The sequence below is a fragment of the Podarcis liolepis genome, assembly GCF_965112155.1.
Source record: "Podarcis liolepis genome assembly, chromosome: 4".
Lineage (NCBI taxonomy): Eukaryota > Metazoa > Chordata > Lepidosauria > Squamata > Lacertidae > Podarcis > Podarcis liolepis.
The window spans coordinates 63,435,941-63,508,029 of NC_139558.1; the positions used below are offsets into that span (position 1 = coordinate 63,435,941).

The 72,089-nt window shown below is 41.3% G+C and overlaps 1 long non-coding RNA gene across 1 annotated transcript; it reads right to left on the minus strand.

Moving 5' to 3' along the window:
• Positions 1-7,286: 7,286 nt before the first annotated feature.
• On the minus strand, positions 7,287-57,187 carry LOC310704796. Its single transcript, XR_014525011.1, has 5 exons — positions 57,056-57,187; positions 39,339-39,442; positions 10,663-10,771; positions 8,829-8,892; positions 7,287-7,662 (listed from the first exon to the last, which is right to left on the minus strand). It is a non-coding gene; the product is annotated as an uncharacterized lncRNA (long non-coding RNA).
• Positions 57,188-72,089: the final 14,902 nt, after the last annotated feature.

Genomic DNA, 72,089 nt, shown 5'->3' on the forward strand with positions numbered 1-72,089 from the left:
CACCTCGTGGCGCGCACAGTTTGATCCATCTTTTAGATTTAGGGGATCTAGTCTCAAATGTTTGTTGGGGGAGACCTAGGTTTTTTTGGGGGGGTTATTTGTCCTGTCTTCATGCTTTTTAAGATGGAGGACCACTGTAGCCACCCCCAACGACACGTTTACAAGATGGAGGGTGAGGGAACAGCTGCAGTCTCCTGCGGTTCCTGCGCAATGTTTGCCATCTTGCAAAAGATTGCAGGCAGCTTTACCTACATGCAGCAATTGTATGTTGATTGCCCTCTTAGAAGACAAAGTCCAGCAACTGGAGGAACGTGTAGCTACGCTCCAAAGAATTAGAGAGCTGGAGCTCTTCTTGGAAGCAACAGAGAACACCGTCTCCACCAAGGAGGAGACAGGGGACACCCCTGAGAAGGAGGCTAGTTCACCAACACAGGTGCCAGATATATGGAGAAACGTGACTCAAAGAAGTAGGAGGCCCAGGGTTCGCTCTGATTGTTTAGAAATACACAATCGCTTTGAAGTCCTCTCCCCTAGCATGGAAGACAAAGAACAGATGCCATTTGAGGATCTCTCCCTCATTACAGTCGATCAGGTATATGAAGACGAGCAGCAAAGTCAGTCCTCAGGGAATGTGCAGGCGATCTTGGAACGGACAGCTCACGGAAGAACCCTGACCAAACCTAAGAGGAGGCGTGTAGTGGTGATAGGGGATTCCCTACTGAGGGGAACAGAAGCAGTGATCTGTGGGCCTGACAAGATGTCTCGGGAGGTGTGCTGTCTCCCCGGGGCTAAGATCCAAGATGTAACTGCACGACTGCAAGGAATCATAAAACCCAATGACAAATACCCCTTCTTCTTGGTTCATGTGGGAACCAATGACATTGCAAGCAATAGCCTCCAGAAGATCAAAAGAGACTACGAGGCTCTGGGCAGGAAATTGAAGCAATTAAATGCACAAATTGTCATCTCATCTGTCCTCCCAGTTGAACGACGTGGCCCAGGGAGAGAGGGAAAAATAGTGGAAGAGAATAGCTGGCTTTGCAAATGGTGTAAACAGGAACGGTTTGGATTCTTAGATTACGGACTGCAGTTTCTTGAAGATGGACTTCTGGCAAGCGATGGGCTGCACCTCACAACAGTTGGGAGGAATGTTTTTGCCAAAAATCTCAGAAACCTCATCAGGAGGGCTTTAAATTGACTAATGTGGGGGAGGGAGACAGTGCTCCTGAAGGTAGGAGTCTATCAATTGATGAAGATGATCATCCAAATGTCATAGACCAAATGGAGCAAACAGCACGCAGACCTAGTGGCGGGAGGAAAAAATCCTTAAATAAGAGACACGGGGGAATGCTTAATGGACTTCAATGTCTGTACACTAATGCGCAAAGCATGGGAAATAAACAAGATGAGCTTGAGCTCTTGGTACAGCAAACTAAATATGACACAATAGGCATCACTGAAACCTGGTGGGATAAGTCCCACGATTGGAATGTAATAATGGAGGGATACAATCTATTTCAGAGAAACAGACCAGACAAGAAAGGAGGAGGAGTGGCGTTATATGTCAGGGATGTGTATACCTGTGAAGAGATCCAAGATTTAGAACCTCAAAGCCAAAGTGAGAGCATTTGGGTCAAAATTAAGGGAGAGAAGAATAACAGAGACCTCATTGTGGGAGTTTACTATAGATCCCCAAGCCAAACGGAGGACATAGTTGATGCCTTCCTGGAACAGATGGCCAAGTATGCAAAAGGAAGGGAGATAGTAGTAATGGGGGACTTCAATTACCCGGATATTTGTTGGATGTCAAACTCAGCCAAGAGCATAAGGTCAAACAGATTCCTCACTGGCCTTGCAGACAACTTCATTGTCCAGAAATTGGGAGAAGCAACAAGAGGAACAGCCATTTTAGATCTGGTCCTAACCAATGTTGATGACCTGGTTAGTGGGGTAGAAGTGGAAGGATCATTAGGCGCGAGTGATCATGCTCTTCTGAAGTTTACTATACAGCGGAAAGGAGCAGCCAAGCATACTAGGACTCAATTTCTTGACTTTAAGAAAGCCGACTTCATAAAACTTAGGGAAGGGCTGGGTGAGATCCCATGGACAGTAATACTAAAAGGAAAGGGAGTTCATGATGGCTGGGAGTTTGTTAAGAGGGAGGTAGTAAAAGCACAACTTCAGGCAATACTAATGAGACAGAAACATGGAAGGTGCTTAAAGAAGCCAGGGTGGCTATCTAAAGAACTTTTAACTGAGTTAAGATTAAAAAAGGATGTGTACAAAAAATGGAAAAGGGGGGAAACCACCAAAGAGGAATTCAAACAAAGAAACAGTGGGGTCACTCAGAGGAGAAGATGGTGAAATGCAAACAGGGGACACAGAAAGGGCTGAACTCCTCAATGCCTTCTTTGCCTCAGTCTTCTCCGATAAAGAAAACAATGCCCGACCTGAAGAATTCGGAGCAAATGATTCAGCAGAGGAAACACAGCCCAGAATAACTAAGGAGATAGTACAAGAATACTTGGCTAGTTTAGATGTATTCAAGTCTCCAGGGCCAGATGAACTGCATCCAAGAGTATTAAAAGAACTGGCAGATGTGATCTCAGAACCACTGGCAGTCATCTTTGAGAATTCCTGGAGAACAGGCGAAGTCCCGGCAGACTGGAGAAGGGCAAATGTTGTCCCTATTTTCAAAAAGGGGGAAAGAGAGGACCCAAATAATTATCGCCCAGTCAGTCTGACATCAATACCAGGGAAGATTCTGGAGCAGATCATTAAGCAAACAGTCTGTGAGCACCTAGAAAGGAATGCTGTGATCCCCAATAGTCAGCATGGATTTCTGAAAAATAAGTCATGTCAGACTAACCTGATCTCGTTTTTTGACAGAATTACAAGCCTGGTAGATGAAGGGAATGCTGTGGATGTAGCCTACCTTGATTTCAGCAAGGCATTTGACAAGGTGCCGCATGATATTCTTGTAAAGAAGCTGGTAAAATGCGGTCTTGACTATGCTACCACTCAGTAGATTTGTAACTGGCTGGCTGACCGAACCCAAAGGGTGCTCATCAATGGTTCCTCTTCATCCTGGAGAAGCGTGACTAGTGGGGTGCCACAGGGTTCTTTCTTGGGCCCGGTCTTATTCAACATCTTTATCAACGACTTGGATGATGGACTCAAGGGCATCCTAATCAATTTTGCAGATGACACCAAACTGGGAGGGGTGGCTAACACCCCAGAGGACAGGATCACACTTCAAAACAACCTTGACAGATTAGAGAACTGGGCCAAAACAAACAAGATGAACTTTAACAGGGAGAAATGTAAAGTATTGCACTTGGGCAAAAAAAATATGAGAGGCACAAATACAAGATGGGGGACACCTAGCTTGAGAGCAGTACATGTGAAAAGGAACTAGGAGTCTTGGTTGACCACAAACTTGACATGAGCCAACAGTGTGACGCGGCAGCTAAAAAAGCCAATGCAATTCTGGGCTGCATCAATAGGAGTATAGCATCTAGATCAAGGGAAGTAATAGTGCCACTGTATTCTGCTCTGGTCAGACCTCCCCTGGAGTACTGTATCCAGTTCTGGGCACCACAGTTCAAGAAGGACACTGACAAACTGGAACGTGTGCAGAGGAGGGCAACCAAAATGGTCAGAGGCCTGGAAACGATGCCTTATGAGGAACGGCTAAGGGAGCTGGGCATGTTTAGCCTGGAGAAGAGGAGGTTAAGGGGTGATATGATAGCCATGTTCAAATATATAAAAGGATGTCACATAGAGGAGGGAGAAAGGTTGTTTTCTGCTGCTCCAGAGAAGCGGACACAGAGCAATGGATCCAAACTACAAGAAAGAAGATTCCACCTAAACATTAGGAAGAACTTCCTGACAGTAAGAGCTGTTCGACAGTGGAATTTGCTGCCAAGGAGTGTGGTGGAGTCTCCTACTTTGGAGGTCTTTAAGCAGAGGCTTGACAACCATATGTCAGGAGTGTTCTGATGGTGTTTCCTGCTTGGCAGGGGGTTGGACTCGATGGCCCTTGTGGTCTATTCCAACTCTATGATTCTATTCAATGATTCTATGAGGATCCGGCAGGGTCCTAGAGTCCTCCTTCCTTTGTCCCATAGCTGTGAAAGCACTAATTAGGCTTTGGGATGGAGGAGACAGGACTCTAGGACCCTGTCAGAGCCCTCACACCTCCTTCTCAAAGCCCAGTGCCGCACTTACCCAGGTGAGGGGAGGCTGAAGGGGGGAGAAGTAAAGTGTTGCCGAAGATCACCAAGAAAAGCCTTGAGAGCTGTGCGTTGGACCACCCTGTTGGACTAGACTGTCCTACTTAAATGCTATTCCATTGAGAATGGTGTTTCTTACATGCTTAAACCCTTGACAAATACTCTCATTGGCTCTAAAAACAAATCAAGTCTAATCAATGAGATTTCTCATAATCCAAACAATGCCTCATATGCCTGGAGCTTTTGAGAGAGAAAAACAGTTTGCTTTTTTTATTATTAAAAACAAAACAAAAAACACCCACCCATCTCTTGATTGCTTTTTAGGACACTTAATTAAAGCAATTTTTAGTCTTGTTTAATCGTGACTCGATAATGAACAACAGCATTTCTGTCTATGCAGAATATATAAGATAACTCTCAGTGGAAAATAAATTCTTCTTTCCTTCCAGCAGAGATCATTTTCTCCCTGACTAAATTTGGGGGAAGTAAAAAAAAAAAGTAAATCAAACCAAGTTCCACCTCAATACTATCCTCATCAGACTCTCTAAAAATACATAGTGACTACATTTTCAAATGATCTTTTGTATTTTTTGCTGTGGGATATATATTACAAGGGTAATTTTCTGGAATACTTGTTCTTTTTCTGTTATACTATCACATTTGGGACCTCCAGCTGCAAAGTAGCAATCAGGCTGGGTTCCCAGTTTGGGTAGAAATACCTGACCTCTTGTAACCTATAGCACTTTACAATCTTCAATTTAAATTACAGAAAAACTGACATGAACTTACCCGACACTTCATAACAGTTCTTGTTAACAGCTCCATCCTTTCGCCTCATTGTATCCTGCTCAATGGCTCTGGTTGCTACTATTCTACTCGGACAGCTCTATCTTTTCCTCTGCTGAGATTACATTCTTCAGAGCAACTTAGTTCTGACCATTTGAAAGGGTCTGATTTCTTCAGGTGAGGCATGCTTTATTCTGTATCCTGTTTTTTAAGGTGGTAAACATGATCATGACCAGTGCCCCCCCCCAAAAAAAATAGGTGCCAGAACTCACCATGAAGTTGTTGCAGTAAGTGCCACACTTTTTAACAACAACAAAAGAGAGATCCTGGTACTGTGTATCCTTGAGTACCCCCTGGGGGGGGGGAGCACTGATCATGACCATCCAAATGCAGTGCTACCTCGGGTTAAGAACTTAATTCGTTCCGGAGGTCTGTTTTTAACCTGAAACTGTTCTTAACCTGAAGCACCACTTTAGCTAATGGGGCTTCCTGCTGCTGCCGCGCCGCCGGAGCACGATTCCTGTTCTCATCCTCAAGCAAAGTTCTTAACCCGAGGTACTATTTCTGGGTTAGCGGAGTCTGTAACCTGAAGCGTATGTAACCTGAAGCGTCTGTAACCCGAGGTACCACTGTATTAAGAACAGGGCCTTTGATCTCTCCCCACATGGTGAGGAGCCATCTTCTCTCCTTTCCATTCCTCGTCCACCCACATTATGTATAGAATGGATTTATTTGGGGACCACCTGCTACTAGGTGTGGAATAAAGGAACTTAGGGAGTTAGTGAGTCACCTTCTGGTGAACCACTTTCTTCTTCTTTGGTTGATCTCACAATTGGCTTTCTGGGACTACCTTTTTTCACCTACTCCACACTGCTTGATTTGGCTGAGATTTATGTGTAATTGGCCAGGATGTGGAGTAATTGTTTTTTGCTTTTTTAAAAAGAAAGGTTTGGGCACACTTGGACAGATGGTGTGGTCAGGAAAGGAGAGTTGTATATGCTCTGGTGAGCATCCCATGGGTAAAGCGATACTTCCCATTTTACCTTTTTCTCCCAGTTGGCTTGAGAGGGAAAGGGAGGGGAGCATGACTTGGGTCTGGTAGCCTTCTTCCCTGTGAATGCTGGACAGTGGGAATAAGATGGAGCAGCCAGTAGGCACTCAATGTGCAATTAAATTGGGCCATCAATGAAAGGCATCCATCAGTTAACCTTACCTGATGGTTAACTGGAACCAGTTTGTGGTTAACGTGGAACCAGTGTGGTGTCACCCAAGGGAGAAAACATGGGGCTTCCTCAGTGTTTTCCCCTGTTAATTATCACCACAGAAAAATAATTATTGTCCAGCCCACTGCAGATCCTTGACTCAATAGTAATAAATGTGACCCTCTGATCTCAACTGTTGCCTGGTGTCTTCATTAGTGATAATTGCAATCCAGCATGGCTTTCCTCCCTAGCCATCCAATCATCAAATGTTTCTACACCCAAAAGGATGTCTGTAGATAACTATTATATTTACTTTTTTAAAAAGATATGACCACTGTCCTACATGCACATCCAGTGTGGTATACAAAGTGGTGGCTGGTTTACTAAAATATTCTTGATTTCTAAAAATAAATGAATAACTGTAATACACACCAGCAGAAAAAGCTAAAGTAGAAAGTTATTTAGACACAGCAAAATATTGTTTTACTGGCTGGTGTAAGGGAGTAGGATAGTGATATCTCTTGACTTAATAGGAAAACTGTATTTTTGTGTTTCTGAATATCTTCAGTGAAACACATTAGCCATTTCACTATTTTATAAGCATATTTTTATGATTTTATTAACTTCATTTCCCCCCAGCACCATTTTGGAATTTGCCTCTTTTTCCCTTCTACTTCTACACTTCTTTTCCCTTCTTTTATTTCTACTACTCTTTGCTTGGTCCAAGGTGAACAGCCATGTTTCTTTCAACTCTTCTCTTACCATCTTGTTACTGTCAGGATGAATATTGATGCACAGGCTTCTATCCCTGACTGAGAAGCTGCCTTGATGGGAGGCTTTGGGAAGATGCGGTTAGCACTTTTGGATATGTAGTCACCATAGCAAGTAAGGATGATAGCATTGATGTGGAAATTGGTGTCATTTACTTTTTTAAAAAAGGGGGGAAAGTGTAGTCAAGAAGAAAATTATCTCTACTGGAAGGAGGTGTAAGTTATCTTCTCTTCTCCACAGGGATATGTATTTGGGCAATTTCCTTTCCCACCTGAAAACTGCAGTAAGGGGATTGGGTAAACTAAAACTCTCCATTTATTTTAGCCAATAGAATGCCACAGGAGAGTGGAGGCTAACAACTGGTCATCTCTGAACTGGATTCATTCAGATTATACTTTACAAATCTTGGTCCTCCATGACTCCCAGTCATTGTAGACTTCTGTAAAGATCTCAGATTCTGTCCAGTTGTGTAGCAATGGCAACCAGTTTCCATTGTATATTGTTGCTCACTCTCAGTTGAGCAAGAAGAGGTAACATTCTTTTTTTTCTTTCCTGTTGTGGAACATGCAGTTGGGATGAGCTGCTTTTTAGAACCTTCTTGTACATCGTGGGTATAACAATGGATAATACGTCTTCCAACATAATTTTCTCTTATTTTGTGCAGGATGCTAGTGAAGAAAAAAGAGGTGGAAGAGAAGACAAAAGAGGCAGAGAAGAAGGGGTAATTACTGAATTCTATTTCTACTATGGACTTAGCCAGGGGTCAGCAAACTTTTTCAGCAGGGGGCCGGTCCACTGTCCCTCAGACCTTGTGGGGGGGCGGACTATATTTTGAAGGGGAAAAAATGAACGAATTCCTATGCCCCACAAATAACCCAGAGATGCATTTTAAATAAAAGGACACATTCTACTCATGTAAAAACACGCTGATTCCCGGACCGTCTGCGGGCTGGATTTAGAAGGCGATTGGACTGGATCCAGCCCCTGGGCCTTAGTTTGCCTACTAATGGACTTAGCAGTATAAGGTTTTTTTCCTTGCCGGCCAGCACAATACATGACAGGTCTCCAATACATTTCTTTCTTTGGGGGGGGGGGGGGTTGCAAGAAGACATAACAGTTTTTCCTATTTGTACTGAATGTTGCTTCCAATCTTTCTGCATCTAGTTAATCATGGCCTTTATTTACATGAAACCTAGAAGTGTACAGTAATCAGCTGAGCAGCTTTTGCATTTTTGCAGATCAAAACATATCTCTGTTTCACTTTCTTTTAATAAAATTTTATGACTTTTAAATGCATAAAAAGTAGCATATTGTGCAAACTGTAATCAAAACGCTGAAGTAGCCCCAGCAGTATTACCATCTGTGACACTTAGCCATTTCCACAATACATCTTAATTGAAATGTACAAAATCTGTTAGTTTTAAAGTTTTAAAGATGCACATGCAAGTATTTAAAATGCAGCCTTTAGCCTACCCCTTGCTCATATAATTTTAAATAATGCAGTCATGATTATGCAATATGAGAGAGAATGAGAGAAACAAAGAGAAAGAGATAATGTTTCCCTTGCAGCTGAAAATCACATCCTGGGGTCAAGTTCCATGTAGGATAGATAATATAGCTGTGCACCAGCTATGTGTCTTGCCTAAACTGCAGTGTGTGCAAATTATGTACAGTCATATTATGGTTATGAAAAAGTTGAGGACCCCTCCCCAACAGAATCAACACACTGATGCTCTTCAGAGGAATCTTTTTTTAGATGTCCAGGGCGTATGCTTATTAATGTGGAGTGGTGGCACCTGAAAAGCCTTTTCCTGTGGTTAGAAACTCTTCCTACCTTGAATCTCAAAAGTCCTCCTTTGGTTGTGGTTCCTTAACCCTGTCAAAGCAGCAGATGTTGCCTGGACCAAAAAGCAAAACCAAACCCCATACAACTGCAATCCCAATATTAGCAATGAGGAAAGGAAAATAGTTCAATCATCATATCCTAAGCTCTGCTGGCATCATATTTGAAGCACATTACTGAGGTTAGAGGACCATTCTTGCAGTTTTCCATCCATTTTTGATAAAATACTTTTCCTCCCAATTAAGAGCAATGCAAGGGTAACCAGAGACAGCTTGGGTATAAACCTTTGGTTGGTTTGAAGTTGTCAGCTGACAGAGGTGGCTTTGGAGTCTTTGGATCAAAGTTGTTTCCTGATCTTTCACTGACACCCCCTCTCCTGACACCCCCTCTCCTTTTGCCCGTACCATCAGAGCTCCAATATCAACTGGGCAACAGCATTGGAAGTTCCCATTGTGGCAAGGAGGGGGAATCCAACACTGTATCTCCTTGTTTCACACTGGATCTTCCTCTCTGATAACAATGTTCTCACTTTCTTGCTCTCTATGTATGTATATCATTGGAAAAGAAGAACCAATATATATTATAGTCCCTGGGATGCCCTCTGAAGGGCCATAGGATTGCCACCACAGATTATAAAAGCAGTGTAGGCCTCTGTGTATGAGGATGCTCGTTTTGTATTCTGAGTCATATTAGAGCTTCTGAGGAAAATAACGTTTGATTTGTATTGCATATCCAGGAATCATCAGCTAGGAAAATATGCATTCCAAACCAGGTAAATGAAAATTTTGGCAACATCACTAGAAATGAGAGCAAAAGTGCCGAGAAAGTGAGAGAAAACCATCTGCATCTTTTTGCATGTCTCCATTTGTAAGATATATTCTCAGATTACTGATGGGAAGAAACGTGCATAGATATTTGTGTATTTAGGGTCTTAGCTTACTAAATGGAAAAGGACAAAATCAATACTCAAGAAATTGCATTTTCCAGCTTCAAAGTACTGCAAACAATGAAGAGAAAATAAATGTGTAACAACGGTCAAAATAAAAAGCAATTGATGATGCCTTCTTGAGATGCATGTTGCAGAACATTGATGATTTATAAAACAATGATGTGACTGATGCAGGAGGGTGAATAGTAGTTAGAGGTTAATTCTTAAGAACAGAGGGAAGATAGAAGCTCTTTTCACATATAATTTTAATCCTATGCAAGAATATATTGAGATGAGCAAAATAGTTCCTGCACACCTGCAGCTTATGCTTATATATTGTGCCCACATCCCAGTTATCAATACATGAGACTGTGAAAAGGTTGAAAAATAGGTCACAGCTTTTGCAATGTGTCTATTTGATATGCAACATTATGGGGAACCTTATGTTGTTGGACTCCAACTCCCATCAGCATGGTCCATGGTCAAGGAGGATGGGAGCTATAGATCAACAACATATTGGGGCCTCAAGTTCCCCATCCCAGGACTGGTTATAGTCATCCCTCTCAAACTTAGTAGGTATGTGCTTGGTACCACACTGAGGACCAGTCTTCTTGAATGGGCAACATAACCCTGACTCCCAAGGTTCAGATTAGTGATGTTGCTGTTTGCTTTTCACTGCCCACATGCCTGAATGATGTACAGAGGAGGCCCTGTCATTATTGTCATAGTGAGGCTTATCAGCTTAAGCCTGACAATGCTGACATGTTGCATTGCCAAAGCCCTGCCAGATCCTCACCCCCTCACCAAACCACCTCACCCACCTTTTACACCTCACCAAATCCACCCCCTTCCCTTAACATTGTCACCCAAACTACACACTTCCCCCTTACAGCTCACCTAAATTGCATCCAGGTTAGCTGCAGAGGAACAACTGGGGCAGGGAAGGACAACTCTCCAGCAACAGTCCTGCTCTGCTGGTTCTTCCCTTCTCCTGACACTGCTGAGGCTGAAATGGAAGCATCAGTGTGCTGTGGCAACTGCAGCAGAGCAGGGATGATGAGAGTTGGGCTTCAACAACATCAGGAGAGTCACCATCTCTCCATCTCTGATGTATTCATTGTATGTGTGCGGAAGAATGAAAAACAGGAAAATTCCCCCCACTCTCTCCTCTGAAACATTAATGAGTTAATAGTTATGAAGACTGTGATGGGTGAAATATTTTTATGTTTAAGAACAGTTATGATTTTCAGAAATAAGCATAGGAGTTGATGAGAACTGTTTCCACAATCTAGCCAAAACTATGCAATAAAGTCCCTTCACTTTCAGCGGAAGATTTAAGCATATGCCTGCATATGCCTCATTAAGGTTAATTAGAGTTAAAATGTTATCTTTTACTGGATCTTGCCCTGTATTCCCTCCCCACACCTGCCCTATTCAATCTAGTTTGCCTTTTGCAATTTTCAATATGTACTATTGTTCCATGTATTTGAAACAAATAAGTCACATTTATGGTGCTATTGAACATCTATAAGTTCTGACTTACAGTATTGTAAGCATAAAAGTAATTTGATGTGTTTGTTTTACAAATGGCATGCATTTTCATAATGACAAAAGGTTGCATTTGTTTTACAAATCCATCTAGTCTGCCATCCGCGGTTGCTACATGTTCAGGCTGTAATAACTGATATCACCTGATATTTAACAGAAATATTTAGACACTGATCAGCAAGCAAATATATATGAGAACAGAAGGGAAAGATCATTGAAGACACAAATATCTTGCTGAAATTTGGGAAACAGCTTTTGTTTGAACTCCTAGGTCTTTGATTTCTTTTCTTCCTGGCTTCTTATACGCAACATTGTTCAGTTTCATCCTGAGATGATAAGGAAGGCCTGCTGATGGCAATTTTGCAGTTGAATTTTAGCAGCAGAAACAAAAGTATACCTCGCCGAATAATATGCTAACTAAAAACCTGTGATTCAACACAGCCTAATCTCCTGTGCCACTAGACTGAGGCTGTGTGTCATAGGATTTTGCACACTGTGGCCTAAATGTATGACAACCCCACTGGCTATGGGATGGCACATAAGGGACGATCTTATGCAGCTGGCATATGTCTGCCCACTGCTAGGACCACTCAGTTTTGTTTCAGCCTGAGCCACAAACAATTGTTTTCACTTGGTAAGTCAATAAAGCTCAGGAGTTGACCTGAGAGGCTATTGAGTCTGGTAAATGGAAAGAATAAGTGGGCAGTGGAGCTACATCCTGGTTTCAGATGCATTGGCCTGAGCTTCTAAGAAAAGGGGAAACAGATGTGGAGGCAGCAGGTGGAAGTTTTTAGCTGTTCTCATTTTATCTGTAAACCTCTTTGAGTCCCTGAAAGGTGACTCAAGTGAAAGGTGAGATATAAATAAAATAAAATATAAATATGCCTGAATAGTTAGGAGATTGAAGTTAGCACTCTGAAACAAAAACTCATTCTTTCTGTCACCAGTCACCTGCAGCTTATCAAGAGAAATAGTGTTTTTGTGGAAAATGCAACCAGCATCTACAAAATTTTAATTTCTCCTTTGTATTTCAAGAACACTGTAAAGTAAATAGTGAAAACAGAATGTGTTGTTTTCTTCCAGTGCATATTAGTATCCAGGAGCACTGGAATGTTAATGATTACATGGAAGATTTATTTCTCTCAGGAGCTGTCTTTGGCTTTTGTTTACACCCCATCCTCCTCCCATATCTCCACCTCTCCACACCTTCCATGAGATCCCTTTTTGCATCTCTTGGTCTTATGTGGATATCAATAGGTGTCTGAACAGCAGAGGGATATACTGGCAGCCAAATTGTCTGGGCAGGCACAAGTTCCTTTGTAGACAGGACAAATAATTTATAGTTACAATATCATTTATGGATCGGTTTAAACAGGTCATTAATAATATAGGTGTGTTATCACATTAAGTCAAACCCAAACCAAAACATCTTTACTCAGAAAAGGTTCCCATGAGTGCAATGCAATATGAGTGATGTCTTTCACTGGCTCACAATAATAAATGGCCAAACTATGCATGTGTTTTAGAAACCACAAATTGGCAAGTCTGACAAAAAAAAGTTGATTGACCTGTTGCTAAACACTTTAGTTCTGAGACCCAGAAGCCATCAGACTTATCAGAGGATAGTAGTAACATTGTGTAGCTTTGGCAAATGAAGAACTTTTGAGCTTCCAAACCTCAAAGCTCTGTAACTGCCACCTTGGAAACAACATAATTTCATTTTTATTAGAGCAATTGATAAATTAGTGTTCAACTGAATCCTTGAAAGGGCCTAAGAGCAAGCCTGTGTGAACTGTTGTATGATCCTTTTATATCTGTCTATTAACACACACACACACACACACATACACACCTTACAATCAAAACCCCAAAGAAGCCCATATGTCTCTTGGCAGGCTTGTGAAGACAATTGATAAACAACACTGACACACAGCACATATAAAATAAATCTTAAAACATACTGCTTGTAATTACCAACACTTCCGTTACAAGATTTGCATAGTGCAGTGTAAAAGAAATTGTACAGCAAGCCCTTTGCTCTTTCAGTGGGAAATTTCAACTCTGTTGTCTTATAGTTGTTACATTTACAAATGAGATACAACCTCTGCGTCTCCAATGGTAGATATTATTTGTCATGCTGTGAGAAATAGTTTTGGGTTGTTGTCACCTAGTGTGGTGACAAATAGGTTCCTAAAATCTTTCTGAGACTGCTGTTTTGGAGAGAAGTCACAACGAAATTTCTACAGACAAGAAAAATCCATATGTTTGTCCTAGTTAGAGGCACCAGATATGTACAATTTCAAACAAAATAATTGCAGGGTTCAGTTGTGCCCTCTACAAGACTCGGGGGGGGGGGATCTACACAACTCTCTTTATGATGCTCCCTTAACTTAATTTTAACTAAATTTCTTATATAAGGTCATATTTGTTTTCTCTTCCCCTCTCTCTCTCTGTGTACCCATATACATACATATATACATGCATAATTTTATCTGCATGACACCTTTTCATAGTTCAAACCATGCTCAGGGAAGCTTACAACATGAAATAATGCATAATTGCAACATACCAAAAGTAGTCATAAACAATAAATAAAGCATCAAAAATTACACAACCAAACAGAACCATTTCCACATAGATCCATAAGATCCAAAAGGGGGGAAAATCAAAAAATAATATTAATTACAACAGCCCCGCCCCCTGACAAAAACCCCTAAACAATGCTCAAGCCCAAGAGACTGTTCAGCAGCCTCAGCTGAAGTCAGTCAGGGTCCTCCCCTGCCAGGCTGGGTGAAAACAGGCCTGCAGAGCAGGAAGCCAGTGTTCCAGGACTCACAGCCAATATTATTAGAGACCTAGCTTCTTTATTGGTGTTTATTTTATTGCATTGTAAGTATAGAATGGCACGCATTACAAACAATAAAATGAGAGGAATAAACAAAGACAGGTTTTGTGAAGTTCTGTGGTGAGCACACCAAGTGGGGAAGAGTGGGGAATTACATCACAGTAACAAAATTTTCTTTCTGACTACTGTAACTGTTCAGTTCTGGTCAGGGTAGTTTCATAACTGCACAGTTAATTTTTGGGAGTGATAGCCGGTCTTTGGTACCGGAGAGCAATACCCAGACTTCCCTGGACTTTCCGTGTGATTTGACTTGCTCATGCTTCCATAATGCAGTTCCAGAAGGAATATATTTCATTTGTGGCTCTAAATGAGCTATGACTATGAAATGGTATTGCTGATGCCTTGGCCTTGCTTTCAGATGCAGGGATTTCGAGACTTGGCTTCTAGGTGAGTACCAGAGCCCGATAGAAGTCAAGGGCAGCCTTGACTTCCAATGTCAGAGCTGCTTACTCAAGGTAAGAGAACTCACAGAGAGTTCAGCAATTTCAAAGAAGAGGCTACCTATCTGGAAATGATGCGGATTGAACCTGAGACATTGTGGTATGGCTCATTAAATACCCCATTCATATGAATACTTTTACCCCAAGTAATCTGGGAGCAATTCAACAATGAGAGTTTTTTGGTTTTTTAAAAATGTCTTTTTACCAGGGTCTTGCACATACGTGTTTGTTTGGATTTATAGTTACTGTTGTGGTACTTAAAGCGCAAATACTGAGAACCCAATGAATGGCCTCCTAGAGTTGTTTGGGTCAAGTAATAAATATAAGGCCAAGGGTAGACAACTATTCCTGTAATTTATGCAGAAATTGGATCAATTAAAACAAATTGCCATCTCATTAAGGTCTCAACATTGCCACTTCTCAAAAATAGTGTATTATTATGCCCACAGTTTGACTTTTATGCTTGATTTATACAATATCTTTAGGTATGAAATTAAGAGGTAAAATAATATTGAAAATGAATTTGGCACACAGAACAGATATTACAAGTTAACAAGTGAACAAGCTGGGAAAATATTTTTGTCATTATCCTGTCATTTTATCAACAACAATCTCCTTTGTTGTTCTGGAGAGATTAATTACTACGTTTCTTTTTGAAATCCATAGTGGTAGAGTTGAAATTGACATAATAATAATAATAATAATAATAATAATAATTTTTATTTATATCCCGCCCTCCCCAGCCAAAGCCGGGCTCAGGGCGGCTAACAACAATCAAATAAACAATCAAATAATAACACATTCTAAAAATATTTCATTATAAAAATTAGTTAAAATCAAATTGATGGCAACCGATTAAACAAAATTCTGTGCAGGTTGCCAGAGGAGGGAGTCAGGCTGCGCCCTGACCAAAAGCCTGGCGGAACAACTCTGTCTTGCAGGCCCTGCGGAAAGATGTCAGGTCCCGCAGGGCCCTAGTCTCTTGTGACAGAGCATTCCACCAGTTTGGAGCCGCAGCCGAGAAGGCCCTGGCTCTAGTTGAGGCCAGCCTAACCTCTCTGAGGCCTGGGACCTTGAGGATGTTATTATTTGCAGACCGTAGGTTTCTCTGTGGGGCATACCAGGAGAGGCGGTCCCGTAGGTACGAGGGTCCTAGGCCGTATAGGGCTTTAAAGGTTAAAACCAGCACCTTAAACCTGATCCTGTACTCCACCGGGAGCCAGTGCAGCTGGTATAATACCGGATGAATGTGCTCTCGCAGCGAAGACCCCATAAGGAGTCTCGCCGCGGCATTCTGCACCCGCTGGAGTTTCTGGGTCAGTCTCAAGGGCAGCCCCACGTAGAGCGAGTTACAATAATCCAGTCTGGAGGTGACCGTCGCATGGATCACAGTGGCTAGGTCAGGACGAGAGAGATAAGGGGCCAACTGCTTAGCTTGGCGGAGATGAAAAAATGCCGCCTTTGTTATAGCTGTAATCTGCGACTCCATAGAGAGGGAGGTATCGAAGATTACACCCAAACTCTTAACGGACGGTGCTGGCACTAATTGCACCCCCGCAAGAGATGGGAGTTGCCCCCTCGATCCCATATCGTCCCGCCCCAGCCAGAGGACCTCTGTCTTCGAAGGATTTAACTTCAACCGGCTCCCACGTAACCATCCAGCCACCGCTTCCAGACATCTGGTCAGCGTGTCTGGGGCCGAGTCAGGATGGCCATCCATCAACAGATAGAGTTGGGTGTCATCAGCATACTGATGGCAACCCAGCCCAAAACTCCGGACAAGCTGGGCGAGGGGGCGCATAAAGATGTTAAAAAGCATCGGGGAGAGAATTGCACCCTGAGGCACTCCACACACCAAGGAGTGGCGTGATGACAATTCCCCCCCAAGCGCCACCCTCTGTCCCCGACCAGAGAGAAACGAGCGCAGCCATTGAAGGACTGTGCCCTGGATCCCCACGTCGGCAAGGCGGTGGTCCAGGAGTTCGTGATCGACCATGTCAAAGGCTGCTGACAGATCTAGAAGAATCAGCAGCCCTGACCCGCCTCGATCCAGCTGCCTGCGGAGATCATCTGTTAGGGCGACCAGAGCCGTCTCGGTCCCATGACCAGCGCGGAAGCCGGACTGGAATGGGTCTAGAGCAGATGTTTCATCCAGAAACCTACCAAGCTGTTCAGCAACTGCTCTCTCAATCACCTTACCCAGGAATGGAAGATTCGAGACCGGGCGGTAATTGGATAGATCTGAGGGATCTAATGATGTTTTCTTTAAGAGCGGACGCACCACCGCCTCCTTCAGTTCCCCTGGGAATATCCCGGTGCCAAGGGACAAGTTGATGATATCCCCCAGGGGGCCCCGCACCTCGTCTGGACACGCTCTAATCAGCCATGACGGGCACGGGTCAAGGGGACAGGTGGTGGGCTTTCCAGCTTGGAGGAATCTGTCCACATCGGCTGGGGATATCCGGTCAAAGTGGTCCAATACTGGACCCGAGGACAGTCGAGGGGCCTCCAGTTCCTTTACTTTATTGTATCCAAATTGGCAGGGAGGTCATGGCGGAGCATCAGGACCTTCTCCGCAAAAAAGCTCGCAAATGCCTCACAGCTGTGTGTCAGATTGTTATTTAAATTTGGCTGTCCTTCAAGGGACGTTAAAGACCGAATTATACTAAATAATTGTGCCGGGCGAGAGCTAGCGGATGCAATGGAGGCCGAGAAGTAAGACTTCTTAGCAGCCTTCACTGCCATCTCATAGGTTTTCATAAAAACCCTATAAGATGTTCTTGAGGCTCCGTCACGGGCACCCCGCCATACTCGCTCTAGCCGTCTGAGGTCCCGCTTCATTTTCCGAAGCTCCTCGGTAAACCAGGGAGCCCGGTTTCTGCGGGGTCGCAGAGGGCGCTTAGGTGCGATCTCATCGATGGCTGCCAGGAGCTGGGTATTCCAGCCCTCAACAAGCTCAGTCAATGAGTCGCCAGGGGGAGTAAGGTCCCGCAAGGCTTGACGGAATCTATCCGGGTCCATCAGCCTCTGCGGGCGAGCCCAAATCGGCTCGCCACCTAAGCAGGGTGGGGGTGGAAAGTCAATCCTGGCTTTCAGAGCGTAGTGATCAGACCATGGCACCTTCATCGAAGGAGACATGATCACATCTATACCGGCGCCAAAGATCAAATCCAGCGTGTGGCCTGCTTGATGTGTGGGGCCCGAAACAAACTGGGAGAGCCCTAGTGTCGCCATGGAAGACACCAGGTCCAGAGCCTGTGAGGAGGGAGTGGCATCAGCGTGGAAGTTGAAGTCTCCCAATACCAATAGGTTAGGGAACTCCAAGGCCCAGCCGGCCACCGCCTCCAGCAGGCCTGACAGGGTGGCTGCTGGTGCGCTAGGTGGCCGGTACACCAGCCAGACAGCCAAGCTCTCCTCGGTGCCCCACACTAGGCCAACACATTCAATGCCGGGGATCGATGGCGATGGTAGAGCCCTGAAAGAACAATCTTCCCGGATTAATACTGCCACCCCTCCCCCCCGGCCCACAGTCCGTGACTGGTGGAATAATGTGAAATAATCTGCTGAAACACAAATTTCAAGGACTGCTTTCGGGTTTTCTGTTCTGCAGATACATTTACAAACACAAATTTCACTTCATGTCTCAAACAAAGTGAATTAAAGTTCTGGTTTTCTTTTGTAAACTTTTGCTGCATAGAAGTGGCACTGAATTCTGCCTGAAGTGAAGTTCAAGGGAAATCAGAACACTTCCTACCAAGGCAAAATTTCTGAGGATTTGTAATGGAAGCTAATACAGCTTTGATAGGTCTAGCAAAATTTTCCACGTGTCTGTCTTATTACTATATTATCACTATGTTGTTGCCTACTTCTTTCTTTACAAAAAAAAAATATTATTTGCTTTTTTATTACAAAAAACAACAACACATATCCCACATCCCCTTCCCTCCACCCACCAATTATACAACTTTCATACCAATCACAAAATACAACTGATACCTAGTGACTCCCCTTCCACCCTTTTCCTGGTTTCTTTACTTTTCTACTAAATCACATATTCCAAATTTTTAATCTTCAAATGTCTTCCTATTTCTATTTCTTCAAATTTCTATTAGCTCCTATTCTGCTGGATTTGCTCAAGACCTGCTAGGTTCATTACTTGTTTACACTGTTTCTTAACATATTCAATAAACTTTTTTCAATCCTCCCTATATTCTTTATCAACCTTTTTTCTTACCCTATTTGTTTTACCTGCCAATTCAGCATATTCAAGCATTTTAAACTGCCACTCTTCCTTAGTGGGTACCATACTTGTTCTCCACCAATAAGATTTGATTCACAGTGGTGGCATATAATAATAAATTCTTTTGTTGTCACCATTCCCAAGAGTAATGTTTCAGGTTTTGGGGGGAAGGTTTTTTTTTGGTTTTTTGAATATATTTTTTAATTCATTGTAAATTACTTCCCAGAATTCCCTGATTACCACATGTGGAAAAAAAATCCCTCTACTTCATTGAATTTCCAACATTTCCCTTTTTCTTTTTTTGCTAGTTTGGCAGGTGTTAAGTACCATCTGTGGGTAATTTTCATCATATTTTCTTTTAATGTGTAACATCACCTAAAGCAAATTTTGAAGTGATTTTTTTTGGGGGGGAGGGGGAGCCCAAAAAAGAACATAGAAAGAAAACAAAGGGTGACTGTGGGAAATAATTTCTACCTCTTTTAGGAAAATAATAAAGCAATAGTATTGTTGTTATAATTATATCATCATTGTACACAAACAATGTACCGGTATACTCAAACAAATAATTATAGCTCAGTTTTAAACTGTTAAACATCATCATGAAAATATCTCCCATTTTTTCCCTTGCATTCCATACACATGGGAAGTATATATATTTATACCAATTAGGATGTGGCTGTTCCCAGATGGCATTCCCCAAACTGTAATTCATATATTTAATTGTCATGCCCCAAATTACTATATGAAGAAGAGCTGTAGTGCAGTGGTAGAGTCCCAGGTTCAGTGCCTGGCATTCTCCTGCATGAAACCCAGATCAGAAGGCAAACTAGTCAGCCCAGGGCAAACAGTTCACTGGGTCCACAGCTATTTCATCCATCATGCACACTGCCTCCTGCTTCTCAGGACCATACCTTATAAAACCAGCATAAGAATAAGTGTGCAGAAAGAAATGGTAGTCTGGAAAGACTACTAGTTGAAGGGATAAAGAAAAAGTGAGGATTATTACTCTTGGCAAACAAAGCTATTCTAAGTGTAGGCTGAATGGCCTGGCAGGCTGCAATTTATCTTGGCCCTTGGTGTGGGGCCAAGTGCCACCACTGGGCAGTTGATCCTGTGCCCAGAGGAATGCCCACAGGGGATGATCCGGCCTACCATTCGCTGCTTCACAAGAGTGGCCTTGGGGCCAGCCCACAAAGGCACTTGCCCTAGAAGAGCAAAGGGACATATGGCCAAGATGGAGCCAGGAAGTTAACACCAGCACATGGTAACGCTTACTTGTATTGGCTTGAGAAGGAACAGGAAGTATAGTCTTAAAGGAATTTACCAACAAATAGTTACTAGAATAAAAGAAATCACTGAGCAGGAAGAACAGATTGCTTTTCTGCTTATCATCCCCCAAATGTTGCAAATGTTGTTGCTTCACTCCGAACAGTACCAGCCTAAGTTGGTATTGGGTGACCTCTGCCACAGAGGCTACTTGGGTTTCCAATGACAGAGATGAAGCAAAGAGCATCCACTAATGCACCAGCTCCTTCAGTACAACCCCCTGCCCAGGCACATTCCCGTATTCTCCAAGAAGATATTCATTTCTGCATATCCACTATTATTCATGGAATGTGGAGGTAGCCTTGACTTAACCTTTGTTTTTCAGCTTCTCCACTGGATAAACTTAAGTAATAAACACACAAATCCAAGCCTCTAATAAACATCCATATAAACCTTTGGGGTGTTGGATTTAGTTCCATTCATTTGGACTGATAACAATTATGGATTAACTTCTTTATTTATTTGGCTCTGCTCCTAAACACACACATTGTTAGTGCTATCATTCTGAGACTTACTCATGGATAAGCATATTTAGCAGAAGGGATTGCGTTTTTAACAACAATTTTCCCTTGGTGCTTCTCTGGTGAATGTTTGTGTGTTGGTTCCCCCCACCCCCTTTTTTTTACCACTTGGTTTTTGCAAACATGAAGATGTATTGGGGACATCAGAAACTGAACAGCTCTACATTATTAGATTCAACACTATAGGGAAGGAAAAGTCCAAATAATGATTTTAGATACCTGACTATATTTATGAAGGTGCCGTGCTAGTCAGAAGCTGTTCGCCATAACTAGAAGGATTGTGTTGGCTGAGCCTTTGAAATGTGGTTCATGATATACTGCCAGCACACTCTTCTGTCAAAGAGCTATTTCATTAGTTTATGGATCCCCTTAAATGTTGTGTTGTTTGCAAACTCAACAACAACAGTGCATCTTTTGTTCCAAATTTAGTTTGGTTTCAATAATTTCTCTAGCCAGTCAATACAAATAACTTCCTTGACAGAGCTTATAGACTTTTCATAAGCACTACATTCTCAAGCTTTATCTGTTTGCCTTTCATAAGATTACTTAGGTTAGCATATTTGCTTGAGAAAAATAAACTGAAGGAGACACTATGATAAAACTCTTCCTCAGAAAAGAAGAAGGGGAAAGACGATATAAAAAAGCACTTTGTCAGCTTGTCTCTCAAATCCATATCTCTGTGTGGAGGGGGATTACTATTTGTATTTTTAGGGGAAAGGTATTATAGGATGGCCTTTGGGTAGTGGGACTACACAGCAGAGGTGCCAGATGGAGAGGCGGGGGAAAACCACTGCTGTGAAATACAACTAGGGCATTGTGTTGTGACACTGGTGGGTTCAAAACTGTGAACTCACAGACCTGTTTTCTGGCAAAATTCACTGAGAATAAAATTCCAAAACCAGGGCACCACTGCATGGAAGTTCCTATTCCTTGTTTCCATCCTCTCGTGTCTAACGGTGCTTGAAACAAGAAAAGAGCCTCTCAGACAAATTTTAATGTGCAAGTAGTTTGATGTTAAGAAGAGGTGATTCTAGCACTTGGGTCATAAGTCATTTAGGACTTTATAGGTCAATACCAACCTTTTAAATTGTGCTTTGAAATAGGACCAGAACATGGTTGCACCTGAGGTGAAGTGGGCCAGTCGCCACTGCCTCCCCGAGTGCCAACTTCCTCCAACACCACCTCTTACATCCTCCCCACCTTCCTCTTTTTCTTTCTTTCTTTTTTTTTTTTGCTGCACATCAGGGTTGGCAGCGCAGGCCCCTCTAAGGCTCTCTGGGGACAAGTTGCCCACGTTTTACTCTGAGGAATGCCTTCCTTGGTGGAGGCATTGCGGGTGAGGTGGCACAGAGAGAGACCACCCCTCTTTGCAGAGGCAAATCCTATTTAAAGTTTCATACTGGTAATGTGCAAAACTTTACATAAGTATTCTTCACCTCTCCACCATTACTAGAATGAAATGTTGGCCGCATTGCCACAGTGCCTCTCCCCAAGGAAGGCTTTTTCTTCAGATCACAACTACCTGGCTCTCCAGGTACCTGCATAGATATACTGTTGCCAGGTTGTGTCAGGAGCAAAGTGGCAATGCCTCGGCAGATCTGCTGGGTCAGGGTGGTGAATGACTGGCTTGTGGTGGCAGCAATGATTGTCTGAAACAAGGAGTTCCATTTTGAGATGACCTTGCTGGGAGCCAGCATAATTCCATTTGCTTTGTCCCAGTCTAGTTTATCTAGTTGCTGAATTTTGAGCCACCTGCAGTGTCTTCAAAGGCATATAGCATGTTAACAGGAAACTCCAAATATTGTGCTGCAGTACCTTGTCTGTGGAAATATCTGCCAAGTGATAGGCTCTCTCACATGTGCATCAGCCTCAGATCTGTGTTCTGTTCAGGCAGAACTAATGCAGAAAGGAGCAACTCATAATTTCTGGCCACTAATATGTAGGGGAGCACATCCTGTTTGATCTTAAGCACCTGCATTGGCATTAAAACTTACTAAAGAGGTGGCAGCTCTATGTACAGCCTCAATCTGCCATTCAGACCTACTTGAGTCTCCCTCCCTCACACACTGTTCCCTAGAAACTGCTAGTGAATATGATCAAGTTTCCCATTAGAGTCTAATCTTTAGGATAGATCAGGTAAATGTCAGAATGTTATTCTTGTGCTTATGAATTATTCAAAAATATTTTAAAGTAAAGCTATTATTGGCACCACAGTGACCTGAAAGGAGTTTAATTTTCTGTAGTACTAGAAAAGAATTTGCTACTGTCTGGAAAAGGGGAAACATTTTAGGAAAGCTCTCGGTGTTTAAGGCCTAGGATATTTTGTATTTACCACAAGGGTGGTGAACTCAGGAGAGTGCTCTTTTCCCTCCTGTGTAATATTCTGAGGGACACAAACCATCAGTGGACAAGACCAAATTCAAAGCAGGTGAGTCCACATCAGTCCATCTACACCAGGCTTCCTCAACCTCGGCCCTACAGATGTTTTTGGCCTACAACTCCCATGATCCCTAGCTAACAGGACCAGTGGTCATGGATGATGGGAACTGTAGTTTCAAAACATCTGGAGGGTCAAGGTTGAGGAAGCCTGATCTACACACTGCATCAGGCTTCACACTAAACCAGCCAGCCAGCCACATACTCCCCACCCTTCACTCTCATCCATATTCATGCTGGGGTAGCTCAATTGGTAGAGCATGAGACGTTTAATCTCAGGGTCATGGGTTCAAGCCCAACCTTGGGCAAAAAAATCCTGCATTGCAGGGAGTTGGACTAGATGACCCGTGTGGTTGCTTCCAGCTTGTATTCAGAGGCTCACTATCTCTAACAATGGAGGCAGAACATGGCCATAAGGGCTAGCTGTCATGGATAACTTTGTCCTCCATGAACTTGTCGAATCCTCTTTTAAAGCCATACAAGTTGGTGACCATCACTACATCCTGTAACCCAACAGGCTCTTCCAAACTAGTATCTTATATATACAAATTAGTTGTATGGCAACTTCAAACTAAATAAATAAATACTAAATAAATAAATTTTTATTTATACCCCCGCCCTTCCCGGTTCAGAAAACCAGGCTCAGGGTGGATAACAACAAATTTAAAACACTTAATTGATGCAACAAAAAACCAGCATAAAATACAGTATAAAACATGAATAACAATAAATTCAGAATTCAAAAATCAATTTAGGGGGGAAATCCATCCAATAAACATTAGATGATCACCAGGGCTAGCTGACTAAGTTAGTCCTATTTGGGCCAGCGAGGAGACCAGGGGAGAATTAGCTGTGGGATCCCAGAGTGGGTAATCTTCATAAAAAGGGGAGAGGGAGGGAAGGAAGGGGAATAAAAGATCAGGCTAAGTTCAAATTGAAAGCCAGGCGAAATAGCTCTATCTTACAGACCCTACAGAAGGAAGTTACCGTATTTTTCGCTCTATAACACGCACCCGACCATAACACGCACATAGTTTTTAGAGGAGGAAAACAAGAAAAAAAATATTCTAAACGAAACAGTGGATGTATGATTTTTGTGGTTCATGCTGTGGCCACAGACATGTGATCTGACGGTGAGTTTGGGGTAGCCCAATGCAAAAATCCTGAGGATCCGTGTGGATCCATGCTTTGTAACTACGTTTTTGCACCACTGCGGCCCCAGGCAACAGTGGGTGCGTGATTTTTTTTTGGTGCAAGCTGTAGCTATGGACATGCTATGTGATCTGATGGTGAATTTGGGGTGACCCAGTGCAAAAATCCTGATGATCCATGTGGATCCGTGCTTTATAACAGGCTCTCTGTCCCTCTCTTCTCCCTAGTCAGCGGCTCTTCTCCCGCTTTGCTGTTTCAAAGCAAGCAAAGCAAGCCATGAAGGAAGGAAGGAAGGGGAACCATGGATCCTCTGCTCACGACTGCAGCAGATCCCCCCGCCATCCGCAGGCATTCGCCCCATAACACGCACAGACATTTCCCCTTACTTTCTAGGAGGAAAAAAGTGAGTGTTATGGAGCAAAAAATACGGTAAATCCTGCAGGGCCCTGGTCTCATGGGACAGAGCATTCCACCAGGTCGGAGCCATCACTGAAAAGGCCCTGGCCCTGGTGGAGGATAGTCTGTCTTCCTTAGGACCTCTAAACTAAACTCTAAACTAGACATAATATTAGTATTATGTGAATGACTGAGACTGCAATTCTCTGCACACTTACCTGAAAGTGAGCCTCATTGACCACAGTGGAACCTAGTTCTAAGTAAACATGCACAAGATTGTGCTGTCAAGTATGTTTCAAAACATATTTGTCCCATGAGCATAAAGGGGAACAAGTAGCCTATAAAAAGGCTTCATCTTGATTAAGCTGTGCAATATTTTGCAAATTATCTCTCTTTTCTGTTGGCAAATTATCACCATGAAATGATATTCTTTACACATTTAATTTGAAGAATCAAATTTTATTTTTTTTCACCCCAGTTTGAATGATTTTGTGTACATATGTGTCAGCTTGCAAAAGAATACTGAACTATCTTCTTCAGTTTATCAACTCTGTTAGTTGCTATTATTGTGTGATACATTACATAATATGTTGTTCTCATTTTTCAAATAGTCTAGAAAAGCAGGGAAAACACTTTCGGCAAGTGTGCTTATATATAAAACATATGTTTATCAAACTTTCCTAAAATTTTTGAATGTAATGGATGAGACTCAGAAATCATAACTTGTAACTTGTTTCCAATAGATGACAATAGGTCAGGGCATGTTATGCCCTGTTGCTCTCTCTATCATCTGGTAATTACATGTATTGTCTCTAGACATGGCAGAAAGTAAGAAAAATGCTAACTTTAAAATTTTAGCCATCTAGCAATTTAGATAGATGATAGATAGATGATAGATAGATATATAGATGATAACAGACACACATGCAACTATAAAAAGAGGTTAGTAGCTACAGCACCAGCACAACTTGTGCTCTTGATGCAAGATATGAGTTCATCTAGTCATGATGCAGATAATTATATTTCTCTGTACAAATATATGTTCTTCTTTGTTCTTTGGAGAATGATATATGGAATTTGCTCTCATAAGATGTAGTGATGACCACCAACTTGGATGACTTCAGAAGTGGATTAGGTAAATTTATGGAGGATAAAACTAACAATGTCTACTTGTCTTGATAATGAGTTTTTAACAGTGAATGGCCTCTTAGGCTTTCTCCTTGTGAATAGGTGTTCACTATGTCATGGGGGGGTACGGGGGGGATCAGGATATTAGAGATGCTTAGGTGGGGCATGGCCAAAAGGGGTTGGGAACCACTGAACTAGACGGACTCTTCATATGTTCTTGTGTTGAAATTTAAAGTCCAGTTATGGTCATTAAAATGTCCTCTAGTTAATATAATCTTTCCCTGGAACTTTTTTTTTTTTAAGTGGCATTTAAATATTGTATCTTGTCTCAATGCTTATTTTTAAGGGTACTGACTGGAAGGCATTATTTTGGCAGTCATTACTGCTCATTTGCAATGTGCTTTTTTTTAAAGGTATCTGTGCAGTGGATATTAAGGAATGTATAACAGAGACATTTTCCTTTGTGGGAAGAATCATCATTAAAACACACACAAGTGCAAGCATCACTCAACTGGTGCCAACCCCAACAAAGGTGTGGTCAGGCAAGAGACCCAATGGGAGGATCCTTACTGAATGGAGCTAGTGGAAGGCCCAGAAATGGGCCTGAGAGTGGGGCTAAAGCTGGACCAGCCTGGGAACCCCTGGATCTTGGGCTGTTCTCATAGATGTAATATGATAGCATTGAGTCAACTGCATGCCCAATTGTCCTGCTTCCACTGTAGCCAGTGTAATCAGCAGGTCTGCAAGTTCAGTGGTGGCCCCACAGCTCCACCAAGCCCTGCTCGGAGCACAGGTGAGGTAAGATTGTGCTCTAATTTACCCAGCATTCATTATGCACTTGTCTTATCTTTCCTTAGCATGAAACCTGATTTTTTACTTATTCATATCTTAAAATTCCCTATTATTTCTTATTAAGCCTCTCCAGTTGCTTATGGTTTAGCTTTCCAAAAAAAATTAACATATTCTGTTCCTTATTTTGTAGATGAATTAGTACCATACTAAGTAGCTATTCCCAGCAATTCCAGAAAAACTAATTGAACTGCTCTCCATAAGGACTGTACTGCAAGGTGGGGGGAGGGGAAGCAAACCTCTTATGCACCTTATTATTTTGCCACCCAGAATAGCTCCTTACAGTGCTCTAGATAAAACTTGAGAGGAATCTACTACATCCCAGGAATGCCCCTGTTTCCAAGAAGGCTGCTGTTGTGGGGGGTTGGGGACAACATCCCACAATACTCAGAACTCCTTACATTACCAAAGCAAAATGATAAGAAGCCCCTCACCCCCGAAGAAAGGAAGGAAGGAAGGAAGGAAGGGAGAGAGAGAGAGAGAGAGAGAGAGAGAGAGAGAGAGAGAGAAGGTAGTTAGGTGACCACCTTAACTCACACTTGCATATGCTTTTGATGTACTAATAACCAGCACAATAATAATAATAATAATAATAATAATAATAATAATAATAATAATAATAATAATAATAATATAAAAGAAATGGAGTCTGGATAGATGCAGGCAAACCAGGAGAAAGCTAGGAAGTAAAAATGATCCTTCTTGGTCTATGAAATAAAATGGGTTGCCAATATGAGTGTGAATCCACATCCCCACCCCCTTACAATCATTCATGTCTTATGAAGACATAATGAGTTGTTCATCTGCAGTTTCTGGGCCAATCTGCCATCCCTATAATTTTCCTTTTATAAACTACATAGGAATCTCTATGCCTGCCTCAGCAGAAGCTATTATTTATTGGCTGACTTCCAGCAGATGCCATAAATTGGCCTAAGTTCACAAGCCTCAGCGAAACTTTCAGTGAACTTGGCTGTGGAGGTTTTTTACCTTTGATACCGTTAAGAACCTGTACTTAAAGCTACTTCCCACCCCCTCTCACATAAAGAAAGAAACCTATGAAAGCAGCCTAAAGAACAGCAATAACTGTTTTCACAAGGTCGACTCTTTGGGCCCTAAAGGCACACTCAGAGAAGGAAAAATAGTTTTCAAACTATTGATCTTATTACAAAAAAAGGAGGAGAAAACATGATGGGATAGGTTTGTGCTTTTCAAAAACAAGATATAAAGATGACCCAAACAGGAAATTATGTTTCCTCTGCTGGGGAAAACAGTGCAGATTTTTCCCATCCCCAAAATCAATCTCAAAAAATGGAAATTAAAATCAATAAGGGTGGTGGGGTTTTTTTATTATTACAAAAATCTTTCTCTAAATACCTGTGGATATCAGTATGCCTGCATGATAAGTCATCGCAGGTCAAAGCTGTGAAGTTTTAATTCACAGCACCATTGTGTCTGTCTGACCATCTATCTGTTCCTTTAAAATGGCTGCATCAACAAAGGACTGTTATTTAATTTTCCACTTAAATTTTAAGTACAAATGAAAAGGCAGCCCTGTATGGCAGTAGCTGATTCCAGGTCTAAAAGCTAACAATGAGCTGCTCTTTTGCCTTCCCCAGATCTCGCCATACAGAATTATGTGATGTTCCAGCACTCAGCACCATCGCCTTTGAAATTAGAGCATATAACTCTTTCAGCAGAAGAAAAAGGAATTTATTCACAGATTCCATTATTTTGCAACATATGACTCTTATTAATTAAGCATGATCCATTGATCTAAAGAGGTGTAACACAGTTTCCCTTCTGAGAAAGAAACTTATATATTAGCTGGAATTTTGAATTTACTGGTGGACCATGAAATTTTTTTGATCAGAAACTGTTCCTTTATTCAATAAGAGGCCTCTCTAAGAGGACTTTGTACAGTAAATATTTCAGTAGTCATTTTTTTCCTCTGGATTAAAAACCCAATGATTGTTTTATACCTTTTTTATATGAACAGGGGGCTGAGACTGTTTTTTCTTTAAAAAATGTCACCTGGGATATACATGGACCATATTTGAGTCTTTGAAATTATTCACAAAAGTAATTTATTGCTTCCTTTCTAAAGGGATATAAGGAATATTCTGCTTTCTTTCTTGATTGCTTCCTTTCCTTTCCATTATTATTCCCCTGTTGTACAATTTCTTGTGCTACTATGAAATATAAATCTATTTTTATCACAGGAAAATATGCATAATGATATAAAACATATTTCAATTTATTTAGCCTTTTCTGGGATAAAGTCCAATTATGGTCTTTAAACTATCCTCTAGTTGGTATTATTCTTTCACAGAACTTCCAAGCTGTTTTATGATAAAGAGGCATTTAAATACTGTATCTTGTCTCAATGCATATTTTTAAGGTGCTATCCAGAAGGCATTCTTTTGGCAATCATTACTGTTGTGTTAAATATGCGTTGAGACACAAGGTGATCAAACACACACACACACACACACACACACACACACACACACACACTGATCTTCGTACGCTGGATATTAAAGTGTGACATTTTCCTTTGTTAAGAGAAACATCCTTTTTTAAAAAAGAAAGTAAGAGCAAGTTCTGATTAGCATTGTGCAAACTGTTTTCCTTCTTGATGGGAAACAGCTTTTTTTAAAAAAAATCAATCTATGGATTCTCTCAGCTATCACTTTATAGCTGATGTAAAAGTGACATGTGGTGGAAATTCTATCTCTGATTTAACCCTTGTCAGACAAGTGCCCTGCATCTTTTTTCCTTGGTTCTGATATTCACTGAAATGTAACACTGGAACAGCACAGCAGGAAAATGGTACAGTGGTGCCTCGCAAGACGAAAATAATCCGTTCCGCGAGTCTCTTCGTCTAGCAGTTTTTTCGTCTTGCGAAGCAACCCTATTAGCGGTTTAGCGGTTTAGCGGCTATTAAAGGCTTAGCGGCTTAGCGGCTTAGAAAAAGGGGGGGAAAGTGAAAAAAATTGCAAGACTCGCAAGACGTTTTCATCTTGCGAAGCAAGCCCATAGGGAAATTTGTCTTGCGAAGCAGCTCAAAAAACGGAAAACCATTTCGTCTAGCGGGTTTTTCATCTTGCGAGGAATTCGTCTTGCGGGGCACCACTGTATGAGCTCTTCCATCACACAGATGACCTCTTGCATGAGCCACAGCCTCTGTATGAACAGCCATTTGTCTGGAAACTCCATCCAGTTTCAGATTCATAAGTATCTTTCTTGCATGTTCCAGGCTGCCCTATTACAGTGGTACCTCAGGTTACAGACGCTTCAGGTTACAGAGTCCTCTAACCCAGAAATAGTACCTCGGATTAAGAACTTTGCTGCAGGATGAGAACAGTAATTGCGCTCCGGCGGTGTGGCGGCAGCGGGAGGCCCCATTAGCTAAAGTGGTACCTCAGGTTAAGAACAGTTTCAGGTTAAGAACGGACCTCCAGAACAAATTAAGTTCTTAACCCGAGGTCCCACTGTACTCCCAAGGCTGAAGTTATTACTGTAATCCCAAGTGAAAATATGTTGCAGGTGGTGGACAATCTCACACACACTGACTCCTGTACTGCATACAGTAAAACAATATCACACAGCCACAAGCTTGTCCTCTGAACTTTGTGCCGTAGCAGTTTTCAAGTTTTGTGCAAGTTTCTCTAAGGCAATATGCTGCAAATTTTCATACCAATATCCAAGGACATTAATTTGGAAATCCAGTGTTTGGCTCCCATTGAGACCAAAAGTGAACTATGAATTTATTATGGTGCAAATCTATGTCACACATCTGAGTCACTGCATCCAATTTAACATATTCCCATGCGTCCCTTAGAAAGTTTTTGTCATTTTGCCAACAGTCAAGGCATAAACTTCAGAACTGCACTTCTTTGTTGTGCAAGGATAGTCTATATGATAAACTGAATATTGTCAGTACAAAAAATGTGAGAGATGAATGGCTATTTTGCTAGTGTGAAATGTTCTGAACCACATAGTTATCTACATAAACTGTATTAATTTTCTGGAGTTCTGCTAACACAAAGGGAAACCATTTTTACAGTTCCTGAACTTGGGTACAGCAGAAGGATAAAGTGTTTCTCATGAGGAAAATGCAGGGTTCTCACTTTCTTTGAAATGTATAATTCTATCGGTCATTAGGACACTCAAGGGGTTAATATACCCACAAATCACTTCCCTAATGTACAGTGGAGCATCTTAATGATTCTTTTGCTGTTCCCTACCTGTAACAGGAGACATATTACAAAACTTATTGGGATGGTGGGAAAGACTGAATACATTCAAAGAGCCCTCTAAACAGTCCTGCTAAATGCCCTTAAAAAGCACCTTAGAGCATAATTGAGAACATGAAAACTTCAAATGACTAATCTTAAACTAGAATCTCCATTGACTTTAAGAAAGTGACTGTGGAAACCTTGAGAATTTTAAAATGCTTCTGATATGAGTTTATAGATGACAGTTCAGAAGAACCAAGAGAAAGAGTAGGAAGAGGAAGGAAGGTATATGAAAAAACATAGAATAGTGAAAAGACCTATCCCTGCAATTTAGGTTAAGAGCCTAAACTGAGATACCAGTAGACATATGATCAGTCTTGGCTTTGAAACCAACAACATTGAAATGCAGATTATGTGTGTGAATCTGATTGGATGAGGGGATTATGGGAGCTACTTTCCTTGGGAATTTTTCCAAGCAATATTTCGCTAATCAAGACCCAATTCAACCTATGTTTTTCAATGTAAATATATTCTCTCTCTCTCTCTCTCTCTCTCTCTCCATGTGTGTGTGTGTGTGTGAGAGAGAGAGAATGTGTATGTGCCAAAAGCATGTACTCTGATCCTGATGAACTGCCTACCCAGACACTTTCTTCTGTTATAATCATGACAGACACTTTTCAAGCATTTTCCTGAACACATGAGCATTAAAATTGCATGCAAGCCCCCCACCCCACAAATCCTTGCAAGGTTCTTGGCTTCTGTCAGACCTTTGTCCATACAGCACAAAGCTCTGAAGGGGGACAATGGGGTGTGGGGAATTGCATGCACACACTCCACCCCCCCACACACAGTTTACACCCTTGCATGTTCAGGTAAAAGCTCCTCTTAAGCTGTTATTTGCCACACTAGAAATATGCATATGCAAATGTATCATTTTCATATTGTGACAAATTGCAGAATGGGGGAATTTTCATCAGGTAAACAACATTGGTGTGTGTAGGGTTTAGTCCCTTCACGTTCTCCCTCTATGGACCACAGTCTTCCCTGGCTCCCAGTGTTAAACTTAGGATAAGTGCAGCCACACATGCCTGTTGTATGTTTTAGAAATAACTGCTTTCACATTTCATCCCAACACTTATTTTTAAGCTGTTCTTTTGTCCATTGCTCCTAAAAACATATTTTTTTTTAGAAAGAAAGAAAACAAATTTTGTTTCTCACTATTTATTTTTAGTTTTGCAAGCTAGAGCTTTTATGAAACCCAAATTGCAGGTCTAATGAGAACTGGCATTTGCTCACTGAACAGAAGAAAAGCATCGTGGTTCCTACTGCATAGATAACAATGTTTGAGCATAAACATAAAAAGAAACAGAAAAGCCTGGACTGCACTAGCTTACAATCCAATTAGTTCATGTGACCACATTGAATATCTCCTACTTCTGAAATGGCCTATTGCCATTTAGAGTCAATTGGGATGGCAGCGATTACTTCTCATATTGTTTCCAACTCAAAACATCTTCATTCTTCTGTGCTTGACCACCTGTTCATAATACTGAAATGTTTAATGCATATTTGTTATCTTCAACAGATAAGGATCTTCCATTTAATTTCTTTGAAGAGGCAGGGACTCCCAGAATTGCAGGAAGATGATAGTGATGAAGCACAATACCAGCTGATAACTGTTGATGAAGGAGAGTTGGTAAATGCACCCTACCTAGACTTCTCAAAGCTATGGGCCACTCAACAGTGTACTTGAATAAATTAATTCAATCAATTCTGGCTCAGAATGTAATAGAACAACATGGAGAGAGGAAAGTAGAGTGATATCAGAAATTCACATTTCTAGGCTGTGTTTACCATATTATTGAAAGGGTGCTTGTTGTGTAATGGATAATCTGAAAGTGAAGTAGCCAGCATTAACCAGCATGTTGTTCTCAGTTTTACAGATCTCATTATTATATATACCAACAGCAGGGCTAATGGTTTTGATGCATCACAAAGTGTGTACAAGACCTCTGCATCCTAATTTGTACCCATTTAATGCAGTTGCCACAGGTGCAATACCCATTCTTTGCAAAGGAAAATGGGCCTGCACTTTCCCCTCTCATTTATTGGCAAGATAAAGTTTCTCTGGATAGGTGAGCTGGAGAGGAGAGTTTGGGGGCGGGGAGAGAGATTAGTCAGCTGCCACCGCATCCCTATAGGATTCTCAATCCACACTTAATAGGCTTTTCCACTGTCAAGTTAGGGAGGAGGACTGATATTATGGGCATGATCCAGACAAAGTAAAGTACGTTTAAGTTTGTCACATTCCAATGGGAGAAGGTTGAGGACAGCGCTGTGCCAGGCCATTTTACTGGCTGAGTGGTGCTGTGGGTTAAACCACAGAGCCTAAGGCTTGCCGATCAGAAGGTCGGCGGTTTGAATCCCCGCGACAGGGTGAGCTCCTGTTGCTCAGTCCCAGCTCCTGCCCACCTAGCAGTTTGAAAGCATGTCAAATGCAAGTAGATAAATAAGTACCACTCCGGCAGGAAGGTAAACAGTGTTGCCGTGCGCTGCTCTGGTTCGCCAGAAGCGGGTTAGTCATGCTGGTCACATGACCTGGAAGCTGTACGCTGGCTCCCTTGGCCAATAAAGCGAGATGAGCGTCGCAACCCCAGAGTCGGCCACGACTGGACCTAATGGTCAGGGGTCCCTTTACCTTAAATCCTTCCTGCCAAGTAAAGGCATATAGTTCAGTGATAGACATCCACAGCATTGAAATTCAGTGTCAAAAATAGCCTGCTTTCATTTGCATGACATCAATCCAGTCCTGATAATGCACAAATAGGTGAACAGTGACAATTCCCACACCAATTTCTATTTTGATCTGAACTCTGTGTCACTAGTACCCAAGCTTGGCAAGTTATTTTGGCATGTGAGAGAGAAAATCCCAGAAGTGCCTTTCCTTCAGAATAAAAATACAATATTAAACAAACCAGTTCCTGCCCTTTCGTGAGACCCACAATCAGCTGCATTAGACAGCAACCTTCTCAACCTAATAGTAGCACCAGTCCTGGAAAGAAATACTTACATTCTTGAATTCTAACTGATTTTAATGAATGTGCTTAACTGTGATTTGTATTGTGTATTTTCTTTCTCTATACAGTGACCATATTAAAAGAGGACAGAAAAGACTCAGAGATTAAACACAGAAATAGCTACAGGTGTTAGCAGTGAAAATGTCATGCTGATTAATATGGGGAAAATACTTCAAATGATATTTGGGAAGCTGATAGTGGAAACTCTAATGTCAGAAGTTCTAAACAGCAAATCAGTTTGTATGATTAAATACATAATCCAGAAATGAATTTTGAGATGCTAAAGGAATACAGGAAAAAAATCCCTGACCTCTTCATATAACTGCAGTCATGGGGGGTGGGAGGTGGAAATGCAGTCAACCAACATTTTCCAAATGTGAAACAAGCTTAGCAACAGAGATACAAGTCATTGTCTAGAGTGACCCATGCAAAAAAAGGATATAAAACAGAGTTGGATGATGGGACTAGAAGAAAAAGAAATAGGAGAAACAAACACAGAAAAAAAGCAAGAAGACAAAGGTACTGAAGAAAACAGAAATATAACTAAGGATGAGCAAATCTGTCAATTCTGGTGTCTCTCTGTTTCAAATTTATCCAATCTTAAATTCAGCTTTTCAGATTTCCACATCAGCTTGGGATTTTTAAAAAATAAATAAATAAAAGCTCATCATGTTAAAAAAGAAAGTAAAATTATTCTGTGTTCACAACATACAGTGAATATATATGTTGATTCCATTGATATATGTGCTTTTGTGTACACTTTCCCCAAGGATAAACATTTTTGTACACATTGCTTGGGTGGCGAACTGCATTGCAAAATTCGGAGAGGTTTGAATTTCAAAAGATGGTTGTGTTTCATTTAGCACATTGTTTTGGAAAGTGCAAATCTGGTCACTTCACCTTTATATGCAAACTAGACTGAATTTCTCCCTCATCCCTAGGTATGTCGACTACAGTTTTGTTATGTTCTGTCTCCTCTGACTATGGATAACAGAGAATGGGTGTGAAGAGCAAAATATGAGCGAGGACAAAGGGTGGAAACGGATAGGCCAGTCCAGCTTATCTTTCTTATTTTTCCACTTGCTTGCATATACTAGGTAAGAAACAGAGATGTTTAAACTCTCCAAAGTTCTTCTGGGCTGGGCTTTCCCCAACTTTCCCAGAAATAAAAATAGACCACACTGAGGGCTTGAAAGAAAATCACCAGCATCCCTTCTGCATTGACTTGCCAGCTCCTCCCAAATACCCACCTCCTTTTCCTCTGCGGCAGTGATGAGACAGACATGGAAAAGAGAGGAACACAGTTTCCCCCACTCCATTGCCCCAGTACGCTAGCTAATAGTACATTCAATGACTGTGCAGTCTGTGTACCCAAATACTTGAACCATACACTTGCACAGTTATTTATATGTAATGTTCAGTGACTGTACAGTCTGTCCATTTTAATACACAACAGATGAGCTGTACACACCTTCACACAAATGTATAGAGATTGCTTGTACTTGTGTTCAGTTTAAAGGACATGGGAGGGCATAAAAGACTATGGGAGCTGTAGCTTTACCCAAAGGAGCTATAATTGCAGGATCTCTAGGGAGCTAATCCCATTACACTATTAGCCAATGTAATGAAGTAATGGAGGGAGGGAGGGAGGGAGAGAGAGAGGGAGAGAGAGAGAGAGAGAGAGAGAGAGAGAGAGAGAGAGAGAGAGACTTATTTTCTCTCTTTTTGTGATGTTGCTGCTGCTCTTTCCACTGAGAAAGGAAGGGAAGAGAAGTGATAGGTTGGCGGGGGAGGGGAGCCAGGAATCTTAATGCAAAAGATTGAGGCTTGAAATGGTCACCTCTTGTTTGGGGGCCTATTTTTTAATGAATCACAGAATGTATTTCCTGGCATCTCTATTCAAGATTTTATATTACTGGTAAAATATCCCATTTTCGCCAAAGCAAAGCAAAGTATCTGAGCCTTTTTTCCTGTTTGAGAAAATGTTTGGCATGATATTCCTAGAAACAGAACACAAGCATCTATTTGGAAATGCCTAAAGTGGTTTGGTATGGTGTCATCTTGCACAAATGTACAATACAGGAACTAATTGAAGCATATGGCCATCAAAAGGGAATAGGACTGATTGCATGCCGATTTCCAAACACTTTCCACATTGTTGCTGAGAAGATCCTCCTCCACCTTCATATCTCCACATTGATTTTGGCATGGGTTTAATATGCAAATCTAAGGTCACCTGTTTCCCACCAGCTATTAATAAACTGGCAGTCTGTAATCCTACCTCCCTGAAAGCTAATCATTAGAAAGGAAATGTCACTCTAACATTACAGTCATTAAAAAAATAAAGCGAGATCAAAAGCTTATTCAGTTTGGTTTGATGACCTCCCTAGTACAGCGAGAGCTTCCAAATGATTGCCTTCTAGACAATTCTTGCAGAGAACTGCTGACACATTGTCCTCATGGAGAAGAAACCTGCAGTTGGTCCTTGTAGCTAACAAAACCTTTTAAGCTCCAACCAGCAATTCCATGCAGAAGAAATGATTAAGGAAATGCCACCTCCAGGCATGAAAAAAAACTTTGCACAATAAACCAGATGGGATAAAATTAGACTGTGTTATCAAGACTGAAAAGCTAAACGTTAATGCTGTAATTGCAGCCAAGAAGACTGCTATATGGAGCGCTGATAAAGTTGCTTTGAATTAGAGATGGTTATGGATTAAAATACAAATTGCTATCCTCCATGCGAAAGTACAAAATGTTAGCAGTCATTTTGCTTTGGAAAGCACAGTTTTGCTGAAATTGTGGCTGGTGAAATCTCCTCTGATATTGCTAGCAAAAATGCTAAACTAGCAGCTAACATGTGGTTTCACTATATGTTCTCTGTTCTTCTTCACTGGCTTAAGCCAGGATGTTAGATAGATGCCCAAGAAGATGTTACAGGATCAGACAGAAAGTTTTGCGTTTAGAAAAAAAAAAAAAAGATTTAGAAGTCAAAGGGATAAATGCTGTTTCTTAGAAGATAGAATCACCAATATGTCATGTGAGAATAGTAGAAGTCTTGCAATAAACTGATATTACTGGAGATGAAGTGTGTGAGGGGGGATCATAATAATAGACAGAGAAGAATCAATAGTGTTGCGGCATCTTAGAAACTCAAGGAAGAAGACAATCAAGGTGCATAACCCAGCTGGTAGTATTACAGGCAGCAGAAAGTAAAAAAAAAGCCATTATATTTGGTAAAATGAAATGGGTGAACATCAGTACAGGGAGCCTCTTGGTTTATGAAATGAAACAAAAGTCATAGATATAAACATCAAGTGCTCTAGTTGTTTGGCAATGAAGGTAAGAGATGAGTGATCTCAGACAAGAAGGCTAGGAAGGAATGTGTGTGTTCATAGAATGAGGGAAGTAAAGCATGTAAGAAAACAGAAAGCAAAAAGAGTCTGATGACAATAACATTTCCCAGCATGCAGTGTATCTTGGGGCCATTTCTTTTTTCACGTCAAGAGTTATTCCATATATTCCAGTCAAACTCTGTTATAGGAACACATTTTAAACATGGAGACTACATGGTCACATTACTGGGAAGAGAACAGTGGTTTCAATCCCCCCCCCCCATTTCTTTTCCTAGCCTAATTTTTACTCATAGGGCTGCAGGCTATTGTCCACACAACATACATAAAATATGTTGCTGTATTTATTTCGTACGCAGTACCATTAGTTGTAAAGATAAAAACACCCACCCCTCAAAGAGGTATAAATCACATCACAGGTATCATAACAAGTTCCAGAACCTCTCTGGTAGACTCCATTGGCATTATAAGACACCAAGGGAGGCATTCATGGTAAGCTCCAGTACCCTTTTTTCTAGAAAAATAGTAATGTTTAAATGGCTCAGGACTGCCATACCTCAAATAACTGACCCGGACCCTGCAATTACCAACTGTGTGCCCCCTCCACGAGCGTAGCAACATGAGAGCAGGCCTTTTTTGCTGTGGCTCCCCATTTTTTGCAAGCTCTCCCCAGGGAGGCTCACCTGGTGCCTTCATTACAGTGGTACCTCGGGTTAAGAACTTACTGTAATTCATTCTGGAGGTCCATTCTTAACCTGAAACTGTTCTTAACCTGAGGTACCACTTTAGCTAATGGGGCCTCCCGCTGCCTCCACACGATTTCTGTTCTCATCCTGAAGCAAAGTTCTTAACCCGAGGTACTATTTCTGGGTTAGCGGAGTCTGTAACCTGAAGCGTCTGTAACCTGAGGTACCACTGTACATATCTTTCACTGCCAAGCAAAATCAGTCCTTGTTTCCCAGGACTTTGACTAATTAAACACCCTGGCCTTTTAAACTGTGAGGGAGTATTGTTTTTGTTTCTTACTATATTATGTATTTTTGTGTTTCTCTATGGAAAACTGCCCTATGATCCTTGGATTAATGGCAGTATAGACATTTAATAGATATTATTATCAACAATAATTCCCTGGTTCCATCCTTAGCATCTCCAGGTAGGACTTGGAGAGATACCTGCCTGAAATTCTGGTGAATTATTGCAGGACTTACAAATAACAGCTAGCCAGAAGAACAAAGACAGATTCCTATATTTCTAGGTGGAAATTCAGACCCGTTATACTACCTCACTCTTTTGAAAATGTTTTGTGGTGACAAGAGTTGTTGGTTCTAGATATTCAGTTCAGGGGCAGGGGAATAGCAATCTGCTCTCCTCTTCTTTTTCCACCAAATGGTTTTCAACACCATAACATTAAGTCCTCAAAGCTCTTGTGTTCATTGTGTAGGGACTAACATTGAACATTTCATTGGCATTTGGAAGATGACTTCTGGGCAGAAGTAATAGAATTAAAGAATCAAAGAATTGCAGAGTTAGAAGGGGCATCTAGTCCAACTCCCTAATATCTTAAAGACTATCAAATTGCTTATGGCATAATCTCTTGTGGATCCAAATAAATACCTGGTTCATTACATACATATATATATATTCAGTTTAGCATTTTTACTCTTCACAGCATCTCAACTGGCTTCCAAATGCCAGAGAAATTTCTAGGAAACACTAGTATGAGCAGCAGAATTCTTTACGTACTAGGTAAAGGTATGAATATTTTCCAAAAATTTGCTTAATCAAAGAAAGCAAATTAACAGTATGTTAAATCAAGCTTGCTTTTGTGTCTGTATGTCTGTGGTAACTGACAAGTCACCAGATGCTGAAGATCAATAAGTGTTTTGCATATTTTAATTATTCTTCTGGGTTTAGATCTTAATTACTCTTATGAACTTCAGGTAGTTTTGGCAGACAGAGTTTACCTTGAAGCTGTGAGCTTCACTGTTGTTTCATCAATTAATACAAGATGCCCGCATGCTGATGTAGTAGTTGAGTCTGTCACTGCTTTTCATCCTGGCAACTCCCACTGAATAATAAAATTTCAAAATAGACAGGTTTTACTGTGTGTCTTCCTAACTATATAGCTGGGTGCATTTCACATGTCATCATAGTAGGCTCAGGATTTATATTTAATTCTATACTATTTATTTCAACTGAAGACAACTGAAGCCACGTAGCTATGTGAAAGAGCACGTTTTGCATGCCAAAAATCTCAGCGGTAGAGCAGAGGCTTCGCATGCAGGTGCAGGATCAGATACCACAGTGAATTGCATTTTCTTTTTGTATATTTAAGCCATCAAATGCCCTGGTGAGCATTAATGTTTGTAAATTCCTTCTAAATGTTAATAATGAATAGAGTGGTTCACCACCAGAGGCCTCATTGTAGCCATTAACCTTATTTATTATGACAGTACCGATTAACACCAGTGTTAAACAACCTGTATTATTGACACCTGATTAGTAGCTTTGTAGTAAGCCAATGGTTGCCATTTTGTTATTTTGATGCGATCTTGTCTGAAATATATTTCTCTATTGGTGTCTATGTCATAAATGAAGAATAAAGCAACCAGTGCTATTTCATTGCCAAGAGTAGTATTTACTATTTATATACATGAGGCCCAGAATCAGTCAGCAACTCTAAATCTGGTAAAAGTCCCTGTCTTTTCCAATCAATCAGAATGATTCACAGAACAGAACATATAACAGATAGCAATTTGGGAGGTGGTTAGCTGTCACAATGTGTAGGAGCAGATTACCGGAGATCATATAATATTTGCATGGAGGGGTAGAGTAGACACAGAATGGTTTCCTTGAAGTACTTTCTTGAACTCTTTTCTTCCACTAGATTATTATATCTAGGAAAGTAGAAGTTTGGAATTATGACAAAATTATGTTGCAGTTAGATGCACATTTGTTTCTGATTTGTGGGTATAGTGTTAATGGCAAAATCTAGGACTTCCCTTTCCTTACCCCTTAAAAGAAATCAAATGTTAATGACTGTACATTGAACCACTGCTGCATCTTCTCATGATGATTTCCATTCCCAGTGGTGTGATAAACTACAGAGTGACTGAATAAACACTTTGGTTTTAATTACACTTGTAGTCTGTGTCTATATACACAGTGGTATTCCCTGAGCAAAACTTGAGTATACATATTATAGAAAATGTTTTTTAAACTTATGACTTATGGGTCTTTAATTTCATCTCAGGGTTCTGCTGACTACATATCTAACCTGGCACATTCTTTGCAGATTTATACTATCTCTACAGCCAGAAGGCAGAAGAATTATAGCCCAATAATTTTCAGACAGCAGCTTACTCTATTTAAACTCCACAGGTTTCTTTAAATTAATAGCAATTAGCTCACTCATATTTGTGGAGGACACATGGTAGCAGCTTATAATTACCTAGTACCTTACTAACATTGCTAGATGCTGTGCAGTGTACAGAAAGGGTTGCTAGTGGTAAATTATGCATCATTAGCATTCTTTAAGTTTGCATTATCTAAAGTGAAACTTTATGACTTGTTAATATCATGTCCTTTATCATCTGACCTCAGCCTGGCCCATCACTTCAGCGATAAAATTAAAGAAGGGGGTTGCAGTGCATCAGATAGCATGAAGCAGACGTTTATTACATCAGCAGCAGCAACAATATCCCTGAAACCCCATAAAGCAACATGATTACACAACATGGGGTGTGCTCCCTTTGGTACTAAAATGCTCTCATCTTTGCATAATGCAAATAAATTGATGGAATTTAGTATTTACGAGGGAGATAATCTGCCACAGTACATAAATCAAAATGAAGCTGCAGAGGGTGGGCTGCACAAATGGGCTGAGTCACAGTCACACTAACCAGGCTTTGAGACATATTTTACAGTAGCCTGCATATCTGTGCACCTCTCAGAATAAATCCTCTTAAATGATTGATGGGGATGGACATTCTCTCAAGATGTGAATGCTGGAAATGTGTAATAAATCAATCAATCTAGAGTCTGAACAGACACCCTGTGTCTGCTATCTGCATATCAGGCTTTTGTTGTTCTCCTTCACTGCTCTGGAAATTTGCCTGGATATTTTTTTTTAGGGGGATTTTGGAATGGTTCTATTTTTTTCTACACTTGCTTGGAATGAAAATTGCCTCAGCTCAGGTCTAAACCTTTTTCTGATTTAAAAGGGTAGAATTACAACATATAAGGGAGCCTGTAACTAAGTGTTGCATTGTATTCTCACCCTTCAAAAAGCAGGACTCCGGTCCACAATTCCAAACAGGCAAGCCATGGCCTCTTATGGGAACTTGATTCCATTCCTCATTTTCCATCCCACCAAAGAAGACATTGAGCCTTCTGTGACTATTGAGTATGTTCAATTTTTATTGGGTTCTTTGGGATGATTTCCCCTTGCATTCCCTCCCCCAGGGTTTTGTTTTGTTTTGTTTGCCTTTCTGCAAACATCAGCATCCCTAAGAGCATCCCTCTTGTTTTGGCTACAGTTCTATCAGCACATAGCAACTAAATTTGCTCTTAGGAGAGAAAAGAAACTTTCTGTTTCAACAAATGGAGTTACAATGTGTATTATGATTTTTAAAACACACACACACAAGTGAGATCATTTTCAAACTGGATTGTTCTATGATTGTAAATTAATGTCTTTTATTAGGACTATCAGTCGATTTAGTTATCTCAGCAATACCTTAATCAGTGGGGTGCTACAATAGCAGTTGTAGTTCAATGGAAGTGATGTACTAGGGTGGGGTGGCCCAACTTTGAATATATGCTTCTCAATGCCAGCCACTCTTAAGACACTACAGATTATCTGGATCCATTTCAGTCCATCTTTTGGTCCAGGTTCAGTTCTGAAAGTACTAATTCCCCACAAGAAAAAGACAGTGTTGGGAAGTAGTTCAATGAACCTGTGAGGCAGCATTTGACCTGTTTGGGATGAGGCTGCAGTTGCACTTCCACTTAGGGATCAAATTCAGAAGGCAGAGGTGCCATAATAATAATAATAATAATAATAATAATAATAATAATAATATTTATTTATATCCCGCCCTCCCCAGCCGAAGCCGGGCTCAGGGCAGCTAACAACACTAAAATAGTGCAACATTATAAAAACATTATAAAAATCAATTAAAATCAAAATTGATGGCAACTACAGTTCTGTGACGATTGCCAAAGGAAGGAGTCAGGCTGTGCCCTGACCAAAGGCCTGGTGGAACAGCTCTGTCTTGCAGGCCCTGCGGAAAGATGTCAAGTCCTGTAGGGCCCTTGTCTCTTGTGACAGAGCGTTCCACCAGGTTGGAGCCGCAGCCGAAAAAGCTCTAGCTGAGGCCAGCCTAACCTCTCTGTGGCCTGGGACCTTCAAGATGTTTTTATTTGAAGACCGTAAGTTCCTCTGTGGGGCATACCAGGAGAGGTGGTCCCGTAGGTATGAGGGTACTAGGCCGTATAGGGCTTTGAAAGTTAAAACCAGCACCTTAAACCGGATCCTGTACTCCACCGGGAGCCAGTGCAGCTGGTATAGCACCGGATGAATGTGATCTCACAGCGAAGACCTCGTAAGGAGTCTCGCCGCAACATTCTGCACCCGCTGGAGTTTCTGGGTCAGTCTCAAGGGCAGCCCCACGTAGAGTGAGTTACAATAATCCAGTCTGGAGGTGACCGTCGTGTGGATCACAGTGGCTAGGTCAGGGCGAGAGAGGTAAGGAGCCAACTGCTTAGCTTGGCGGAGATGGAAAAATGCCACCTTTGTTATAGCTGCAATCTGCACCTCCATGGAAAGGGAGGTGTCAAAGGTTACACCCAAACTCTTAACGGACGGTGCTGGCACTAATTGCACCCCCGCAAGAGATGGGAGTTGCCCCCTCAATCCCATATCGTCCTGTCCCAGCAGAGGACCTCTGTCTTAACTTCATCCGGCTCCCACGTAACCATCCAGCCTCAGCTTCCAAACATCTGGTCAGTGTGTCTGGGGCCGAGTCAGGATGGCCATCCATCAACATAGAGTTGGGTGTCATCAGCATACTGATGGCAACCCAGCCCAAAACTCCGGACAAGTTGGGCGAGGGGGCACATAAAGATGTTAAAAAGCATTGGGGAGAGTCTCGCCGATCGAGTATCGGGAGAGAACTGCTCCTTACTCTGAAGGCATGTGTGATGCAGTAAAAGGTAAAGGTAAAGGTACCCCTGCCCGAACGGGCCAGTCTTGACAGACTCTGGGGTTTGTGTGCCCATCTCACTCAAGAGCTGGGGGCCAGCGCTGTCAGGAGACACTTCCGGGTCACATGGCCAGCGTGACAAAGCTGCATCTGGCGAGCCAGCGCAGCACACGGAACGCCGTTTACCTTCCCGCTGGTAAGCGGTACCTATTTATCTACTTGCACCCGGGGGTGCTTTCGAACTGCTAGGTTGGCAGGCGCTGGGACCGAGCAGCAGGAGCGCACCCCGCCGCGGGGATTCGAACCGCCGACCTTTCGATCGGCAAGCCCTAGGCGCTGAGGCTTTTACCCACAGCGCCACCCGCGTCCCTGTGTGATGCAGTAGCTTTCACCAATTAGGCTAATGCCGTTAATAAATAGCTTAAATAAATGAATGTCTGGGGTGTTGCAACCCTAGACTGATGCTCAAGAGACAGAGGAAGGTGACCTAGTTGAATCTGGGGCTGACTACCTTTGGCAGAAGAGCTAAACTATGTTCCTGATATGGCACCTGTGGCTTCTGTGAAATAAAAGCCATGAGCCTTGCAGACACCTATCCTAAGCGCACTTTATCTGATTTGTCACCTGCCTCTGTTTTCACTGTGGCTGCCCAAGAGCACAAGAAGTGCACCAGGCAGGAGGCCACAGAAGAACACAGAAGAAAGCCGTATTAAGCATTTGGTCCCTTACCTTTCTCGCCCTGATCTGGCCACAATGATCCATGCGACAGTCACCTCCAGGCTTGCTTATTGTAACTTGCTCTATGCGGGGCTTCCCTTGAAGCTGCCCCAGAAACTCCAGCAGGTGCAGAATGCCGCGGCGAGACTCCTTATGGGGTCCTTGCTGCGTTACCACATTCATCCAGTGCTTTACCAGCAGCACTGCCTCATGGTGGAGTACAGCGTCAGGTTTAAGGTGCTGGTTTTGACCTTTAAAGCCCTATGCGGCCTAGGACCCACGTACCTATGGGACTGCCTCTCCTGGTATGTCCCACGGAGGACCTTAAGGTCCATAAATAACACTTTGTAGGTCCCGAGCTGCAAGGTGGTTAGATTGGTCTCAGCTAGGGCCAGGGCCTTTTGCTCTGTCACAAGAGACTAGGGCTCTGTGGGATTTGACATCTTTCCACAGGGCCTGCAAGACAGAGCTGTTCTGCATGGCCTTCGGCTTAGAATCACTCTGACCCCTTATATGGGATTTGTTATATAAATCTTCCCATGGATAGCTGACTCGGGTGAATATCTGATGTTTCCTCCCTTTATGGTCTTGATCTATGGACTACTACTAAAATGAGGCTGCATTTTAAGCTGTATTTTAAGCCGTATTTTAATTGTTGTTGTTTTTGCCCCCCCCCCCATTACGCTTTATTGTAATTTATATTTGGTGTTAGCCGCCCTATACCTGGCCCTGGCTGGGTAGGGTGGGGTATAAATAAAAATGTATTTATTTCTTTTATTATTTCTTCTTCTTCTTCTTCTTCTTCTTCTTCTTCTTCTTCTTCTTCTTCTTCTTCTTCTTGCCAGGAATTGGTGGGGTGGGGTGGCAACCCTATAATTCACAGTCCTAAGGCAAGTTGGTAGGACTTAGGAGAGTGAAACTTTTTGGAGGGATTTGTGTGGCCTCACCCCACCTGTAGCCTTTGTTAGAGGAAGTTGTTTACTTGGATCTTTCTGTAACCTGAAGCGTTTGTAACTTGAAGCGTCTGTAACCCAAGGTACCACTGTACCACCGAAGATTAGGAAGTCTTAATCCTCCATTATAAACTGGTTTCTGCATAGCTGATGTCTTGACCCTCAGGCTACCTGCCCATATAACATTATCTAACATTTTCTGCCAACCACACAGAAGTCAATTGAAAAGCCAGAAATTCAGAATTGAAATTCAGAATGGTGCTACATTCACCTGTCCAAAATTAATCTTTTGATATGTTTCCAGGCACAATTCAAGGTGCTTGCTTTGACCTTTAAAGCTCATTATGCTGAAGAACTGCCTGTACCCATGAGAACCTATCTACTCTAAGATCTTCATCAGAGGACCATCTCTGAGGGATTAGGCAGGTGTTGGTCAGAGCCTTCTGAGTAATCGTGTCTGGTTGTGGAATATACTTCCCAGGAACACTCAGTTGGTGCCTTCTCTGTTAACTTTTAAGTACCAGAAAAATCAACTTGACTCTATTCAGGTTTTAACAGATGACATATTTATTTATGCCATAGCTGGCTTTTGTTTTGTTTGTTTTTTTACTATTTTTTCTGTTCTTTGTACTTCTATTATTCTGCTTTTACTGTTTTATTTCAATTTTATCATTTTTTATTTTAATTTGATGGTTTTAAATTGCCTTGAAAGGCAATTTGTTTTTTACGTTCAAAATTGAATATAGATTTTATAAATGCATAAATATTTCTCTCAGTGATAGACATAGATCTAATTGATCTATGAATTTAGATCTAGTTCTATTCAGATGGAACAGCTCATAGCACCCAGTTATGAATGAACTAAAATAAACTTGTGATAGTATTCTACTTCTACCCAATTCTTTAAAAACAAAAACAAAAAACCCATCCACAAGGCTTACAGTTTTCATTACAAGGCAGTCCTCTAGGTACCAACACAGAAGTAAGTCACATTGAGTTCAATGGTGCTTGCACAAAAGTAATTCCCAGCCAGTGTGGTGTAGTGGTTAAGAGTGGTAGACTCGTAATCTGGGGAACCGGGTTCATGTCTCCGCTCCTCCACATGCAGCTGCTGGGTGACCTTGGGCCAGTCACACTTCTCTGAAGTCTCTCAGCCCCACTCACCTCACAGAGTGTTTGTTGTGGGGGAGGAAGGGAAAGGAGAATGTTAGCCGCTTTGAGACTCCTTAAAAAGGGAGTGAAAGGCGGGATATCAAATCCAAACTCTTCTTCTTCTTCTTCAATTGTCCTACAATCCCTGGTTCTTAAATTATGAATATTGTGCTTGGTTTTTTTTAAACCACAGGGGAACACATCCTTGTGTTTTGCCCTATTGTTTTCCCAAGTAATTAATTATATTGTTGATGAGTATAACCTAATTTAGTAACATTAGAGATTATTCTTGATAGGGAAAAAGCAATGTACATTCCATGTCAAAGTTTTGATTGCTTATAGCTAATGCCAAGGGAGATACTCCAAGACTTTTTCTTGGATTTGAGATGGAATAAGCTCCTGCATCTTGTCCATGGTAGTGTGCCTAATGAAATATGAATCAATTTTTGCTCTAATTTACACCAGATTTCAGACTTATACTGAGATAGCTACTGTCCTAACCAATATATTTGAGGAGCTTTATAATACCATAGAAGATTAGAAACTGCTAATCCTCCCTTTTCAATTGACTTCTGTGTGGTTGGCAGAAAATGTTAGATAATGTTATATGGGCAGGTAGCCTGAGGGTCAAAACATCAGCTATGCAGAAACCAGTTTATAATGGAGGATTAATACTTCCTAATCTTCGGTGGTACAGTGGTACCTTGGGTTACAGACGCTTCAAGTTACAGACGCTTCAGGTTACAGACTCTGCTAACCCATAAATAGTATCTCAGGTTAAGAACTTTGCTTCAGTATGAGAACAGAAATTGTGTGGCGGTGGTGCGGTGGCAGCAGGAGGCCTCATTAGCTAAAGTGGTACCTCAGGTTAAGAACAGTTTCAGGTTAAGAACGGAACCTCCAGAATGATTTAAGTTCTTAATCCAAGGTACCACTTTATTATGAAGCTGCTCAGTTGTATTGGTTAGGGCAGTGGCTACCTCAGGATAAATCTGCAATCTCGTATAGACTACAGAAAAACTTTCAATAGACAAAAATCCATAAAATATACTTTCTCTGGAATATGAAGAAAATTATCATTGGCTTTAAAATAAGATTGATTCCACCAAGACTAATATGTATAGTCACTTTTGGATCAGCTAACATACTCTGAGATGGGGAGAAATTTGATTCTGTTTGCATTTTAATGAGAAGCTACCTAGTTTACATTTCTCAAACCATAAACCAAAACACAACTATCCTTAAAAATCTACACTTATCCAAATTTGTGACACAGTTCTTTAGCTAAACAATGTTTTCAAAAATGAATATATTAGAAGGAATTCCACATGGATGTATTAGTGTCAATGTGTGTATTAAGAGAAATTCACATTAAAATGCAAAATAATTTTCATAAGGAGTTTTTTAAAGAAAATAATCACAAATTAATGCAGAAATATGGATAAATGGATTTAAGATTGGAAAAATAGCAACCAGAGAATCAAAACTGCCAGATTTGTTCATTCCTACTTATCACCAAGTATGTTCTATCTATTGTATCAACCACTTGCATTTTCTATGGAACTCTTTGGTTGTAGAAGTGTTCTCTCTTTATATTAAAGAGATCAAAACCCATGTTTCAATTTCCTGCAGTTAGCAGTTTCCTATTCCTTAATTCCAAAGGAATAGGGGTGAGGATTCTTATTTATTCAGGGTTCTGGGATGAACCTATTCATTTCAACCTCACACATAGATATGAACATAGATATGTGGATTAAGTTGCATAATCAACAAACTGATCTGTCCATGGACTTACAAGGTGGTCCAAGGACTATCTCCCTCTTTAGCATGTTAACCTCCTTAGAACATCTAAATTCTCCTCTATGTTCAAAAGGTTAAAAAATAATAATGCTCCCATACACCTCATAATGTACAGTCCCTTCCTGGGTAATTGTATGGAGAAAATCAGGTTGCCCCCATCAAGCTGCGAGGACAGCCATCTTTTTTGCACATGCAATGTCTTTGTAAGACTTCTGGGGTGGGTGAGGGGAACACTGAGGCAGCCACCATCCCCTTTTCCTGTTTTCACTACCCCTTTAATCAAACCCCTCATAAATCGTCTTTGAGTGATTTAAACATTTCTCTATCCCACCCCTGAACCCTATGTACTCAAAGTTTGTCTTAGAGTGTTTCCACACCACAAAACAAACAAACAAGGAGGGAAACAGAAACACCACTTCTGCAGTTTCTTCAGATGTAAAACCAGTGGACAGAATGTTCTTCAGTTTACAATTCACTTTTGTTCTCAGCTTAGAAGCAAGAAGATGGATGGAAAAAGAAAGGGTTGCAATTTTATGGAAGAGAAGGGCATAACACACTTTAAGTTGACAATGCAAAAAGCTTAGGGAAAGGAGGTGACGGTCCCAATGATCTCCAGTAACTGGCAATCAACAGAAGATACTCTGATTTCGATCCCAATCAAGAGACATTTTGGAGGCTTTGCCTCACATTTTGTGAACCATCTTTTTTAGAAAATTTCTCCTTCCAACTGTATCATTATGACCTCTACAATCAACTGAGAGCATCTATACCATCCATGTGCCACATTTGAATGGCAAAAAAGCATTTTCAGTGTTTGCTCTTCCAGCTCCCTTCCCCTGATTCACCTACCAGTCTAACCATCATCCTGAAGTGCCGTAAGATGTCTCAGGTGTTTGTTGGCTGGATTTCGGTGGGACAAAAAAGATGAGCTTCATTTATTAGATTATTATGTTTTAATAGGTGCTTTGCAGGATGGTATGGGGAATGCGAATTCAAGTTCAGCTAGAAATGTACTTTGTAAAATACTTGCAATAAAGTTAATGACCATTATGAATTTACAGATGTTTCCTAGTATTGCATGAGCTCTTTCACACATTCCATGAATTGTGCTTTCCATTTTCACAGTTTTTCCCCTATATAATTCAAAAAACCCATCCTTGCATATACTTCTTGGAAGAAGCACAAATGATCCTAATACTGGGTTAGGAGACATGGGTACAAGCTTCTTTTTCAAGCATTATGGCGGCAGCATGAAAACAGGAGCAACAACTCAAAATTATCACACTGCACTGCAGCTAACATGTAATGGCTAAGTTCCCCTGAAACTAATAAAACAGGTTACTCATAACCAGTGCTTTTTTCTAAAAAATAAATGTTATGGGGTACTCTCATTTTGACTCAAGAAAACCACCATTTTATAGTTCAAATCGGGGGAAATAAATACAGTAAATGGACAAAAGTACAAAAATTCACAAAATGTTTAGTGGTATGCGTACTCCTGCGTACCCCTGGAAAAAAGCACTGCTCATAACTCAATTAAGCCTCATTGCTTTCAGTGGAACTTTATCACAACAAACTTCTGCATCGTTTGGGCCAATATATTTTACTGAATATTGTTCTTAACTGAGTTATCTCCAACTTTAGCAGCACACCAGATTTATGTTCCCCCTTACACACACACACACACACACACACACATTTTCTTCCTCCACATTCCAGCAAATCCTCATTAATTTCTCTCATTCCATGGCATTTTTGGAAAGAACTAACTTGTTACAAGGGGGTAGCTGTTGACTGAATATTAGGAGACCCATCTGACATGGAACCAATTTCCTTGAAGGATGGTGGTCAGTTCCATGCTGGAGGTATTCAGGTAGAGGCTAGACAGCCATTTGTGCTCTAGTCTGAATTATTTGAATCAAGCAGGGGAATTGGGCTCAGTGCTGACAAGGTTACTTCCAACCCCCCATGGTTCTGTCTCTTTTATTATGTTAACTGCTAGGTACATCCGTTGTTTCATATTTACACAAAGGATGGTCCATACTTGCATATGCTTCAGTTAGAGATAGAAGCACTACCAATAAAGAAGATTAGGTATGCACACATTTCTTGGTAGCAATTTATCCCCGTCTTTAATAATTATTTACTTATAAGTCCTTGAACATAAGGGTTGATATGCCTTCTAAAATTTGACAGCTACAAAGATTGTAATTAAATATCCCTGCTATTTACGTAAATTGCTAATTCATCTTTTAAGCTTGGTAAGGACCTGTATGGGTCATAACTGACTCAAAAGGAATTGCTTGAACTAAGCTGCAAGCAAAAGTAAGTGGCAGGAATACTGATTTAGGTAATTCTGTAAAGAAGCCAGTATCTACCATAGGCACAACTAATGTATCAACTAGTGCTTGTGTGTATGAAATGGATTAGACATATTTTCACAGAAACAACTACCTAAGGAAGAAGCAGCAGCAAATTAGAGAATCGCTCATGCCTTAACTGAATTGCTATTAAAGGAATTTGGTCACATTCCTGTCCTTGAAATTAAGTCCTATACCACAGGGTTATGGATTTGGATAAGATCTACAGCGTAGTTATTTCTTATATATTATATTACCAGTGGGTAAAATAGGGGTGCCAGTATTCTCACATTTATTGCTTATTTCATCAGTAGGGGAACTCCAGCCTATGGACCTAATTTGGCTCACCAATTCCCTCCAAAATGGCCACAAGTCCATTTCTAGCAAGCTCCACCCAATCTCCAACCATGTGACATCATTTAATGTCACCTGTTAATCATTTCAACCTGCTCTATAATTCTCTGCAGTTTTCCTAGTGTTAGACCAGGCATAGGCAAACTCAGCCCTCCAGATGTTTTGGGACTACAAATCCCACCATCCCTGACCACTGGTCCTGTTAGCTAGTGATGATGGGAGTTGTAGTCCCGAATCATTTGGAGCACCAAGTTTGCCTATGCCTGTGTTAGACTAAAAAAATCTGTATAGTTCACACAATTCTAATGGGATATTGATATAAGCAAGCAAACAAACAAACAAACAAACAAATATAATTTATACCCTGCCCATTTGGCTGGGTTTCCCCAGCCACTCCGGGCGGCTCCCAACCAAATATTAATAATAATGAAAAGCGCTAAAGCATCAAACATTAAAAACTTCCCTAAACAGGGCTGCCTTCAGATGTCTTCTAAAAGTCAGATAGTTGTTTATTTCCTTGACATCTGATTGGAGGGTGTTCCACAGGGTGGGTGCCACTACCAAGAAGGCCCTCTGGCTGGTTCCTGTAGCTTCACTTCATGCTTTGAGGGAACCACCAGAAGGCCCTCAGTGCTAGATCTCTGTGTCAGGGCTGAACGATGGGGGTGGAGATGCTCCTTCAGGTATACTGGGCTAAGGCCATTTAGGTATGAATGTAACATACATAAAATGTACGGAAAATACATCAAATTAAGAAAGATCACACACTTGTTGTGCACCATGACAATGGAGCCCCTGGAAGGTTGGCCTGTAGGTCAAAACTTAATCTCCACCCCAGGTTTATTTGGTATGTTCATTCTTCTACCACAGTTAAAGCTCCTTTAAAACTAACACTTGAAATGTCAAAACCACAATAAAATGGCTAAAATAAAATATATCCTTAAAATCTATCAAAAAGTAAGCAACACAAATTCTAATTCCAGGCTCACTCCTAGCCCATATTAAAGAAAGCTGTTATTTGCTGCCCAAAGTTGGTCAGTAAGACTGAGATGTTATTCTTTGAAACAAGTTGTCCAAGGTGGGTGCCACCACTAAGTCGTGCTTCTCCTCACCTTCACAAATTTAATGGTGGAATACAGCGCAGTGCCTCCCCTACCGATCTTAAAGTGCAAAGGGGTGATATGGAATAAAGCACTCCCTTGAGGAAACTGGGCTCAGAAACCTATGGCAGCCCATTTAGCCGAATTAAAGATGTACTTATTTTTCGCTCTATGAGACGCACCAGACCACAAGACGCACCTAGTTTTTGGAGGAGGAAAACAAGAAAAAAAATATTCTGAATCGCAGAAGCCAGAACAGCAAGAGGGATCACTGTGCAGGGATAGCCTGCATTCACTCCATAAGACGCACACACATTTCCCCTTACTTTTTAGGAGGGAAAAAGTGAGTCTTATACGGTATGTTATATGAGCAGCCTGCCTGGAGATGGGAACAAGATGAAGAATACTGCATCACTGCAATATAATCTTCAGTAGTACCCCCACATATAGTGCATTCAGATAATATCTTAGAGTATATCGGATGGTGGAGAGACCTGCCTCAGAGAAGAAAGATTGTAGAATGGACAGAGACTTAAAAAAGGGAAGAGGATGATAATGTTAACTAACTGTTATCAGTCCATGACACAACATGAATGGGAGAAAAGGAGGGAGGAAAGAAGACATAATACAGGCAATTATCACCAGCACATGGGTCCTTTTGGACCCAGAAGAAGTTGGAATGGGGGTAAACGGGGTGGGGAATAACGGGGTGGGGTGCACTTATACACTGCTGACATGAATGGGGGCTGGGAACAGAAGCACTGCACAAAATGGTTGCTGCCTGCATTAAAATGGTGGCCTTGGTGTCTGACTTACAGTTGGGAAAGCAGGCATGCACGAAAGCATGACTCACCCCTCAGTGCCAAATATAGGTATATTTTATTATATTTAACACAGAAATGCAGTATTTTATTTTAAGTTGAAAACTTTTTCCATAACTGGAAGATGATATACAATCAATAGCCTCTGCCCCAATTTTTTTTTTTTTTTTTTTGTGGTGGTGGTGGTGGGGGGGGGGGAGAACTTATCTTTAATGTTAGTGATTTCACAGGTGCCAATCCAAACTTTTCTCCATTCGTGAAAAAGTACTTTGAAAAGCTTTAATCCCCTCCCCTTCTTTTTCTTTCAGAGCTTACTGCAGGAGAAATAAATGGTACATTAGGATTGAATACTGTGAGGGGAATTTCAACCTGCATAGCTAAAAAAAAAAAGTTATACCAGTTGTCTTGACAGAAAGAAACAAAGGAAAAAATCTCACCTGAAACTGAGAAAACTAATACTGCTATAGATCTATAAAACATTTATATGGGGTTGGGGAGGGAAGCTTGTATTGTTAAAGGACTTTGAATGCCTGGACAGCTACAGTTATGATGAATCCATCCTATTTTTGGAGGTAAGTGAAAATCCAGTGGAACGCTGACCTTTACAGATGCGGGACCTGCAGGAGGGAGAGACATGAAAGACTCCGCAACCATTTTATTTTGCTGTAACATCACGGTGGCAAGCAACCAAGACAAAAGCAAGAGTGATTAGGTAGACAGCAACCCCCAGATACTTTCATAGCACAGGAAATTGCCAAAGGAGTACAAAAGGCAAAACCTAATGCTTGGATGCATTCCCTAGAGTTTCCCAGCTGCCTCTGAACCAGGAACACGACACTACTGTGCTTGTGTGTGTAAAATATTTTGTTGCAGAGCTTCTGTGACAGCGCAGTTCATCGGCTGAACAATTCCACCAATAAATAATGAAGATCTTGCAAAGTTTTGTTCCCAATTTGTGACTTTAAAGCCTGTGCTGCAGTGGTTAGCTGAAGTCGCTTTCGTAGAAAAAGCCAAGAATGCAGGAGGTGGGCAGACAAAGTGGTATGTAGATGTGCTCATTCATGTTGATGCAACTGACATTTAAGCCCATTTCTCCACCAACACCTCCTTGCATTTACAGACATAAAAGCTCCCTCTCTGTTCCTTTCTTTTTCTACTGGTTTGCAATGCTCCATCCCCATTTTGTTTCCTCCAACAACTGGCTGGAAGGCAGGAACCCCCTCCCCCCATTCCACATTTTAGTGTTGGGTAGGTGCATTTAGTGGTGGGTGATGTATATAACTAGGTCAATAGGTTTTGGTCACATAGTATATGTGTGTGGTAAAGGGAAGAGATGGTGAGTCCCCGAGGGACTGTCAGGTGGGACTTTCATGCAGTGCTTTGTGAGTTATGAGATAGGGCATGGATCACTTTGGAGATTTAACCTGTGTCACTTGCTTGGAGTTGTGCGGCCTTGAAGCAGCATTAATCAGGAAAACCTACTTCCACACCTGAATGGGTATGGCAGGGAGAAAGGGGTGGATATAAAGCCTGATAGCATTTGAAATATTTCATGCTTTGTGCATATTGTATATTTTTTTAAAAAAAAAGAAGCTGCCCTTCTTGGGATCCATGAGATATATTCCTTCTTTCTTTTGTCAGTGTTTGCCTTACACACATATCTAATGGATCTAGGGTTTCCTGAAGTCTCTAATACCCCATGGCCACTATGGCTCATCCCAACTCCTATTGCTATCTGTCATTTTCTCCTCAGAATAGCTTCTCAAACACTGACAATTTACATGCTTGCCAGTACTTTAAATAATAACTTGAATTAGTCCCCAATTAGCCCTGATTCACTTCTTCCCTGATTCATCTCTCTTATCAACAGAGAGTAATCAGAAGAGCTATACTGTCATTCTTTGACTCTCAATTTAATTAACAGCAGTTCATCATAAAGATTCCTAAGCAATTTGAGCCACTGTAATTTGATCCATACGTTCACAGCTCACTGCCCTTTTTGCCCTTTTTGCAACAACCAACTGGCCGAGTCTATGGCCTTAAAGTTCTGCTTCATATTACACCATAGATGTTAAACATTCTCCACATATTCTGTGCTCCTGAATGTGTTCTACAATACAACAAGGCATCCAGTTATAATGACTTTGGAATCAGTAGTAAAGAAAGAAAGGGAGTCTAATGTAGGATCTCTGAGGCTTTCCACAAATCACTTTCTTTTTTCTGTTTCAGGCATCTGCCACTCATTCATCATTTATGTGATGTGCTTAAAACAAGTGTCAAAACTTTTTTTTTTACTGGAAGGCCTTCCTACTGTATTTCCAGAGAAAAGGAGTAAATTGTGATACAGGATCGACTTACCTCATTGGGGCTGCAGAATATTCCCCTGTACTTGGTCCTAAATCTCTGCCCATGCTTTAGAGGGCTCAGAAGTATTTAGGGGGGAAATATTTGGTGGGAGATCTATCAAGCTTGGCAGATAATTTAGAGTGTAATTCTCATTTTCCAAGAACTGACATTTCCTCAAGGAAATCTGATCCCATGGTTGTACTTATCTATGAAATTAAAAGATGATTCCAAAGTGCATTTTATAAAACTCACCCCACATTTCACAATATACATCCAAATGCAACCCAGATTCTGTGAAAGATGCATCACGAACAATGTGGGCCAAGTTCAAATGAGAAGTTCAAATGAGGATTAAAATGTGTCTTAAGCATGTTACATGACTGCTTCACATGTGAGACAAAAAGCAAAGCTAAACTAAATCTCACATTGGAGCAGTCATACAAAGTTTTAATTCAAATTAAGATATGGCAGTATTGAGTGTATGGAAACTGCCTTATACAGAATCAGATTATTTGTCCATTTATAATAGTATACAGTGATTAATAATAATAATAATAATAATAATAATAATAATAATAATAATTTATTATTTATACCCCACCCATCTGGCTGAGTTTCCCCAGCCACTCTGGGCGGCTCCCAACCAGTGTTAAAAACAGTACAGCGTTACATATTAAAAACTTCCCTGATTGGCAGCAGCTCTTTGGCTTTTCTCAACCTGGTAACCTCAAGATGTTTTAGACTCCAACTTCCATCAGCCCTACCCAGCATGGTCAATAGTCAAGGATGATGGGAGTTGTAGTTCAGCAAAATATAGCACTTAAGAGGTTGTGGAAAGCTGCTCTAGGGTTTCAGACAAAAGACTTCCCTGGGCCTATCTGGAGATGCTGAGGAATCAACCTGGGACCTGCTAACATGGCAGGTGCTTCACCAATGAACTATGACCCTTCCCTATTCTCAAATAAAGTATCCAGTATACAGTGGTACCTCGCAAGACGAATGCCTCGCAAGACAAAAAACTTGCTAGACAAAAGGTTTTTCCGTTTGCGATTTGCCTCGCAAGATGAATTTCCCTATGGGCTTGCTTCGCAAGACGAAAACGTCTTGCGACTTTGTTAAACCGTTAAAACCGTGCTTCGCAAGACGAAAAATTCGCTAGACGGCAAAACTTGCGAAACGAATTAATTTCGTCTTGCGAGGCACCACTGTATATGAAATAAATATCCAGTAAATATGAAATAGATAAGTCCAGCCCCGATCTCATTGCCACTGTGCCCTGACCTATTATCATCCAGGTGAACTGCAACAATGCTGGTGGTGTCCCTTGAAAAACTGAAAAACGGGTGTTTGGTCTTGCATGAAAAGAACCATCAGTTTTTCAAGGGACACCACCAGCATTGTTGCAGTTCACCTGGATGATAATAGGTCAGGGCACAGTGGCAATGAGATCGGGGCTGGACAGGGGCAGCAGCTATTGCTGCTATCCTGCCCTACCCCTGCACCATTTAATGTAAGCTGCAGTAATACCAGTGTTGGGAGAGTGATTCCTCAGCACCTCTCCATACCACACCAGGTCACTTCTGGACATGTGGTGCTGCAGTGGGTAGATGTATCAGTGAAATTCTGTTTTCTTGCCTTGTGGAAATGGAAGTGTTTCCCTCCTGAGTACGACTACCACTGGATAAAACTCCATCTCTTCACACTTAGCAGTGGCTGCTATTGTGGGATTCAAGTAACTTTAGATTAAAGCCAGGCAGGTAACAGCTTCCAAATTATTACTCAGCTTCCCCCTGAGATTTCCCTCATAGAAGTGGACCTCGTTCTCCTGAGATAACACAACTTTCAGATCACTTAAGAAATCTCTTCCCTCACCAGACAGAATGAAGGCATTCTTTAGTCTTCAGATATACTTAGGTGAGGGAGGGAAATCCTCACTTACAGTGTCTCAGCATCCAGCAAATCCATTCAACTGTCACTTCAACTGTCAACCAACTTCAAAATTACAAGGTCCTTCCCCCTGAATAGAACTTTATGCTAATTAGGCTGCAAGCTTCTTACATAGACTTAACACATGCACAACTTTCTTCAGAGTTGTCCCTTCTGCTGAATGGAATACAATACCATTCCTCACAGGTGAAAGAGCCGTGTGTATGATGGAGGAATGCTCTCACCCCTCCAGGAAGCACACCTCTGTTTTCTACACAACAATTTCACCTACATCTCACCTCAGCCAACTCCTCACAGGGTATGGATCCAATTATTTTCTCTTTCTTATTATAGGGCAGCATAGCAGCTTGTTTCCTAGGAAGCAGAACTCAGTAAAATAATGCAAAAGCAAACTGTCCTTAGAATATAGATAAAAGGTATTATTCTCAAAGGGAGTGTAGATAACAAGTGCTGTTCTCTGACTGTGGAACTACCCTGTGTTTGTTGGAAAAGAACAAACCTGCCAGCATTGTAGTTGTGATCTGTCCGTCTGTGATGGGGGCAAGGATCCTGTAGCTCTCCACAGGTTGAATGATCCTGAGCCACTAGCCATACTTGTTGGGGTGATGGAATCCAGCAACATCTGGAGGACCTCGTACCTCATTCCTGGCTTACCATTTTCTTCCACCCAATTCTCATATGGAAGACAGTATATGAATATTTATACAAAAACATTTGTACGTTTATAAACATCTTAGAGGGTGTCTCCCCCCCCCCAAAAGCAGCATATAATTTTTGTCAAATAAAAATAAATAAATAATATCCTGAATTATAATGGGGTTCACATGACCCCTCCATCTCATGTTCCTCCATATGAAGAAAGATAGTCATGTCTACCATGTGGAAGTATACTTCAAGGAAGGTGCTCTTTGCAGCCTACCTTGTATCCTCAAGCAGCTGGCCAGCAGAGCTCTTTCAAGTGGTCTGGAGGTTGCTGACCTTTTGGGGAATGACCCAGAGAGCACTCAGTGACCTGCTGTGACAAACAGGCTTCACATTTCAAGGCTAAAGTTGTTCAACATGGGGGAAACTAACTGCACAGTTGGTACCATTCCAATCAAAGAGCTCAGTGCCACAGCTTGGGACGTGTTGTTGGATCACTTTCAGTTCATTCAGCCCAGTTGCTTGCATCTCTATACTTGATTATGTACCCCCTTGATCACCCTTATTAAAGTTAACAGAAGGGTTCACTGGTTGAGTTGGGAGCATGGTAGAGCCACTCCTAAAAAGCCAATTCTGGATCCAGTGATTTTGATCAGCCACAAAAAGCTCCTTTATAAGGAAGATGTTGGAGTGGGTTGTGGCAGCACACTATAGGCATTCATGGATGATACGGATTATCTAGATCCATTCCACTCTGTGTTCAATCTGTTCACGAGACTGAAATGGCCTTGGCTGTCCTGATGGATTACCTTTATCAAGAATGGGACAAGGGAAGTTCCAGTTAAGTCACTGTAAAGTTACTAAGGACATTGCATTGGGGAGGGGGGGACATGGCTGCCTCTTTCTCTCCATACAGTTAACTAGGAAGGGCACCACGTAGCAACATACTGTCACTTCCAGGGGCTTTTTTTGCAAAACATTTAAATGACCCTGAGAAACACTTTATTTCCAAGCTATCCAAAGAAGAAAGTATGAGGAGAGATAGAAAGTCCTTGGACCACCTTATTAGTTATATAATTAATATTATTTTATTAGCATGCTTTGTTTTGTTTAAAATTTTACCTTAATATTCCACGCACAGATTTTTGACAGAAAGGACTTATCATTCAAGTTGTGTCCATTGGGCTCAAATTAGATTAAGACCATTCCACCCATCCCTAATAAAGCCCTTAGGAGCTTGGATCGAGTTCATCCAAATGATAGTCTTGCCCCATAAGTAGCCAGTCAACCACTTCATTTGCAGGACTTGCACTTTTAAAAATAGCATGTAGTATTTGTTCCACATCTGTTAGAAGTTAAAGTTTCAGGGTGACAATACCGATACTTTGAAATTCCCTAGCTATTAACATTAAGCAAGCAGTCTTACTACATTGTTTAAGACATCTGCTAAAAACTTGGTTTTTTATTTTATTTTAACAAGCCCATCATATATATAATTCAGTATTTTCTATTAGTTTTTGCTTATTTGATCTGCGTAATAATGGTCATGATTTTACATTATTTTATGCACATCACTTAGAGATTATTCTTAAGTGGTCGTTATATAGATCTGAAATAAAGATTCCGGCTGAGTCGGCCAATGCCCATTGAGACACTTGGAACTAGATTCTGCCACTGCTTCCTGCTTTCACTTTCAGATCTAAAAATGTGGAAGTATAATGACAGATGCATTACCATTGTGATACTGGTTGATATATTAGGTTAGAATTTCCTCAAATTTATGTAAATTGAAATTTGTTATCAGTAGCTGGTTGGGCTGATTATTCATCCAAAGCAAAAATATACATGTAAAATACACAAACATTTTGATTCTTTTCCAGAGAAAGTGAATTGGAGCGAATTAGGACTGAATGCTTAATTAAATTCAAGTGGTCATATAAGAGATACAATAATCTCCATTTTAAATGCTGGTTATTATTATTTTAACTAGAGGATAAGCTATGAAATGGCAGGCATTTTTAGTTAATATGCAACATGTAGTCTAAGAAACCACTTGCATAAACGCAGCTGAAAGACACAATACAATCTTCTCCCTTTTTGATACGGAAAGCACCTTGCAGGTACAGGTTGATCTTCATAAACACATTCACATTGTACGTGTCAGGGGCACCAGCTCCTGGGGGCTGAGCACTTTTGGACCTCCTCAATATTTTTGAACCAAAAGCATGGAGGCAAAGGACGGAGCTAAGTGTGGCGTAGCTCCAGTAGTTGGCTCCTTCTCTTCCTCCTGCCATGGAGGGGAAGGATGGTCAAAGCAGTGGTGGAACCAGCAGCAGGAGGAGGAGCTACTGGCCACTGAAGTTGCACATCTGCCACATTCAGCTGCACCTCCAGCTCCTGCCATTGCCCTCCCATCACCCTTGCAAGTTGGCACCCCTGGTATGTGTTATTCTAAAATGAAAACTCAAGCAGCTCTTAGGTTTGGGAGTCCTTTGTAGCTAGTGTAAAGAGGTTGTTAAGTATAAATAAAATAGTTCTTGTAGAGTGGTAACACAAGCCTGGTTCTATAATATTTTGTAAATGGCTCTGGATAAAGACCGGCCAGCAAGATCAGAGCCAATGTTTCACATTTTATTTCCAAGAGTGATCGGCTAAGATGCTTTTGAAGGCTTGTAAACAAGGGATTAACATTCCTATTGTTTATATTCAGCTTCTGGTAATTAACAGTATACTGCATCTGAATATGGAAGCTCTTATCATTAATTTGGCTAACCCAGGAGTGGATGGCCCAGTGGGGCTGTGCCACTTACCTGGCCCTCCTCCAGGTAAGGCAGAAGACAAGGTTGTTGCAAGCACAGCAGTGGAGCCAATCTAGTGCTTCTGAAGATATGTTTGCACCATGCAGACTTCAGGGCTGCTTTGCCCCAGCTCCTCCCCATCACAGGACACAACAGTGACTCAGGTAAGCAGTGCTGCCCCATCGTGTCATCTGGTGCTGGGTCTGACAAATTAGAAGAAGAGAAGAAGAGTTTGGATTTGATATCCCACTTTATCACTACCCGAAGGAGTCTCAAAGCGGCTAACATTCTCCTTTCCCTTCTTCCCCCACAACAAACACTCTGTGAGGTGAGTGGGGCTGAGAGACTTCAAAGAAGTGTGACTAGCCCAAGGTCACCCAGCAGCTGCATGTGGAGGAGCGGAGACACGAACCTGGTTCCCTAGATTATGAATCTACCGCTCTTAACCACTACACCACACTGATAAGATCCCCACCACCTCCTCTGCTACTGGTCTAACCCTCTTCCAATGCCACCAGTGCCATTTGTCACCAACACGTCATATGATAGTACATTCCATAGGTTAGTTAGAAAGCATGTGTGAAAAATGATGCTTGACTGACAAGCAGGGGCAGAGAAAAGAATGGCTAGGGCTCATAAAATGTTTTCATTCTATTCTCCTGTGCCAAAAAGTGGGGAACATACCACGGAGAATTTATTTCCCTTGCCAATACAAAGGTATTGATATCCCATCAGAACCCCCTGCTTCTACATTTACTATAAACAGGCACGCCAACAATCTGAGACATATCAGCATTATCTAGAATGAGAATACTTAGAATCATCTTTGCATCCTGAGGCCTGGTTGGCTAAGCAAAGTCCGCGGTGAAACTGCAGGCAGGAAAATGAATACAGTGGTACCTTGGGTTACAGACGCTTCAGGTTACAGACGCTTCAGGTTACAGACTCTGCTAACCCAGAAATAGTACCTCGGGTTAAGAACTTTGCTTTAGGATGAGAACAGAAATCGCTTGGTGGCGGTAGCAGCAGGAGGCCCCATTAGCTAAAGTGGTACCTCAGGTTAAGAACAGTTTCAGGTTAAGAACAGACCTCCAGAATGAATTAAGTTCTTAACCCAAGTTACCACTGTATCCTTCTCTATGTTTCTCCATAAATCTTTGTGCCACACAACACCTGCCAAAGGCATTTTGTTGCCTGAGGTGGACGACAAGTTTCTCTCCTTTCCCATTCCACAGACAGAAGCCAACCAGACTGGTGGCAGTCGAATATTACTCTAAGGCAGGCTGTGTGGAACAGTTTTCTCTCTCAAATACCTTTCTGCTCCTCACTGTCACCAGGTATTTGCTTCCAGAGTTGACCGCCTCACTCTGATGAATGGTGCCCCCACATTATGCAGTGAAGGACTTTGTAAAGATTGTAACAAGTTCCTGTGAGAGAGCCACATAACCTCTGAAAACTGTTCCTTTGACTTTGTGTACTCATATGCCCACTTAGAAAATAGCAATACTAGCCATTATACCTACAGCTGCTTCCACAGTTGGAGGCAGAAATGCATCTGACTACCAGCTGCTGGAAGCCACAGAAAGGGAAGGACTCCCTTGCTAAGATCCTGCGTGCAGGTTTCTCATAGGCTTCTGGTTGGCTTCTGTGGGAACAGGAAGCTTGACTAGATGAGCTGTTGGCCTAACCCAAAAGGCCCTCTCATGTTGAAAAAGAAATTCCTCAAAGGGATTCAGTATGCTGATACTCTGCATATCATAAAACTCTCTTGTGCCATTCTACAAAATAGCATAATGTCACATGATAGAAGTCATCCATTGACTTCCCAGTTACCATGTACATTCCTGACTGGTACAGGAATCTTCTGGGGTCTTTTCTGGGAATTGCTTAAGTAAAGATTTTTAGCCCATTTTTAAAAGCGCTTTTTTAAAAATACGACAATACAGCAACATTTTTCACCCCCCCCCTCCTACCCAACTTGCTGAAGCCCATTATCTTTCTTGGTATTTTAACAACTTTATAGCTCCTGCAGTGAAGTGAATGAACAAAGGGAAACCAAACAGGTGCAGTGGTCTGAACTAATCTAGCAATGTGATGAAATGAGCAAGTAACACATAGCAGCACCGCAGTTGGCAGTTTCCAACCTGTTGCCCTAGTGATTTAGGAGCAACTTGCTATATCTTTAGAGTTGTGACTGTCAGTTCCTTAGTTGCCGGTTACACCGATCAGGAATTTTGCAACACATCAGCACGATTTAGCTTCAGGTCACTGGACATCTTTGAATGTTGTTTCAGACCAAAAATCTTGAGCTTGAAAGATTTCAGTTTGGTATTGAGCAGCATTCCCGCTCCTCAACTCCCCCCCCCCCAATATATTAGCTTTCTAAAAATCAACGGTGTTAGGTTTTACGGTTCAGTTTGTATAATTCAAGCAGAAAACACAACTTTCATATTCACAGACCAAATAACACCTCAAAGGGACATTTGTGTTGTTGACATATATTTTATAAAATGTGAAAATTTGTGGAGATCTGTAGATAATAGTGGCTAAAAACGAAAGGAGCTGACATGCTTTTTTCAGTTGCTGTTAGTATTGTTTTTAACATGAGAATATAAGAGGAGCCGGCTGGGTCAGGCCAATGGCCCATCTAGTCCAGCATCCTATTCTCACAGTGGCCAGCCACATACCTGTGGAAAACTTGCACTGAAGCACAATAGCACTCTACCCTCCTGCAGCCTCCAGCAACTGGTATTAAGATGAATTGCTGCTCACAATGAATACAAATTGCTGTGTTGAATAAAAAAACCAGAACAACTAATATTATGCCATTTTATAAACTAGTTTCGAAATCATTCTGGGTTTCAAAATCAGTTTGCTTTGTAGTATTGGGAGGTGATACTCAAGTGGGGACAAAATCTAAAGCCTCCATGGGATCTCACCCATAAAGCCACCTTGGTCATATTTGCCAGGCTCCTGTAAGAGGCAACTGGTATGTATATGGTGCCATGCTCTAATTCCACGGCCATTCAACTTTCTAAGTCACTGTTTCACATTTGATTCCTGCTGATATGTTTCAGGTTTCTAGGGAAAAACCTATTAGATTGACAAGCTTGAAGTCTGTCCAGTCCTGCTTTACAGAATACAGTTCTTGTGCAGTGGGAGAAGACTAAGCTCTGTGCATGCAGATGCAGAGTTAGGATATACAGAAAACTCTCAGACTATGTTCTTTGCCCATTTTGCAGCTTGCAAACAAACTACGACTGTTCATTCTGACCAAGGTCTTTTTTATCATATGCTTCTCCCCACCTACCCCACCCCCTTAGAAGATTTCAGGATGCATTGGTTGCTATGGGGCTCAATGAAATCCCTGGGATTTTTCAGTCAGCTTTGCATGAAGCCCTCAGGCTGCCATCAAGGCTGTGGTGCCATGTTCTTGAGTTAATCAGCATTGCCTATGACAAGTTTAAAATCCCTCCCCACCCCCTCATTTATATATGGAAATGTACAGGCTCTCACGAAAATTAAGCATGTCAATTCTGCACTGGTTTATGAAGTAAAAAGAAGAAGAACCGGAAATGAGTTTTAGATATCTATCTAAAGCTCTATATAGAAATGTGGTGTTTTTTTTAAGGTACAGGTTAGCTAGCAGTTGCTAAGTAACCCTACTGAGCTATAAGCTGGAAACCATTATTGCGTCACCCTGTGTTGCTATATTGTTTCTATGCCTTAATAAGAGAGACTAACATGCATAGCACTTTCTGCATGCTACCACATTCTGTCATTGCAATGAGTTCTTTCAGAAACAGTTCTATCATCTTTTACTTGCAATCCGTGTAATTGATTTGCACTGACCATGTCCTTTCAATAAGCTGACTGTAGCCTCCTGGAAATTAATCCTTTAATATTTCCCAACTTGGGGAAACACTTGTGACTTCGAATATGCCTTCCCACACTACTTGTTGCTTTGTCTAACCCTGTTTCTCCTCCTGAGAAGCTGGCCAAAAAGAAAGAAATGGCCAGTAGCTGTGGGGTTGAAACTGAAAAGTAGGGGTGAAGCAGGGCAGGGGGAAGTTCACATCCACTGAGAAATTGAAGTTAAATGTATCTTTTGAGAGGCTTTCTGGTATATTAAATGGAGCTATTTTGCATCTGAATTTTACACCAGCTTTGTCAAAGGTGGGAAATAATGGCTGTTGGTGAAATACACTCAGTTCCCATAAATATGATTGGGATAATTCACTTTCTCCTAAACCTATACACCAGAGAGAGAGAGTGAGAGAGAGTGAGTGAGTGAGAGAGAGAGAGAGAAATGAAAATTGTTTTTTGAAGAAACAAAAGCCCCAAATAAATTTAAAAATCATTGATACTGTTTAGAGCAGAGTCCAATAGAAATGTATGGTGTCAGTACAGTGGTGCATTGCAAGACGAAAAGAATTCGTTCCGCGAGTCTTTTCGTCTTGCGATGTTTTTCGTCTTGCGAAGCACGGTCCGTCGCAACTGCACCTCTTCAAGCGGCTTTAAGAAAAAAGCGCAAGACGTTTTCGTCTTGCAAAGCAAGCCCATAGGGAAATTAGTCTAGCGAAGCAACGCAAAACCAAAAAACCCTTTCGTCTAGCGAGTTTTTTGTCTTGCGAGGCATTCGTCTAGCGGGGCACCACTGTATTATACAACATGATTTATTCTTATCAGTCTACTTACATTCTGCATATGCACAACAGAAATGTTTTAAGGGTTTGTTTCAGAAATTGGAATAGGCGAAACATACAATCCCTTGGTATAAAATCCAGAAGATTTTCTAGAGCAGCAGAGGGAAACTTGTGACCCTCCAGCTGTTGTGGGACTTCAACTCCAGAAAAGCCAATGATAATTGATGATGGGAGCTGTAGTCCAACAACATCTGGAGGGTCATGGGTTACTCACCTCTGCTTTATTTTAAACTAGCAGCCTTATACCTGCTCACGAATTCTAGGAACCCCACAAAATCTTTGCAGTTTTGAAAGGCTTATTCTGCCATCTTGATTCAAATTGGTGTCTAACTGTATCCATCCAGCTCCTTGATCTCAGCAGCTATGATACAAAACATGGTTAAAATCATTGCAGTTTTGAAAGATTCAGTCCACCATCCTGATTCAGAATGTCACCCAGTTCTACGCAAACACAGATGAAAACTTCGTCCTTGATTTCATGAACTACCATGCAAAATTTGGGTATGGCATCTTAAAAGGTGTCCAAATACATAGTGAACAAACAACTTTCTGAAATGTAGGTGCTTCAGTTTTCAGCATATTTGGAATGAAGGTACAGCACCCAAAACTGTATCTAATGTACTTTTGCATTGCTGTGTAAGGCAAGTCTGTAAAGGGTGCAGCTACTGAACTGATCAGAATTTTAAAATAAGTGAGTACCATAAATGATAACAACAGGTCAAAAGTAGTGTGCAAACAATGAATCAATCCAATGTAGATGGATTGAAACAAGTACTTCATTGCTTCTAAGTCAAAATGAACTGCTAAGTTGCAGTGGAACATGGAAACAGGAAGCAGGAGGGTGAGCTGGTATTGATCCCAGCTAATCATGAGCCAAGCCATAATTCCTGTGATTTGAGATCATCTTATAATTAGCTTAGGTTGTCTTTTTTTTAATATAGAAGGAAAGGATTAGTAAACTGCAAATTAAAGATCCATGCAAATCGTTGCGAAGCAGCTGCTTCATAAACAGCCATACGAGAACTGACGATGCATAATTTAATCAAGAGAACAGAGCATAAACTGAGCTTCAAAAATATACCAATGGCCTACAGGCTGTCCAGTCTTCATTCCAGTGCAAGTGAGGCTGATATGGTCCAAAACGACATCTTATGTGACAGTAGCAGAGCACCAATACCATGTTCTGCTCCACTGTCCTTTAAGAATGCTTCATCTGTTGCACTGGTACCATACTCACACAGCACTAAGAAGTCCCTGCATGGAGCCGCCAGGAGCCCACTTCCCTTTTTCAAATAACTCTGATGTTCACTACTTGCCAAAACGTATGTATTGAGACAGAGCTTTGCCGCTCTCTAGACTGTGGTTACACCAGGGGATAGAGCTATCACTGTGCAACTGCGCATTGCATTAAGTCTGCTTTTAAAAGATGCAATGGGGGAAATGCTCTTGATTGGCATGGCTGTGATTAATATATCTGTTAAAGGATCTCATAATCCTATGTTGATGAAATGTTGAAATAATAGAAAACATATCTCTAGATGACACAATAGTAAATATAGAACTCAATCTGATAATCGCTTTGAAGTTATATTCTGCTAATAAAACCACAAATCTGCTACAATATTATTTATGGCGTGGAGAAGGTGGATTGAGCGGGTCAATGAAGCTAAATGTAGGAAGATGCACAGCAGACAAAAGAAAGTACTTCACAGCATATATTTAAACTACCAAATTCACTCCCATAAGATGTAGTGATGGCCACCAACTTGGCTGGCTTTAGAAGAGGCTTAGACAAATTCATGGAAGATACGGCTATCAGTGACCACTAGCTGTGATGACTGTGTTTCACCTCCACTGTTGGCAGCACTATGCTTCTGAATATCAATTGATGGAAACCGCAGGAGGGGAAAGTGCTGTTGTGCTCAGATCCTGCTTGGATGCTTCCCACGGGCATCTGCTTGGCCACTGTGAGTACAGGATGTTGAGCTAGATGGGGTATTGGCTCTTATGTTCTTATGAGCTGGCAGAGCAAAAATGACAAAAATTAATAATCTAGCTCCACCCTACCTTCCACCCTGGCTGGCTTGAGCATAGGAATTTAACAAGCTCCCTGGTAGTGGCTCTCCAGGATTTTGAAGAGAGGCCTCTCCCAGCCTTAGCAGGGATGGAACCCGGGACCTTCTGCATGCACGTTGCTGCTGTCCTTCCTATTCTGCCCCACTGCTCCTAGTGAGCAGTTCAGATTGTTGCCTGACATGACTACCCCTTTGGGAAGAGCAGTAACAAATGTGAAGAATCTTTGCTAAGCAGGTGCATCTGAGAGTTCATATAAGTAAGCATAACAAACAACAAATAGTATGATACATCATTTGAGAGTAAGCCACACAGAACAAGAACTTACTTCTGGGTAGGCATGCATTGGATTGCACTCTAAGGTTTCAGCTAAGTATATAATATATGGTCAAATTAAAATTACCTCATAATGGCCACTAAAAGCAAGCCACATAAGATTGTTTTCAAAGTTGTTAACTTTAGCAAAGCACTAGGACTTGTGGGCAATCACAAAGAAAGCCTCGTCGTGTCCATGCCATGTGGGCTTGATGCATAGATCGAAAAATTGAGAGGGAACTCCAAATATATTATGTAGACTGGACAATGTCCTATTCCTAAACAGGTAATGTTCCTCAGTGTCTAATCATTTTAGCCTTAATAATGCATCCTGCCATTTTACCATAGAAGGATAATGAGAGGAGAGATGTACCGTTCACAACATCCTATGGGCCAGAGATATTGTTGGACTCTAGCTCCCATCAACCCTTGCCATTATGGCCTATGGTCAGAGCTGATGGGAGTTATAGTGCAGCAACATCTGGACTACCAAAAGTTTCTCATTCTTGCTCTATGAATTCTTTTTTAAAAAGTGGTACATTGGCTATCTTCCAGCCAACTAATGAACTATTCCAATAGTCATTGCAATGAATTTGTTTTGTTTTGTTTTGCTGTTTCTGTTTTGCAGTTGCACCTTTGGATTGATTAACAACTCTGCTTAATGCCATCTGGTGACTTGTTAGTATTTAGTTCATCAATTAGTTTTAAAAACTCATCCTTGTCACCTCTGTTTCACAAAGTGCCTCCCCTATATTAGCTCCAGGTGAAGGTTTCTATCCAACCTCAGTGCTTAGACAGATGCTAAGAATTAATTTAATTTCATCACAATCTCTTGTCTTATTTGAGTGTTCTTTTTACATCTTTGCATTTAAACTATTGGAGGGAAAGCATTTTATTATTTGTCTAAATCAGGCATGGCCAAACTTGGCCCTACAGATGTTTTGGGACTACAACTCCCATCATCCCTCGCTAACAGGACCAGTGGTCAGGGATGATGGGAATTGTAGTCCCAAAACAGCTGGAGGGCCAAGTTTGGCCATGCCTGGTTTAAATAATCAATTCCCCATGATTGGAGGGAGAATAGATTCTTCTTTTTCTCTCTTCGTATAAATACAGTGTTCCCACAATGTAGTACAGAAGACAATTACCATTTAGAGTGCATGATTTTGTGTATGTTTTATTGTGTTATTTATTTGAAAAACCTCTGAACTGGTTTTAAAATATGAAAAAGCTATAAACAATCATCACAACAACCAAGCATTAGGAAGTGGTATATATACCTCACATATCCCCATCCAGCTTTCCCTCTCAGGCCCAACAATTTAAGAAAACATAAGGTATATGCTGATTTTTCCATACACAAGAGAAGACATGATAGAGGTGTATATTTGTGTGAAGGAAGTAGAGAAAGAAAAATTTTCCTCCCTCTCATAAAACTGGAACTTGGGGATTTCAAGGAAGCTGAATGTTGGAAGATTCAGGACAGGCAAAATAAGGGCAGGAAAAGAACTTCACACAGTACACAGGGCTTGTCCACATCCAAGCATGATTTAGCTGTAAACTCACTTTTTCCTCATTTGAATTAGACTGGGGTTGCCATATAAAGTTGTTGAGCTTTAACAGACGCATTTCCCCAGACATTAAAGCAATTTCTGCCCAAACACTGCTTCTGACTGCCATAGTCCAGCTATGGACTACGTAGTCCAGCTATGTCTGGGAAATTCCAGATGTATGTTCTCCCTGAAATGAGAGCACGTGTTGTGGTGGGGTCTGCCAAGCCAACCCTCTGTTGCAAGGCAGGTAAAGTGAGCTGGCCTGGGGCAACCTTGTAAGGTTGCAGTTAGGCATTGGTTATAAAAATTGGTTGAAGGAGGGGGTAAGGATAGGCTGGGCCTGCCCCTCCAATGGTGGTGTGGAAGGGAATTCCGTTCAAGGAATCCCGGGGCTTGCCACGATTTCGTCCAATCCCTGAAATGGGACCAGGGCCAGCAAGCCCTGGGGAGCAGGTTGGGTGAGCGGTGAGGGCCTGTGACTCAGCTCCATTGCTCCCCAATATTGTTTTCCCTTCACTGGCTTCCGAGGGAGTTCGGAGGTCAGTTCTGTCCCAGGCGGGGGGACAGATATTCTTAACCAATGCCTAAGCAACCACTCACAGATTATGTATTTTAATAAAGTTGTGGCCAAAATTATGCCAAAAACCTTAAACAAAAATTATGTGTGAATTGTGAATTATTTTGAGGGGTGGCTTGGGGACCTCGACACGCAACTCTAAATTAGACCAGAGTAGTCCATGCCTGTACGTACTTGAATTTGTACAAGTGGAACAACTTCTTTCCATTCCTATTGGTAGATGTCCCGTTCTGTGTTTGTTCCTGCCTTCTAATCTGTTGGTTTTGTTATGTTGATTAAGTACTGACAAAGCATGCTCACATATAGCTGCACTCACATCTTGCATACAAAATAAATAAAATAACCCTCCCCGGAAGGGCACAAAAGCACACTAGAATGGAATCATAGAGTTGGAAGAGACCACAAGGGCCATCGAGTCCAACCCCCTGCCAAGCAGGAAACACCATCAGAGCACTCCTGACATATGGTTGTCAAGCCTCTGCTTAAAGACCTCCAAAGAAGGAGACTCCACCACACTCCTTGGCACTGACACTGTCTCAGCACACACTTTTATAGTTTTCTGGTTTAATAAAAACATTAAAAAATGAAAGAAATTCTCAGCACATGGTTTCCATTTTGTTTTTTAAAAAAGTTGGAAACAGGAAATACAGCACTAATCTTATTGTTCTAAACGTATTTCATGGGCTCACTTCATTTCTTTCGTTGTCTTCTGTCCCTAGCTATCTGGGTGCCAAATAGGCTCTGTTAGTTCAACACACATTAATATCAATGTGGTAGTCATAATATCACAAGTGCAACATACATTCTGAATGTATCACTTGCACTTTATGCTCATTAAATCAATTTATTTTCCTGAATTAGAATTTGGTTGTCAAGGAGGTCATCATATTAACCAATGATCAGTATTCACTGCCAAGTATTAAGGTCATGCTTTTCAAACTTGCTGTTCTACAGATAATCACCTAAATATGGAGATTATTATTCAAAAGAGCTGATCAGTCACATCTCAGAAGAGCTTCCATACCATAGCAGTAAGTATTCAAGTACTAAGTTCACATTTTAAAAAGTGTGCACACACTATAAGATTTGTATTTTGCTTGATAGAATTCAAGTGGAGTTTTCCCATTTCTTTCAGACAAGTCTGGATTTTGCTAAAAGCTTATTGTGAAAACAACACTGCCTCATGATGTAACAGCATTCCAGGTGTTGATCAGGCAGGGAGGGGGATAGGAAGTTTCTCTTTAGAATAATTTCTGGGTTGCCGTCTGTGCTGCTATCTTTCTGTTTGGGAAGGTTAGCATACAGCTACACAATCACTGTTATGGTAGATTCCTGTATTGTTTTCCCATGGACAGGTCTGACTTCCATCCCAGGAGATGTGTGTGTGTGTGTGTGTGTGTGTGTGTGTGTGTGTGTGTGTGTGGCCTAACAGTGTAATTCTTTGCTTGATTATTATTTATAATTTATTATTTACAGAAGTAAGCCCCACTGAATTCACTGAAGCTTATTCCTAGGTATAGAATTGCTGCCTAATGGAACCAGAAGTCGGGTATTGTTTGAATCTAGAATAGAGGATGCGGTCCTATCATGGCTGCAGCAAGAGTGTTGTGGAGTGCACTTTGATCTAATTGATCCTGCAGTCAGAGAGGAAGATCAAATACTGGATCCATGTGCTTGCAACCACAACCTTCCAAGATAGATAAGGCCCCAAAGGGGGCACAATATGTATGCTGTAATATTTAAGAGATATCATTTTGATATTGTTTTGTGCAAATAAATAAAGTTGAACTGTATTTGGCAGTATTTGGTGGTCCTCATGCATTGTATCCTATCTACAACATTTGATGTGAAGATATGCAATGTTCTCCCACCCTGCCTCCTGGTATCTGACAGCATTTAACACATAGCATGGAATGGTAGAAAATTAGTATTAGATATTTGATGTTCATGTTTGGAGTTTGCTAGAATTGATGTCACCATTTTTTACATTAAGCTGTCTAAAATGTTCAGGTTAGGGTGTCAAACATGTCACATTCTAAATACAAATATGATTTGTTCAGTTTTTTGAAATCAACATTATAAGAACAACTTTGAAACACGGGTTGTATTTGAATCCTTCCAAATATTCATTTCATTTTTTTTATTTTTTTTTAATAATTTTTTTTATTGCTTTTTTTCCAGAGTCAAATACATCTCCAACAACGCGTCAAAAGCAGTTTTACAGAAAGAAAAAGATTGTACAAGAAAATTTTACTTTTCCGAATTAGTAATCATAATCAACTGGACTTCCCCAGA